Source organism: Oncorhynchus clarkii, chromosome 12 (assembly GCF_045791955.1).
Source record: "Oncorhynchus clarkii lewisi isolate Uvic-CL-2024 chromosome 12, UVic_Ocla_1.0, whole genome shotgun sequence".
In the NCBI taxonomy this organism is placed as follows: domain Eukaryota; kingdom Metazoa; phylum Chordata; class Actinopteri; order Salmoniformes; family Salmonidae; genus Oncorhynchus; species Oncorhynchus clarkii.
This window is the reverse complement of record NC_092158.1, coordinates 20,602,290-20,673,401: the sequence shown is the minus strand read 5'-3', so window position 1 is coordinate 20,673,401 and position 71,112 is coordinate 20,602,290. Positions and strand designations below refer to the sequence as shown.

The 71,112-nt window shown below is 41.9% G+C and overlaps 2 protein-coding genes across 3 annotated transcripts; one reads left to right on the top strand and one right to left on the bottom strand.

Annotated features, from left to right (window-relative positions):
- Positions 1-2,204: 2,204 nt before the first annotated feature.
- LOC139422863 (excitatory amino acid transporter 1-like) lies at positions 2,205-20,466 on the bottom strand. Its single transcript, XM_071174287.1, has 10 exons — positions 20,306-20,466; positions 19,129-19,268; positions 18,744-18,881; positions 12,078-12,282; positions 11,913-11,955; positions 5,001-5,272; positions 4,047-4,280; positions 3,578-3,772; positions 3,308-3,442; positions 2,205-2,516 (listed from the first exon to the last, which is right to left on the bottom strand). The coding sequence occupies exons 2-10, from the start codon at positions 19,265-19,267 to the stop codon at positions 2,312-2,314; spliced, it is 1,566 nt and encodes a 521-aa protein (XP_071030388.1). The 5' UTR covers position 19,268; positions 20,306-20,466; the 3' UTR covers positions 2,205-2,311.
- A 20,967-nt stretch (positions 20,467-41,433) lies between these two features.
- On the top strand, positions 41,434-69,283 carry LOC139422862 (ran-binding protein 3-like). 2 transcript variants are annotated; one of them, XM_071174285.1, is made up of 14 exons: positions 41,434-41,886; positions 48,391-48,452; positions 49,163-49,193; positions 49,308-49,379; positions 49,644-49,706; positions 50,682-50,747; positions 56,656-56,810; positions 58,430-58,527; positions 58,881-58,953; positions 60,270-60,351; positions 60,695-60,822; positions 61,018-61,138; positions 61,266-61,616; positions 68,281-69,283. In XM_071174285.1, exons 1-14 carry the CDS (start codon positions 41,667-41,669, stop codon positions 68,325-68,327), a joined length of 1,569 nt encoding a protein of 522 aa, XP_071030386.1. In that variant the 5' UTR covers positions 41,434-41,666; the 3' UTR covers positions 68,328-69,283. The 2 variants fall into 2 exon arrangements, with proteins under 2 accessions (XP_071030386.1, XP_071030387.1); XM_071174286.1 differs by having other exon boundaries at positions 41,483-41,886; positions 56,656-56,753; positions 68,281-69,280.
- The last annotated feature ends 1,829 nt before the right edge of the window (positions 69,284-71,112 follow it).

Below are 71,112 nucleotides of genomic sequence, written 5' to 3'. Positions count from 1 at the left end.
ACAGGATGCTAAAAAACAGAAATATATTAATTATATTTCGCGCGCCAGGATCGTCAAGTCACATGACATCACTCTCCCAGAGTGAGTTTCAAGTGTAGGGTCGGTCAGTGAAAGAAGAGTGAAAAATAAAACTGCAACGGCGCATGGTAAATATGGATGTTTCATGTAAGTATGGATGGTTTTACCTGATTTTAGCTTATGCATGTGCTTATCAGCTAGAGTATCAACCAGAGTTGGGTCAACATTTTAATAAAATACTGTTGATAAAGCCCACATGCCGGTAGATACTGTATCTTTATCAGCTCACATATAGTGCTGCTCAAGTCTTACCACAAGATGGCAGCAAATGTCCACAAACGATTTAATTGCAACCTGCTGTTCCCAGAACAGCTTGATTGTGAGAATGGAGGGGACTACTGTAGCTTCTTTCTCTTCCAAACGTAATATTTAACTAGGATGTCGCATTTAGATAAATAATCAACTTTTTTTCTAACATCCATCAAAGATCTTTGCACATAACTACACGATTGTAGATGATTCAGTGTATGAAACCATTACATTACTATACATAAGATATTACATTTACCTTTTAAAGCCACAGTCTATACGTTTCCAGTAATTTCAACTAATTAAATATACCCCTTGATTTAGAAGAATGTGACTCGTAGCTCATACTATAATGAGATGAATAGTACAACTGTCTTTATTACCTTATCATAACTAGATAATAAAATAAAGACCTAGGCATATTACTTCATTGTTATGGTTGTGTTCTCATATAAGACAACAGAGTGTGGCTTTAAGGCACATTTTGAGACATTTGTTAAATTGGATTACCTTTATCACATTTTGTCCTATTGCACATGTATTACTTTTCATTGTGTGCTGTGTAGGGTAATACTTACTTTATTATAATTGCTATAACACATGTTATGTAACAGTTTATTACTGTATGTGTGTCATGGAATACAAATCACCAAAATCAAACATTGCTTCCTTTTTACATTTTATTCAAAATGTTATTCACCAAAGACAAATCTACCAGTCCATTTAGTTCCTTTTCACCACAAATGTTGCCTTTACAGAAAGTGAACCATCATATCTCAAAACTTAAAGAAAAAAAGAAAGAAAATAACATTTTCTAAATCCGTTTGAGTTAGTTCACACATACTGTAATTATCACAAACTATGTTCCTTGATTTCACTAACCAAGGCATTGGAGTGGCATTTCGGCCCTGAAAACAAAATATCTTTCTGCATTGAGATTAAAGAAGACATTCACGTAAACAACTATCCATATTATATAGTTAATTTACACATATATCGACATACAATCACTCTACAAAGCCTTAAAAATATTAAACACCTGCTATGTTAAAATAATGATGTACTAAATAGTGAAGGATATTTCAAAGACTCGCTTGTCTTAGGGCTGGCTACAAAATAGGGAATATATAGTGATAACAATTGTTGGATACATATATAGTGATGACGATTGTTGGATACATCTCGTTTTAACCATATTGTCAGCATCACAGCACCACCTTCAAGAATTTGATCAATCAAAATAAAGTAAAAATACAATTGGAGTTGTCAAATGCAACAGGAATATTGACAACATGAAAAAAGTTAATCAAATAAAAAAAATAAAAAAATACACACCACTTGAGGATTGTTATTTAAATTACTGCTTATTTAACCCATGATAGGAAGTTGGTTGTTTTTCACCAGAAACAGCTCATAGGGCCTCATTTCATTAGTTGTAGCAAATAAAATGTAATTGTATTTATTATGGATCCCCATTAGCTGCTGCCAAGGCAGCAGCTTCTCTTCCTGGGGTCCACCAAAATTAAGGTAGTTATATACAAATGTGTTCTCTGTTGCTTTTTTTGAGGGATGAAGTCATTCAAACATAGGTTGTTCTTTTATAATTTTACAAAATTCCTTTTGGACATCAACACCCCATATCACTTTCCTCATTACTTATACCATTATACCATATACATATTCTAGGCCATGACTTAACTCAACACAAAAATACCCAGACACACCATAAAACAGGTGGCCTATCTATCTCGTAGAGAGGCGGCGGATGTAAGTAATTTGATTGGGCAACTTCAGGGAAAGAAACGTTTTTTTAAAAGTTGGATAGTAAATAGAAAAGTTACTTTATGAATGACAAAATAACAAAGGAAAGGAAATATGGTAGAGTGAAAATAACTGGACAAATACGACAGATTGAAAACAAAAATGAACCAAAGCATTCTGTGTGTGTGCTTGCGTGTGCTTGTGTGCACTATTGAGCGTTGATCTACATCTTGCTTTCAGTTTTCGGACGTTTGGCGTTTTCGTGGTCGTTTTCCTGAGAGATGAGCTGGTATGGTTTCTTCCTCTCCTCCAGCACAATGTTCCCCATCTCCACATCCTTGGCCTGCAGCTCCTGTCGAGATAGGAATTCCACAATGCCAGCCCCAATGGAGTCACCCAAGACGTTGGTTGTGGTACGCAGCCGATCACTACAATCCAGGAATAACGTAAGAAGAAAAAGCTTAACCAGGGTGAAGGAGTCATATACAGTGGGAGGAGAGACAGAGGTCGAGAGGGGTGGTGGGACATACAGTTTTTAAAAGAAAACCCTAGCCTATGTCCGCTGGGACGTTTGGTCATGTTATATTGAACAGGTCAAAACATTTACCTATTTCCTGCTTTTGATTAAAGGTAAACTAACGTCTTTAGATTACTCATAGTCAAACGAATGCAGAAGGGAAATAGTCCACAGCATTATCAGCAGAGACAATTCCAATATATCCTGTTAAAGAGTGGTCAGAACACTCCCTATAGGCTATCTCATATTCTAATCACTGTGAGAAACATCCATGTTTTCATTAAATGAGGCTTTGACTCTGTCTGCACATTCCATCCCTCCTAGTTTATGGAGAATGGGATTTTTTCTCACTACCCAATTAGCTGTGTAATTTCTGGGAAGGGAATTCTAATTGAAATCATTAATTTGGGCAACCTAATTATGTTTCTATGTTAAAACTAAAAAAAATGCAATTCCAAAAAGTGGAGCAAGACCCGAGGGATAGTACAAGTGTGTCACTAGGGTTGTAGTTGATAAAAAAAGGATGTTCGACCTTTAAAATGAAAGATAAATGGTTTGCGTTTCAGTTCCAGTCATTATACAATTTGTATACTATACACAATAAGTAGTGTGCGTATATTTGCACCATAATAGATTTATCATTATTCAAATATAATTTATCTATTCTCATGTCTCAATCTGAAAATGGGAAAAATTACTCACAGGAACCAATCAACTGCAATGATGAGGGTGATGTCATCAGTGGGAAGTCCAACAGAGGTCAACACAATCACCATGGTGACCAGTCCAGCCTGTGGTATCCCAGCAGCTCCAATACTTGCTGCAGTGGCTGTGATGCTGTTTTATAGCACAAAATGATGTATTTTAAACTCTTATCTTGATAAATCATGTAATGTAATTGTAATCATATCAACATCTTTTGATTCTGTAAACATAAACTTTAGCTTACTAACCTTAGATACTAATTCTTACCTGATTGTAATGATCTGACCTAAGTTCATGTCCATGTTGTTAACCTGAGCTATGAAGATAGCTGCCAGAGCCTCGTAAAGTGCTGTTCCATCCATGTTAATGGTTGCGCCGACCGGCAACACAAACCGCGTGATGCGCTTATCCACCTTGTTGTTTACCTCCAGACACTTGAAGGTGATGGGAAGGGTTGCTGAGCTGAGATAGAGACGGAGAGAGAAACAGATGGTGTTTGAGTGGTTGTTGTTTTAGATTTTTTGTATTAGATCTATTCATCATATTCTCCAGGGGTAATCTTTAGTAACACTACTAACGAGGATGGTGATGTCTAATAGGCACAATCTGATCAAGAACACTCCTGGCCCTACTATAATAGGCTTTGATTTGACATGAGTCAGGGCCAAGTCAGGCGAGGCTACAGTGTGGCGTAGTCCGAGCAGGCCAGGGAGGAGATTAATGTAAGGGGACCAACCTGGAGGAGGTTCCCAGGGCTGTGATGAGGGCCTCCACCAGCCCCATGATGAAGATGAAGGGGTTCAGCCGTGTGATGGCGAAGTACAGGCCGGGGAGGATGATGAAAGCGTGGATGGACAGGCCTATGATCACCGTGATGGTGTACATGGCCAGCTGACCACCCATCTCAGTGATGTCATCCATCTCCACGATCTTCCCCGATATGAGGAACATGATGCCGATTGGTGCATACCTGTAGAGCAGAGGACGGAGAAGAGGTTATGCTTGGGAAGGATATGGTCACATAGTTAAAAGGGACTTATTTTTCTGTGTAATACTGTAGGCCTGAAAAAGTCAAATGTTTAGTCTCTCACAGACAGACATTTGAGAAATCATCAGTGCATTCTGTGAGTGCAAAGCACGGGCTATGAAATTACCTTTATTCATAAACAAAACTTGGTTTAAATCTGTCAAATATCTGACTGGGAATATTTTGGATTTATTTGAGTGAACATGTCACTGGTCTTGGTTACAAAGCCTGTGTTACAAATTCATCTGTGGAATAATTTAGCATCAGGAAGCTACATGCCCCGAGATGGTTCTATGTTGGCCAATTATGAGATTGTGGTCCTGCAATTATCTCAGTAACCCTAAAGACCTATAGCAGATCATGCCTGTTTATAGTTACCAGATAATTCATAGCAATACCTCAGGCAAGAGGCTAAATAAAGCCATTTGATTGAATTGAGAGGGAGAGATACACATAGTAACTCCCAACTCTACAGGCACTCTATAGGTAGACTTAGCATTTCAAAGCATAGATGTGTAGATTTCTCTGTGCCTGATCTAATCATGAACCACATGCAATGCAGGGGGTTTGCATAAACACACACACACACACACACACACACACACACACACACACACACACACACCATCCTTATAAACACCTATACACACACCAACTACTCACCACATGATAATTGCCACCAGTCTCATGATAGCTTCATTGAGGCTGTCGAAGAAATCCCTGAGGGGCTGGCCCTGCTCCTTCATGTTGCCGATGATGAGGCCAAAGCACATGGAGAAGACCACCAGCCCCAGGGCGTTGACCCCGTTCACTGTGCCTGGGATAGGGATCACCTCCTCCCGGGTGATCTGCTCAGTCAGGTTGGTCAGGTTGAAGACCGAGTCATTCACCGTCACCGTTACATGGACAATTCGCTTCCCGTATTTGGTTTTGAACTGGAGGGAAAGAGCCGGTTACGTCAGTGATGGGTTATCATTGTCTTGTTAAAGTGATGATAGCACGTCATTTCCTTTAGTGAAAGTGTTACTGAAATAGTATTTTTTTAAGTAATGTTACTGAATATTAACTCAGCCTCTTCATTTTGGCCTGTGCTCCAGTCTTGAAGTTGGATTTTGATGTGCATCTACTGAACATAGATAAGGTGTCTAGGGAAGGTTGTCAGACTTGTGCCCTTTCGATAGACTAGAGAGCAAAAACTCTAAAGGCACCTGCTCCACTCATCACAGCCTTGTGAATTAAACAATGGGCAGTATGGCAGGAGCAGTATTCTGTAAGGTTCAGCTGGATCTATGATGACCCTGTATGGGGAGAGGGTCCAGACCACAAAGTGTTGAGCTCCCCATGGACAAAAGGTTTAGAATGACAGGAAATTAGCTCAGACCTTGCAAAACTGCGGTACGCCACGACCCCCACAATGCTACTATTGCAACCCTGCCAATGCTTCATTGCAGTTCAGACCCCACTGTGCCCATCAACCATACCACAACAACTCCAAAACATTCAGATGAATAATGGAAGTGGGTTCTTTCTTATCTGCCGCTGGTGATCATTTTTTATTTACAGCAGAAGTCCAGGCTGTATAACAACCGGCCGTGATTGGGAGTCCCATAGGGTGTCGCCCGGGTTAGGGTTTGGACGGGATAGGCCGTAATTGCAAATAAGAATTTGTTCTTAACTGACTTGCCTAGTTAAATAAAGGTTCAATTAAAAAAATAATAACATTTAAAAAATCAGATTTTGTCATTTGTTCCTAGTGGTCTGAATTTTTCTTCCAGTGTAAATAAAAGTCGCACTCAGTTTTTATTTTATTTTTTATGTCTCTTATGTAATGATTTATCTCTACTCAGAAATTCCAAAACCAGAAAGCTTCTTCTGAAAGTGTCAATAATGTGTCCATTCACAAAAAGTATTTCGCAAAACGTATCCTTTTTCATTACCATCATTATTTCAACAGCACCATTTCCTGTGGCAAACTTTTACTTAGGGGTTAATCTGCTTATTGAATGAGGAAATCTGTTTTACTTTATACCTTTCAGACTGTCAGTACAGTGGAAAGTATGGATTATATCCCTCGCGCTCCACGCAGGTCAGGTAATAATTAAAACAGTCACGCTGTTGATGTGACAGTTTGAGAAGACGTGTCCGCGGTTCATAACAAACCATACGTCAGACCACGCACCCATTTTTCGAATTGCATTTTCCCAGGTCCGGGTAAAGCAGGGGTTCCCTAACTTTTTTTGGACCACGACCCCATTTTGATATCTGAAAATTCTTGCGAGCCCAACCATGTGAAAAAATGATGTAATTAACAGCAAATGTTTACTTTTTTATTTGGGGCTTTGGCAGAATTGAAAAACATTCTAACAGTATTTCTGATTGGCTTCTCAACTCACCATCATATACTTTTAATGTGGGGCTGTGACAGTCAATTCCAAATTAGTCTGACATAATGTCTCTTATCTCACCACCACTAATAAAATGGGTGTGCTTGATGCATGTCACGTCAGAGATTCTCAAAATCAGGGGGTGTGGTCGACAGTGCGCACCTCATATCTGCTGTCACATCCAACCTGGATCTACATTTGGTTTTAATGCAGACGATAGCACTGAATCCAGCTTCACACAGATATGAGCTGGTGAAGGGTACCATGAGGTTTATAGTGCTTTCAAAACAACTGGGAACTCTGGAAAAATACGAGCTCAAATCATGGCTTCAGTGATCTTCAGGTCGGAAAGTTGGAGCTCGAGAAACTATTTTTCAAAACTATTTTTCCCAGTCGGCGCTTGTTTTTTTCAGAGTTCCCAGTTGTCTTGAATGCACTGAAGTCTGAGATTTCTGAGTTCCCGCTTACAAGTTCCCAGTTGTTTTGAATGTGGCATAAATGCTTAGAGGGAGACGGCAGGGTATTCCCTTTGAGTCAGGAACAAAAACTGCTCCGTAGTGACCCGTGAATGCATTCGGTCACATGACCGCTCGATTAGCTGTTCGATTTCACTTACCGGTATGTCAACTGAGCCAGGATCACAGTCAAACATATTGGGAAGTAGGTCCTAAAGTGCTCTTCCAAGCATTGGAGGTGAGCAATCATCACTCATGTTGGACACTTACAGATGCTGTTTTCTGTCAGTAACATGCACAGGCGAGGGAAGGGGGCATGGCTTTTGGAAGACTCTCCAATAAGAATTCTTTCCTCTGAATCCACTGATTCGGTCACTCATCAGTAGAATGTTGTTTAAAAAAAAAAAAAAAAGTTTTTTAGTACTTTCCAATTCCAGTTAGTCTTGTTCCATCACTACAACTCCCGTATAGACTGAGGAGAGGCAAAGGTCGAGAGCCATGCATCCTCCAAAACACAACCCGCACTGCTTGCTTACCCCGGAAGCCAGCCACAACAATGTGTCGGAAGAAATACCGTACAGCTGGTGAGTAAAGTCAGCATGCATGCCCAGCCCGCCACACGGAGTCACTAGAGCGCAATGGGACAAGGACATACCTGCCGGCCAAACCCTTCCCTAACCTGGATGATGCTGGGCCGATCATGTGCCGCCTCATGGTTCTTCTGGTCGCGGCAAGCTGCGACACAGCCTAGGATCGTGGTCTGACGTATGGTTTGTTATGAACCGCGGGCACGTCTTCTCAAGCTGTCACATCAACAGCGTGATGCCTTTAGCACTGCCTCAGACCGCTGCGCCACTCGGGAGGCCACCCATAGAATGTTTTTGTATTTCCCATGCATGTTTGTGTTCAGTTCGTTCAGTTTCCCAAATATGTCTGTTACATAGTCAGGGAGACGCATTTTCTTTTCATTACACAGAAAGTCAGTTTCTGGGCCTCCCGGGTGGCGCAGTGGTTAAGGGCGCTGTACTGCAGCGCCAGCTGTGCCATCAGAGTCCTGGGTTCGCGCCCAGGCTCTATCTTAACCGGCCGCGACCGGGAGGTCCGTGGGGCAACGCACAATTGGCCTAGCGTCACCCGGGTTAGCGTCACCCGGGTTAGGGAGGGCTTGGTCGGTAGGGGTGTCTGTACGGGAGTTGTAGCGATGAGACAAGATAGTAGCTACTACAACAATTGGATACTACGAAATTGGGGAGAAAAAGGGGTAAAATAAAATTTAAAAAAAAGTCAGTTTCTTTTACATACATTGTGAATGACAACAGTACCTCTCTCAATGAGAAAAATTGTTCTAACACTCGATTACCATCAAGCCTCAGTATGAAATAGAACATTGTCATGCCTCCACATAGTTTTGCGAACAGACGTGCACACAGTGGATGTGGTTTGATAAAGTTTACAATCGAAGTTACCTGCTGCAGTATATCTCTCCATTTGGAGAGCATAAGCTGGGGAGTTTTGAGTCATTCAGTTAGTTTCCTCTTGATTGCTAACAATAGCAAACATTGTTTGTTTAACAGTGTTATCTCACAAAGGTATTGATTTGAGTCTCGGTGCCTCTGCCTCCCCACACATTGTTTTTTCACCATATCAATTGTGGCCGGTAATATCAAAGTCTCTGCAATAGTGTGTGGATTCATAGCGTAGCGGGCCTAGTCATTCACTGTGGGAATGATTCAAATGCAACGGTCAAGTGCAGCCTTTTCCCATGATCTGAGGGCGTTCTCTGGTTGAATTTGATTTTTTAGATTAGAATCATTTTCATTTAGATTTTTAAGGTTAATCACATTACAATGATTTTGAGATACAAAGACAATATTATAATATACCTGCAAAACACCAGTCTCAACGTCAACAGTGAAGAGGTGAATCCAGGATGCTGGCCTTCTAGGCAGAGTTGCAAAGAAAAAGCCATATCTCAGACTGGCCAATAAAAAGAAAAGATTAAGATGGGCAAAACACAGACACTGGACAGAGGAACTCTGCCTAGAAGATAAGCATCCTTGAGTCGCCTCTTCATTGTTGATGTTGAGACTGGTGTTTCGCGGGCACTATTTAATGAAGCTGCCAGTTGATGACTTGTGAGGCATCTGTTTCTCAAACTAGACACTAATGTACTTGTCCTCTTGCTCAGTTGTGCACCGGGGTCTCCCACTCCTCTTTCTATTTTGGTTAGAGCCAGTTTGCGCAGTTCTGTGACGGGAGTAGTACACAACGTTGTACGAGATCTTCAGTTTCTTGGCAATTTCTCGCATGGAATAGCTTTCATTTCTCAGAACAAGAATAGAAAGTTTTTGTTTCTGGCCATTTTGAGCCTGTAATCGAACCCACAAATGCTGATGCTCCACATACTCAACTAGTCTAAAGAAGGCCAGTTTTATCGCTTCTTTAATCAGAACAACTGTGCTAACATAATTGCAAAAGGGTTTTCTAATGATCAATTAGCCTTTTAAAATGATAAGCTTGGATTAGCTAACACAACGTGTCATTGGAACACAGGAGTGATGGTTGCTATAATGGGCCTCTGTACACCTATGTAGATATTCCATAAAAAAATCTGCAGTTTCCAGCTACAATAGTCATTTACAACATTAACAATGTCTACACTGTATTTCTGTACAATTTAATGTTATTTTAATTGACAAAAAATTTGCTTTTCTTTCAAAAACAATAACATTTTTAAGTGATCTCAAAACGAGCCCCTTTCCCTAGATAACCACGTCTCATAGCGTGCAGGCCGTCTAGGAAGATTGTTAGCCTAGCCAGCTATACGAATTGAGATTCGAACTGCCTCCCCCAGGCATCCCTCTCCTCCCCTAGGTCACTACAAGCTATCTAGCTAACCAACTCAACCTAGCTGCCACTGTGTGTTCTCAGCTAGCTAAACACTCAACCTAGCTGCTTACCAAACGACAGCCATTCGTGAGTGTTTTTCATAAATTAAGCCTACATTTAAACATGGTATCTCTCCTGCAGTTGGCTCACAATAAATTATTTTATTTATTTTGAACCCCCTTTTTCTCCCCAAATTCGTGGTATCCAATTGTTAGTAGTTACTATCTTGTCTCATCGCTACAACTCCCGTACGGGCTCGGGAGAGACGAAGGTCGAAAGCCATGCGTCCTCCGAAACCCAACCCAACCAAGCAGCACTGCTTCTTAACACAGCGCACATCCAACCCGGAAGCCAGCTGCACCAATGTGTCGGAAGAAACACCGTGCACCTGGTTAGCGTGCACTGCACCCGGCCCTCATCAGTCGCAATGAGATAAGGATATCCCTACCCTCCCAAACCTAGACGACGTCAATTGTTCGTCGCCCCATGGACCTCCCGGTCGCGGCCGGCTGCTTGAACCCAGAGTCTCTGGTAGCACAGCTAGCACTGCGATGCAGTGCCTTAGACCACTGCGCCACCCAGGAGGCCCACAATAAATTATTTTGAGGTTGCTGTACAACTCCTGCCAGATTATTGTAGCCCTCTACCTTTACTGGTAGCTGCTCTGTTATACAGCTTCCGGTTACTATTAAATTAGTTCATTTGATTAATTAGTATATTTGCATGAGAATATATATTTTTATTTTTTTATTCACATTCTTAGCTGAGAGACTACCACATCACCATTGCTGGGCATGCATGGCTGCTCCTCATTTGGATTTGAACTACAAGTGGAAGATGGTCATGACCTGTTCCCCACCTGCCTAGGCATTGGCCACCTGCGAGATGCACTCTCTGACCACAGCATTAACTGCACCATCATGCCTGTAAAGGTGAGGGAAGCGCAGCTAGCCAGAGTTGAGGGCCTGGTTTTCACAGATAATTTGAGTCGCTGTGCCTCTGTCTCCCCACACATCGTTTTTTCACCATATCAATTGTGGCTAGTAATATCAAAGTCTCTGCAATAGTGTGTGGTTTCATAGCATTGTTCGCCAGTACCCACCCAGGGCCACCAAGAGAGGGAAAGCCCACAAAACTCTATATGCAAGCCTCGGAGCACTACAGGAAGTCAGACCAGCTGTTCCTGTGTCAAAAGGCCTTGCATTGACCAAGCAGAGGTTTTCACACTGGGTTGTGGATGTCATCACTCAGACCTATAATGGTGTAGGGCTCCCTGTTCCAGAACATGTGATATGTCACTCTACCAGAAGTGTCACCACATCCAGTGCTCCGCTAAAAGGCGTCCCCATGAATGAGATATGTGCAGCTGCTACCTGGTCGTCGCCCTGCACGTTCTTAAGATTTTACAAGGTCAACGTCTCATCCTGCCACACCATGGGACCTGCCATTTTCCCAGTGACATTGTCGCATTAATCAGAGGTTAATAGTACTATAGCTGTACTGACGTCTGAAAGGTATGAAGTAGAACAGAAGTTACGATTGTAATTATGGTTCTACGAATATCTGTAAGACCGTCAGTACTTTCCTGTCACTCTGAATCTTTGGGCAAGAATATTTTCTGAGACCGTGTGTGGTCTGATGTACGGTTTTATATGAACTGCGGGGGCACGTCCTACCATGCTGTCACATCACCGACGTGACTTTGTTGTTGTTATTACTCGACCTGTGGGGAGTGCGAGGGATATCATCCACAATTTAAACCGTACTGACGGTCTTCAAGGAATTCGTAGAACCATAGTTAAATTTGTAGCATCCGTTTGTAGTAACAAAGTCATTAAATGCTTTACCTGCTGTGTGCAGGCCTGGACCATGTTTGGTGGAAACATGTTTCTGAAATGAAAGAGCATGATCATCACAATGAATGAACACAGGGGTACAATGGCACAAAAACAGTTCATATTTCCTCCACTAAACCCCTGACCCTCCTCCTACTCTAGTATGCAGCTAGCTACCTGATGAGATCCAGGAAGGCGTCGGCAGGGCTGATGTCCTCTATCTTCGACTGTTTCATGAACTCATCCTTAGATCCTTTCCCAGGGTGGATGATGAGCACCACAATGATGCCTATGATGACAGCGATAATGGTGGTGGTCATGTAATACACCACAGCTCGCATGCCCATCTTTCCTGAAGCCTTACTGTCCAGTGCTGCCATGCCTGGTTGGGAGAGACAGGGGAGATGTTGTTTAGAAGAACAGTATTATCCCATTGTGCAACATTTCTAACATTTCTTCATAGCAGTGGCATGAAAACACTTGAAATAGCAATTGCCTAGCCATATTAGCCTGCATTCTGGATAGCTCCTGAAGCTATGCTGATGTGTTGGATGGTGTTGGAGCCAGAGAGACAGAAGGGTGAGTCCTTGCTCTGGTCAAGGAAAACCCAATGCCCTAAGGCAGAGACAGGAACACTGTGAGAACTGAGGGGCCACAGAATTGTTGAGAAGTGTCTATGCCATAACAGGCAATTGTTGGCTGGTATTGGAACAGCAGGGTTCTCAGATATCTCATCATAGGTGAAAATGAGGTTGAACTCAGTGAACTGGGGCTATCAGGTGTAACATCAAGAGACCAGTGGCAATCCGTCATTCTGTTTTGAGCCCCACATTTTTAGCAAAAAAATTATAAAATATATTTTCTTTTTTGGGGGGCTTGCCTGTTTTGCATGTTATTTTGGCATTAATACATATCAGTTCACAAATAATGTTTAAAAAAATAAAATTGGATTGAGTTAATAAAGATGCATACAAACATGGTCTCTTTTCTATTTTCTTGAGTAAGGCAGCTCCAAATTGCAGGTGTTTCAGCCTAGCTCAGTGCTGGTGGGGCAAGCCAGCAGAAAATACAGAGCTCTGCTCTCATGGTGACACTACATTTTCTTTATTTAACTAGGCAAGTCAGTTAAGAACAAATTCTTATTTTCAATGACGGCCTAGGAACAGTGGGTTAACTGCAGAACGACAGATTTGTACCTTGTCAGCTCGGGGATTTGAACTTGCAGCCTTCCGGTTACTAGTCCAACGCTCTAACCACTAGGCTACCCATCACCACCAAGTCTATGGGTAGACCTCGAAAATTCTAGCCATTTGGATGTTGCCATAGAGTTATATTAGAAGTGCCCATCCAAGAAGGCTCAAGGTCATTGGCCACAGATATAATTACGTCAAATCACGTTATACAGTTGCAGTCAGAAGTTTACATACACCTTAGCCAAATACATTTAATGTCAGTTTTAAAAAATTCCCTGTCTTAGGACAGTTAGGATCACCACTTTATGTTAAGAATGTGAAATGTCATAATAATAGTAGAGAGTGATTTATTTGAGCTTTTATTTATTTTCTTCACATTCCCAGTGAGTCAGAAGTTTACATACAATCAATTAGTATTTGGTAGCAATGCCTTTAAATTGTTTAACTTGGGTCAAATGTTTCGGGTAGGCTTTCACAAGCTTCCCACAATAAGTTGGGTGAATTTTGGCCCATTCCTCCTGACAGAGCTGGTGTAACTGAGTCAGGTTTGTAGGCCTCCTTGCTCGCACACGCTTTTTCAGTTCTGCCCACAAATGTTCTATAGGATCGAGGTCAGGGCTTTGTGATGGCCACTCCAATACCTTGACTTTGTTGTCCTTAAGCCATTTTGCAACAAATTTGAAAGTATGCTTGGGGTCATTGTCATTTGGAAAACCCATTTGCGACCAAACTTTAACTTCCTGACTGATGTCTTGAGATGTTGCTTCAATATATCCACATCATTTTACTTCCTCATGATACCATCTATTTTGTGAAGTTCACCAGTCCCTCCTGCAGCAAAGCACCCCCACAACATGATGCTGCCACCCCCGTGCTTCACGGTTGGGATGGTGTTCTTCGACTTGCAAGCCTCCCCCTTTTTCCTCCAAACATAACGATGGTCATTATGGCCAAACAGTTCTATTTTTGTTTCATCAGACCAGAGGACATTTCTCCAAAAGTACGATCTTTGTCCTCATGTGCAGTTGCAAACCGTAGTCTGGCTTTTTTATGGTGGTTTTGGAGCAGTGGCTTCTTCCTTGCTGAGCGGCCTTTCAGGTTATGTCGATATAGGACTCATTTTACTGTGGATATAGATACTTTTGTACCTGTTTCCTCCAGCATCTTCACAAGATCCTTTGCTGTTGTTCTGAGATTGATTTGCACTTTTCGCACCAAAGTACGTTGATCTCTAGGAGACAGAACGTGTCTCCTTCCTGTGCGGTATGACGGCTGCGTGGTCCCATGGTGTTTCTACTTGCGTACTATTGTTTGTACAGATGAACATGGTACCTTCAGGCATTTGGAAATTGCTCCGAAGGATGAACCAGACTTGTGGAGGTCTACAATTATTTTTGAGGTCTTGGCTGATTGAGTTTGAAGGTATGCCTTGAAATACATCCACAGGTACACACCTCCAATGATGTCAATTAGCCTATCAGAAACTTCTAAAGCCATGACAATATTTTCTGGAATTTTTCAAGCTGTTTAAAGGCACAGTCAACTTAGTGTATGTAAACTTCTGACACACTGGAATTGTGATACAGTGAATTATAAGTGAAATAATATCTCTGTAAACAATTGTTGGAAAAATGACTTGTGTCGTGCACAAAGTAGATGTCTTAATCAACTTGCGAAAACTATAGTTTATTAACAAGAAATTTGTGGAGTGGTTGGAAAACGAGTTTTAATGACTCCAACCTAAGTGGATGTAAACTTCTGACTTCAACTGTATGTACAGTATTTTTGATTGGACTGTTCATGTCAACATCATACTTTCAAAATCCTAGCTAGCAGTCATTATGAATCAAGTCAACAATCTACTGGCAAATCCTTTTTAATCCTTGTCATATGAAGATAAATAATGAAGAGATTATAGATAAAACATATCGGTGCTCATTGTCCATTGGACATAAACATTACACAACAAGTTGGAAATCGCAAATTCACCAATGAGTGGTTTGGAAGGAATCAGTGACGGGCTGTGTGGTCCCAAATCTGCGGTTAAGGGGCTGAAGCTGTCACGTCTGCTCACCGCTCTTCCTGCCCTGCATCACGCACTCCTTCCATCCATTATACACACCTGCCTTCCCTCATCACGCACATCAGCGATATTGGACTCCCCTGGACTCACTCATCACCTGTTATTACCTCCGCCAATATTTGTCAGTTCCCCAGCTCTGTTCTCCGCTTCTGCATTGATTGTCTTTTGTTTGTGTTACTCGTTTGCTGACGCTGTTCCTGTCTCGTTCCATGTCCGTTCTACATTAAATATTTTACTCCCCGTACCTGCTTCGTCTCTCCAGTGTCATCCCATGTGACAGAAGCATGATTTGTGCTGCGCTCAAAACAACTTATCTCGGAACTGCGAAAACGTGACTTCAGTGAGTTCAAGACAACTGGGCAGTCGGGAATAAACAAGCTCCGACTGGGAATTTTTTTTTTTAAACGGTCATCCAACTCGGAATTGTAAATCTGGCCTCTTTCTAGAACTACGACCTGAAGATTAATGAAGTAATCAAGATTCAACCTTGTTTTTTTCTGAGTTGTTTTGAAAGCACCATAAATCCAAAGAATGCCAGACTTTGATGACAAAATTTGCCCACGATGGACCACCGTGCCATCTTCCTGTTCAAGTGAACACAGCACAACAAGGTGAGTCCAAAAATGTATTGTATGATGCTGCATAAATGATGTAATATGCCAGGGAGATATGTTTACTGTAGCTAAGAAAGTAATTCAAAATCAAATCAAAATGTATTTGTCACATGCAACGAATACATGTGTAGACCTAACAGTGAAATGCTTACTTACAAGCCCTTAACCAACAATGCAGTTTTAAGAAGAAGAAATAAAAGTAACAAATAATTATAGGGCAGCAGTAAAATAACAATAGTGAGGCTATATACAGGGGGTACCGGCACAGAGTCAATGTGTGGGGGCACTGGTTAGTCGTGGAAATTGAGGTAATATGTACATATAGATAGAGTTAAAGTGACTATGCATAGATAATAAACACAGAATAGCAGCAGCGTAAAAGAGGGGAGGAACAATGCAAATAGTCTGGGTAGCCATTTGATTAGACTATGGGTATGTTGTGTAGTAAGATGTTAGTAGCCCATGTGCCTCACCCTAATAATTTGGTCTATTTACTTTACTAATAATTTGGTCTATTTAATTTTGCCTACTGTTCTGACATGGTGGTGCACATGTAGCCTATATAGCCTGTTTTAGAGAAATGTCATCATTGAATATTGTAAGAGCTTTCACTGTCTGCTTATATGCCCCCTTTATTTATCCTACGGTTCTGACTTGGTGTACAGGGAGAACACTGTAAGAACAACCCACGTTCTGAAGTCTGTCACTGTACATTTCAAAAGTGCTAAACAAATAGTTCTATCGACTACGTCCGTCTTAGCTCGCTCGTTAATGTCTTAATCGAAATGACGGATTGCGTCTTATCCTCTTGTCGTCCCCTTATGCCATAGTTTGTACATCTCATTTGTCATTAGAAACCAAATTTGTTATAGCAAGTCAGCCATATCAGCTATGTTTTTATAAAAAAGGCAGTAAATGAGGCTGAGTGAACTGTTTCGCTGCCAGACAAGGCTCCGCTGATAACCAGGTGCAGCAGTGGTAAGGTGTTGGGACTGCTGTTGGGACAGCTTTATGTAGGCCCTAAGAGTTTGTGGGCACTGTTTGTCACATTATAGTGCAATTCATGTATTGTTTAGTGTTGTGTAGTGGCTTTGCTGGCATGCATCCCACTTTTTTATTATTTTTGCCAGACCAAGATGTACAGTACATGCTGAAATCACCACTGCAAGAGACTAATAGATGACCTCAGTGTGAACTAGTCTACTGCCATGGCAGTCACTCTCCTCTTTCTCAGAGATTATTTATCATCTCTCATTATTGTAGACCAGAGATTATATGACCTGCTGGAGGATGCAGCCTAATACAAAGAGTCAACAGGTGTGCAGATTAATGGGCTGCCTGACAGTCATCTGACAGAAATCAGAAATCAGGTTAATAGCAAAACATACAGGCGAGCAAAAGTATTGACGTTCTCCATCTGAAATTAGATAAGGATTATGGTTTGCTTCTCCCGACTGACATCTCTCAATCTTACAAATAGGCCATGGGTAAGAGAGCTATTATAGAGAAAGACCTCTACCTGAAAAAGCGTTGCAATAAAGTTTGCTTTGGATTTTCCAAGGTGTCAGGGGCCGTTCTGGTGTGTTATACCAATTCAGTGTGCTGATGGAGTAAGCATTTTTTGTGTAAGCGAGATGTCTGTGCTTTAATTCTGTTAGGGGCACTGCCATTAGACTAAACCTCCTCACCCTCCATTTAACCCTTGTTCAACTCTCAATCTCCTTCATCCCGCTTCCCTCTCCCACAATCACCCCTCTGCTGACCTGTGCCTCTGCTCCTTTCTGTGCCTCTTTATTTCACTATCTCTCCCTGTTTCTCCCTTTCTCTTTTTCTGTCTCTTCCCTCCATCCTCTCTCTGAGTCCTCAGAAACTTGTCCACTTGCCATGCGCCCATAACGACTTTGCATCTCCACATTGCCATGGAAACTGCAAACAAGACTGTGTGACCACTTTAACAGGACTAAAGAAGTGGGTTCTTTTAAGGGTTTACTACAAAGACGAAGCATGAAACAAAAATTGACCCCACACATCTTCTTTTCTGCCGCTCTCCACAGTTCTACTGTTTTTTAGTGTTTAAAATGTGATCAGAGAAAGGATTCTTAGTAAACATTCACTGCTTCTTTCAAGCCAGTGTGAACCATCACAAATTAGGTTAGTTTAAAAAGACGTTTGTTTGAAAAGAAAATTAGATACAGATCAGCTCAATCTTACTTTGAGAAATGACTAGAGCTTGCTGCTGTAGGTCTAGTTTCAAGGTCACAGTAAATCACTCAGCGTTAGCATAGTGATGTCATTTATACTATACGTCATACCAAGCTAGGTCATATGGATCCTAACCTTGTTGAGGACTCAGAAAGATACTAGATGGTGTAGTTACATGTCTGCTTGTGTAGCTGGGCAGTGGCCCCTTTATTCTAGGTCGTAACCTCTTATCCCACCACCCTCCAAACCACTTTCTGTATTTTGGTGCTGGGTGTCATGGAATGCCACAAAACAATACAGCTGTGTAGAAAGTGGCGGAGTGGCACATTGTGTGCTTTTATCCTTGTGAAGTGAAGCAGGAGGAAGAGGTTCAAGGGGGTACCCATCCCAAAGCTACCCTCTCAGACCCACAGGCAGTGGGTGTCTTTTCTACTGAAGCTAACCCCACTCCCTCCATCCCTCTTCCCTCATTCTCTACACCGCATTTTAATAGAAAAGGAGTACAATGAAGTGACTGTCTCCATGCCAGAGCCTAGAGACTAATGGGAATCTGGAGAAAAATACATTTCACACGGATCAAGCACAAGTTACAGTACCTGTCCTTGTGCCTCAAGCCCCTTTGGCATTCTCCCTTTTCCTTTGGGCCTCCACACCTGTCTTTCAAACACCACTAAATCCACCCCTCATCTGCATGCTCAAAACATCTAAACTTGCCTCTGGTGGAGGGCATCCGTATAGTGACTTGGTGTACCTGTGATTAGACTGGATACTAGCAGGGGAAGCACCAGCATCTGTAGCATCCTCATCAGCAGCTCTCCGGGGAAAGAGAAGTACTTCACCTCTCGGTAGGTCATTTTATAGGGACGCAGTGCAAAGCCTAGGATTATACCTGGAGAATCAGAAGGGCTGATTAGTGGGCTTGAAACTGCATGTAGAACAGAGGACAATGAGAGGCTCTGTCTCTCAATCACCTCTAGAATGAGGTTTGTAGGTGAGTCTCCCTATTGGATTTTGGATTGCAATAGAAGAGCATGGGTTTCAAAGTGTGTGGGTGTGTGTGCGTGTCCGTGAGTATGTAGGCCTGTTTGTGTGTATTGTGTATGTAGGCCTGCCCGGGTCGGGGGGGGTTCACTCACCTACAATGACGGCAGCTACAGTAAAGAGCACGAAGGCGTGCTTCTTGAAGAAGGCTTGGACATCTTCTTTAGAGATGTCCTCCACTTTCCTTTTGGCCTTCATGGTCCTTATGTGGATGCCCTCCCGGATCCGCTGCATCCTAGTGTGGAAATACAAAGCCGGGAGAGTTTCCTCATTACTGGCCATGACTGCAGACGGGACTAGGGGTGTCTCACACACCTCTTAAACACCCAGAGAACCTGAACCAATGGGTCGGACTGGACCTTACCTTGGTGATAGCTACTGGAGATAGATGAAATGACACATGACAATACACATGCAGTTGAAATGGCACATGCAGACGTTCACATTGACATTGCAATGCAGTTGATAAGAGAAAAAAAGGATAGCTTATTTTTCTTATCGCAAATCTTGACCATATGGTGTGTAATCAAAATAACAATGTACATAAATTGATATGATAAAATAATCACAGAACCTTGAGAAGAGAGCAAGTCATTTTAGTGTAACAAAAAAGCCAGCATTTTTTTCCATTATAAATCCATCCATGACAAGCATCGAAGACCCTGAACACAGGAAGCATGAAACCCTGCAGGTGCAGATCTGCATCCATAATACACCATGGCAAATCATTAGTCTATCCTGGAGGATTATAAATACAACAACTCATGCACACCAGAATAATGGAATAACAAAAACAATATTTTTGTGCTTTCTTTAAAAAAAAACATTACTCTTAGAGGAAATGTGTTTGTGCCTTCATACATTTAATAGATGCCCCATCATGCATTAAAGAAACTTAACGGAAAGCACCATACAGCTCTGTATGTTCTCATTGGAAAGGCACAATTTGTCAATCAGTTGTTTGATTGAAAATGCCAGTTGGCAACACTCTGAACTCTGCACATTTATATCCAAAGATTTTGTTTGCATTTCAATTAATGTAAATTATGTGGACATGTTACTATGGATAGTGTAAAATGTAATGAAAATCGGAACAAAGGATGAGACCTTTCATGCGTGGCCACATCAACAGTGTGTACCCCTGATATATAGATACAACAACACAAGGTCCACACAGACCTGGCCATTCCCTTGCTCAACACCACCAACAACTCTCAGTTGTTAGGAACTTCAAGAAATCCTAAAAAGGGAAGAGCAAAACAAAACACTGACCTTCACCAGTGTAGATTTTCCTTCTTTAGACAAACTCCTATTCCTGACGATGCTCAGGGTTATCCTCAGCCTGAGGACAGGTCAGGCAGGCAGGCAGGGAGCAGCAGTGGGTCTGTCAAGAAGGCAGAGAAGGGAGGAGAGATGGAGACTGGAAGATGGAGTGAGAGAGACGGGCACACAGAGAATGGTAGATGTGCGTATATGTTCTCTTAAGACGACTGAAGCAATCCCTCATACTCCCATTCTCTGAAGAGGGAGGAGACTTTAAAACTCAGAGAGAGAGGGAGGAGGAGGCAGTGAGGGGAGATGATAGCCCTTCCTATTTATTGTTTTTCTATTAATTTTACACTGTTTCAGTTGACACACTCTCTCTCTCTATGATTTGGGGAATGTTATGTACCTAACTCATTCCAATGAGACTGCCCTCAGTGATGCTCAGAAAGCAGAAGTGAGTAAGAGTGGACAGTAGGCTATTCCTTGTACACTCTTAGAAGAAAAAAAGGTGATATCTAGAACTCAAAAGGGTTGCTTTCTCATGCAAACTGCTGCATTTTATTCAGAACGCATATCTTTCATCTCCACTTACCTCTCACTACTCCTCTTCTCGCTCTCCCCTGCTCTCCTCCCACCTATCGTTTCCTTTCCCATCTTCCCTCCTCCCCATCCTCTCCTCCATCCTCTTCCCCTCTCTGCTGGGCTATTCATCCCTCACTGGGGTGCTTCAGATAAAGCCTGTGGACCCGTAGGCGAGCTCTGCTCCAGCCCAATGTGGTAGGGCTCTCTCCCTCTGCTTCAGTGTAACCTCAGCCCAAGGTGGTAGCACTCTCTCCCTCTGCTTCAGTGTAACTTCAGCCCAAGGTGGTAGGACTCTCTCTCTCTCTGCTTCAGTGTAACCACAGCCCAAGGTGGTAGGGCTGTCACCCTCTGCTTCAGTGTAACCTCTCCCACAGTCCTGACAAACAGGACCTTTCATCATCAGCAGCAGTGATGTTGCTGGTGAAGGAAGCCCTGGATCTGACTGTCAGTGTCTGGTGCCGTAAGATCAGCATTAGTTCCAAGATACTTTGAAAAATGAAAAGATCATTCTTAGTGTTTCACAAAAAAATATGTTTGTTTGACAACAGTGCACCATTTCAAATGCCCAGTAAATCTTTATCAGATATTGAGATCAATAGTAAAATCACCTCTACAACTCTCTAGAATTCATCAAACACGCAGAGCTAAGTTGGTCAAGCAGAATGTGTCGTTACTGTGGTAGTGGCCTTCTCTGGGACACGCATTGGCAGTCCACAAGGAAAACTCAATGAGGAGCTAACAACTCCATACACAGGGTTTTTATTTAACCAGGTAAGTTGACTGAGAACACATTCTCATTTACAGCAACAACGTAGGGAATAGTTACAGGTCAGAGGGAGGATGAATGAGCCAATTGGAAGCTGGGGGTGATTAGGTGACCAGATTTGGAATTTAGCCAGGACACCAGGGTTAACACCCCTATTCTTACAATAAGTGCCATGGGATCTTTAGTGACCACGGAGAGTCAGGACACGCGTTCCCAATCACTGCCCTATGACATATTTTTACACCTTAGGAAAGAGTGCCTCCTACACCACATCCAGCAGCATCTGGTCTCCCATCCAGAACTAACCCTGCTTAACTTCAGAGGTAAGCCAGCAGTGGGATGCAAGGTGGTATGCTGCTGGTTTGGGTTAAAGGCTGAATACAAAAACATGGCTCCCAACACAGTCTAAACAAGACTATGCTTGGTTCTGTGTTTCTGTCAAATCAAATCACATTTTATTTGTCACATGCGCCGAATATATACAGGGCGTAGCAGTACCAGATCAATGTGCAGTGTAAATGTCTTCACTGATATACCTGAACCCGATTACCCGAGATCCAACTCAGTATCTGAACAGGTTGGATCCGAAATGTGTAGCCATGGACCTGGGATATGTCTGAAAATGTGTGAAATACCATCCAGATCCGAAATTACATTTGAAGAATAAAATATCTAGACGAAAATAAATATCCTCTGCATCACATTTGCTAAGCATCGCAGTTGGTTCAGGCAATAGCATTAAAATATATCTTCTGCCTGTCTGCCTCTCTCTGTCTAGCTATAGCGAACTTGCAACATTATTTCAACTGGGTCCTCACCCTTTTCCATGCAAATGAGCTTGGAATTGACACAGCTGTATTTGCACAATTGAGAAGGGTTCAGGTAGCCCATTTTCTGACATTTCCACTGGAGATATGGGATCAGCATTTTTCTATTTCACACTGAGGCATGGTGGTTACTATAAAGAAGGAAAGTGTTGGAAAGATTTTTCAAATACAGTGAATAACTAGTGTTATTCGCAGTGGATGGAAACACTGTTGACTTTCTGTGTGAAGTGATGAAAAAAAACTTTGAGTCAGCAATCAGAAATACTATTAGACATCCCCAAATGTGAACTTTTATAGACCTACATTTGCGCTCAGGCCAGGTACTTCTATGCTTGCTCAATCAAAATAAACATTAACATTAACAAAGGGCAAACAATTGACACAATGAATGTGCATGAATTAGCGGGAGACAGAAAGCTCATTGTTGGCAGAGAGGTGCCTATAGTGCATCTTCGTGACACACCTCTTCCCGTATGGTGCCGACATTTTAAATTAGGCATGTAATTCGAAAAATTCGAAGCTGTAGTGTAGACCACAACTCAATTATTTGAAAATGGCCTACAACAGAAAATGCATGTGAAAAGGTTCATTGCCTGCCAGACAAGTCAAAACAATTCTGATGGCTTACACAGCAATAAAGCTGCATTTTTTTATCTTTCAGATCCATTTGGTTCTGATAGAGACCTGACCCAATTTGGATCAGATTCTCCCTCATCTCTTATATATTTTGGGTCAAATCTGGTTCATGATCTGATCCACCTCGGAACCGAATCAGATCGGTATTGATTTTTTATTTTATTTACAGGACCCTTTGGTGTCACATGGGAATTTCACATATCCAATTTGGTTCAGATCTTAATTTCGGTATCCGAGAAAACCTGAAGTGGTACGAGGTATTTGAGGTAAACACAGTTGAAGTCGGAAGTTTACGTACACCTTAGCCAAATACATTTAAATTCAGTTATTCACAATTATTGACATTTAATCCTAGTAAAAATTCCCTGTTTTAGGTCAGTTAGGATCACCACTTTATTTTAAGAATGTGAAATGTCAGATTAATAGTAGAGAGATGTCACGATCGTCGTATGAAGAGGACCAAAAGGCAGCGTGGTATGTGTTCATGATGATTTTTTAATAAAAGAAAGCACTGAACACTGAATACAAACTATACAAAACAATAAACGAAATAAAGACCATGAAGCTATACTGAGAACTGTGCTGACACAAGCAACTAACATAGACAATCACCCACAAACAAACAGTGAAACCCAGGCTACCTAAGTATGATTCTCAATCAGAGACAGCTAATGACACCTGCTTCTGATTGAAAACCATACTAGGCCGAAATATAGAAATCCCAAAATCATAGAAAAACAAGCATAGACTGCCCACCCCAACTCACGCCCTGACCATACTAAATAACGACAAAACAAAGGAAATAAAGGTCAGAACGTGACAAGATAATGATTTATTTCAGCTTTTATTTCTTTCATCAATATTCCCAGTGGGTCAGAAGTTTACATACACTCAATTACTATTTGGTAGCATTGCCTTTAAATTGTTTAATTTGGGTCAAATGTTTCAGATAGCCTTCCACAAGCTTCCCACAATAAGTTGGGTGAATTTTGGACCATTCCCCCTGACAGAGCTGGTGTAGAGTCAGGTTTGTATGCCTCCTTGCTCGCACACGCTTTTTCAGTTCTGCACACAGATTTTCTATGGGATTTGTGATGGCCATTCCAATACCTTGACTTTGTTGTCCTTAAGCCATTTTGCCACGACTTTGGAAGTATGCTTGGGGTCATTGTCCATTTGGAAGACACATTTGCAACCAAGCTGTAACTTCCTGACTGATGTCTTGAGATGTTGCTTCAATATATCCACACCATTTTACTTCCTCACGATGCCATCTATTTTGTGAAGTACACCAGTCCCTCCTGCAGCAAAGCACCCCCACAGCATGATGCTGCCACCCCCGTGCTTCACTGTTGGGATGGTGTTCTTCGGCTTGCAAGCATCCCCCTTTTTCCTCCAAACATAACAATGCTCATTATGGCCAAACAGTTATATTTTTGTTTCATCAGACCAGAGGACATTTCTCCAAAAGTACGATCTTTGTCCCCATGTGCAGTTGCAAACCGTAGTCTGGCTTTTTTATGGCGGTTTTGGAACAGTGGCTTCTTCCTTGCTGAGCGGCCTTTCAGGTTATGTCGACATAAGACTTGTTTTTACTGTGGATATAGATACTTTTGTACCTGTTTCCTCCAGCCTCTTCACCAGGTCCTTTGCTGTTCTGGGATTGATTTGTACTTTTCACACCAAAGTATGTTCATCTCTAGGAGACAGAACACATCTCCTTCCTGAGTGGTATGACGGCTACGTAGTCCCATGGTGTTTATACTTGTGTACTATTGTTTTACAGATGAACGTGGTACCTTCAGGCGTTTGGAAATTGCTCCGAAGGATGAACCAGACTTGTGGAGGTCTACAAAATAAAATTCTGAGGTCTTGGCTGATTTCTTTTGATTTTCCCATGATGTCAAGCAAAGAGGCACTGAGTTTGAAGGTTGGCCTTGAAATACATCCACAGGTACACCTCCAATTGAGTCAAATAATGTCAATTAGCTTATCAGAAGCTTCTAAAGCAATGACATCATTTTCTGGAATTTTCCAAGCGGTTTAAAGGCACAGTCAACTTAGTGTATGTAAACTTCTGACCCACTGGAATTGTGATACAGTGAATTATAAGTGAAATAATCTGTCTGTAAACAACTGTTGGAAAAAATTACTTGTGTCATGCACACAGTAGATGTCCTAACTGACTTGCCAAAACTATAGTTTGTTAACAAGAAATTTGTGGAGTGGTTGGAAAACGAGTTTTAATGACTCCAACCTAAGTGGATGTAAACTTCTGACTTCAACTGTATGTACATGAAGGCAGGGTAAAGTGACTAGGCATCAGGATAGATAATAATATAAGAATAAAATAAAGAACAGAGTAGCAGCAGCATATCATTAATGTGTGTGAGGGGGGGGGGGTAGTGTAGTGTAGTGTGTGTGTGAGAGCCCAGCCTATCAAAGCATTTCATAATTACAGATGTGAGTGCTACAGGGCGATAGTCATTTAGGCAGGTTACTTTGGAGAACAGGGACAATAGGGGTCAACTTGAAACATATTGGGATTACAGACTGGGACAAGTGGAGATTAAAAATGTCAGTGAAGACACTTTCCAGCTGGTCTGCACATTATTTGAGAACGCGCCCTGGTATTCCATCTGGCCCAGTGAGTTTTTATTTTAAATGTGTTTATTTAACCAGGTTAGTTGACTGAGAACACATTCTCATTTACAGCAACAACCTTGGGAATAGTTACAGGGGAGAGGATGAATGAGCCAATTGTAAAATGGGGAGGATTAGGTGACCGTGACGGTATGAGGGGCAGATAGGGAATTTAGCCAGAACACTGGGGTTAACACCCCTACTTTTACAATAAGTGCCATGGGATCTTTAGTGACCACAGAGAGTCAGGACACCCGTTTAACGTCCCATCCAAAAGATGGTACCCTACACAGGGCAACGTCCCCAATCATTGCCGTGGGGTATTTAGGCCAGAGGAAAGGATGCCTTCTACTGGCCCTCCAACACCACCTCCAGCAGCATCTGTTCTCCCATCCAGGGACCAACCCTGCTTAGCTTCAGAAGCAAGCCAGCAGTGGGATTCAGGGTGGTATGCTGCTTGTTTAAAAGTTTTACTCACATCGGCCATTGAGAGCAAGGTCACACAGTCATCCGGAACAACAGGGGCTTTCATGCAAGTGTTGTTTTCCTCGAAAGCAAGCATAAAAGGTATTTAGCTCATTTGGGAGTTCTGCGTCACTGGGCATTTCACACTTGCGTTTCCATTTGTAATCCATTATCATTTGCAAGCCCTGCCACATAGGACGAGCATTGAAGCCGGTGTAATAGGATTCCACTTTCCTGGTATATTGTCATTTTGCATGTTTGATGTCTCATTGGAGGTCGTAGCAGACTTTCTTGTATGTATCCATGTCCGTGTCCTGTTTCTTGTAAGCGGTAGCGCTAGCCTTTAGCCCAGTGAGGATATTGCCTGTAAATAGATGGTTTTTGATTTGCATACGTTTGTATAGTCACTGTGGGGGGGACGTCGTCTATGCACTTACTGATGAAGCCTGTGACTGATGTGGTAAACTCCTCAAAGCTGTCAGATGAATCCTGGGACATATCCCAGTATGTACTAGCAAAACCGTCTTGTAGCCTCGCGTATGCTTCATCGGACCATTTCCGTATTGAGTGTGTCACTGGTACTTCCTGTTTGAGCTTTTGTTTTTAAACAGGAAGCAGGTGAATAGACTCGTGGTCAGATTTGCCGAAGGGAGGACAAGGGAGGGCCATGAATGCGTTTCTGTGGTTAGAAAAAAAGTGGTCTAGAGTTTTAGCACCCCTAGTGGTGCTGGAGACGTGTTGGTAAAAGTGAGGTAGAATGGTTTTAAGTCTCCCCATGTTAAAATCTCCGCCCACCAGAAATGCTTCTTCTTGGTGAGTGGTTTATTGTTTGTTTATGGCCCTATACTGTTTGTTGAGTGCCAAAGTGGTGTTGGCTTGTGGAGGGATGTAGACAGCCATGATAATTACAGATGAGAACTCCTTCACTAGAAGCAGCGCACCAGTTGTTTATGAAGAGGCAGACCCCTCTCCCTTTGAACTTGCCTGAGGCCGCCTTCATCCGATTGTGCCGCTGCATGGATAAACCACTGAGTTCTATATACATAGGGCTCTATTTTAACAAACCTAATGCAATGGTAAATCTAAGCCCAGGAGGCGCATAGGTTCAGGGGTGTGTGAGAAATATTTTTGCAATTTTCACTACCACAATTATCGGCACACTTGCTGGCGTTGCCGTGAAAGGGCTGGATTTTGATGAATAAACAAATTGTGGGTGTCGAGGCTTGGCCCCTCACTGGCCAATCAGAACGTGTTCAATGGCGAAATAAGTGGTTGCTGCTTCAAGTTGTGTACTTACGGTCTTTTATGTATTACCTTGGAATCAACTCCAATTCCAATATTAGTCCACTATAGTTTGTTTAATGGCTTACAGAAATGAAATAACAAAATGTAGACCTATTTTTGCGAAATACGTTAACTTCAACCAATTTGCAGTCCACATTGTTCTAAGTAATTGCATGGCTTCAATAGCATTCACACTGATATAGGGGCTAAGCCTACTGTAAATTGCATTATGACTGAGCATGGACATGACAAACTGTCACACCTGCTCCTCTCCCCCTCTCTGGCGCTCAAGGGCGCCAGGCTACCCTTCATTACGCACACCTGTCACCATCATTACATGCAGCTGCGTAATATTGGACTCACCTGGACTCCATTACCTTGTTGATTACCCCCTCTATATCTGTCTGCTCCTCAGTTTGTTCCCCGTGTCAGCATTGATGTAGATATTTTCCCCCTGTCCAGATGCTGTTCCTGTTCTGTTTCATGTCCGTTGTTTATTAAATGTTCTCCCTGTACCTGCTTCTCGTCTCCAGCGTCGATCCTCACACAAACATTGTCAATAAGCAAAATTAAATTCATTATTGATAAGGCCTAAAAAAGAGAATGAATAGTTCTAATACAATTCTAAACAAAAAACAACAACTTATTTTAAATATGTCACACTTACAGGCACCATCATTTCTCCCCATGGGCATATAATATTAAAACAATGCAGGCTATGGAGGTTTTTACCACATCCAAACTTGTCACAGTAGCTGGACAAAGATTCAATATAAATAGAAAGAGAGAAGGCCAAATCACCTTTTTACAGCTCCAAAATAGGCCTATGTCTTATGAACATAATCAGAAGAACATAATCGCCTGAAGTTGCATTGCAAGTGTGCTACGGACGTTGTCACCATAACACCAGGAACGTGTAATAACATTTTACGAAAAAAAGCTATCAGTTTATAAAAACTACAAGAACACTAAATACATGTAAAATGAAATTAGATCATAAAAACACCAGGATAAAAAAGACGCGCATTGCTGTTGAACCAGCCTTCGCTATATTAGGCCTAAGGGAGGGCTTGGGTTTTAAACATATGAAACGGAAAACAAGCACTTTTTACGGGTTACAGATAACTTCTAAATATGAGGTTCACCTTATTCACATAGGTTCTCATCTCTCGTTTCATGATGGGCATGGACACGTAGCCTACATTATGGAAGGGGGTTTACGCACGCCCAAAACGGGGCCCGCAAAAAAATCATATGGGCCAGCCTACAATGCATAGATAAAAAGGTCATGTCAGCTCTGTGTCACTTCTCTCAAACATGAAATTAAAAAAAAGCTTTGGTGATTAAGATTTATTTTCAAGCGGCCTCAGGAGCCAAACCCTTTATCGACAGTCTTGACTACTTCGCCATTGCATTGGGCAGACCAAATAAGCCTTAATTGAGAGGAAGGGAGGTTATGCTTGGTTTTTAATCAAATTAAATTAAATGTGAAAAAAACGTTAAGTTTTTTATGCTTCTAAATACAAAGTATACAGGCACCAAAAGCACATGAGGCTACTCTTATTCCATGGGCATATGGGCAGTGTGCATCACTGCTGGATAGGCTGCTTTTACGCTGTGAAAATGAATGCCATAACCAACTGCATTACCGCTAAAACCTGCTTTTGATTGGTCTTGACCCTATCAGCGCTGCCTGAAGTTAGCACTTTGGATCATATTTTTAAGGACACGCCTAAAATATTTCCACCCCGCGCATCTGAGCGCAAGCGAGCAGATATAAGACAGGTAAATTGCCGAACCTGGCGTTACGGCTGGAAAATGCCACTGCGCCAGTTTTTACATAACGAAATTGCAAATTAACGTGCATTTGATACTAGCGCCGCCTTAACGCCAGCCGAAAATTGAGCCCAGAGAGTCATCCAGCCACGTCTATGGAAGGCATACAATATTGCAGATTTTCAAGTCTCTCATGTAGGAGACTCTCGATCGAGGCTCATCCATCTGATTCTCAGTGACTGGACATTTGCCAATGGAATGGAGAGGAGTGCCGGTTGATTTTCTCTTCGTCTCAGTCTCACCAGGATTCCAGCTCATCTACCGCGCCTATGCATGCAGCGTTTTGGGTAGACCATGAAACGTATGTATTAATACGCATGTGTGAAATGGAATGTGTTTTTTGCATATCCCAACTCTCCCTGAGAAACCCTCGGACAGTGGGGTCATGGCCAGGGTCTATGTCAGATACTCCAGTGAGTGTAATTTGCTCAATATTAGGAGTTGATATTATGAATGAAGATATTATCCTCTTTTCTACTGTAGGTATGTAGTTCAAAATGTGTGTATTATGTTGTTGCTAGCTACAGTCATAAAAAAACACTTTTTTAAAATACATTTTTGCAGGACCTCTGTGACCCCCCTATGTTGAAAACCCCTGCTTTATTATGATGCAAAACAGCTCATTGAGAACTATTATTATAGTTCAAAGTAAATCCACAGAGTAACTGACACAAGAAAGCCAATTATAGTTAGTTGAAAAAACTGTAACTTGTGCAGTAGTGGGTGACCTCACTGCAAGGAAAATGTATTCCCCTGTGAAGTAGAGTATAATTAGTGAATAATACCCCTGAAATCAGGCCACATATCCACAAATAAAACTGGCAGCAAACTGGCAGATAAATTAATGAATGGAAATTTACTCCAATGGAGAATATGTTTTTTAGTGATCCAAAAATGCACAAATCATTCTGTGGGATGTCAAAATCTGCACAATGCTGACACATATATTTCATGTATCGAATTCAAGTGTTAATTGACGTTTCATGACCTGCACGAGAACAGTAGAGGTAAAATGCCTGTAGCCAGTCCTGTAGAATTCAATGAGGGGCACATTTCAGGGGGCCCTGCCCCCCATCACCACCACCACCAATTGCTATTGAATCTGCAAGGGAGCCTTGCGTTCATTGTTTATTCTTCAAAGTTCCAGTCCAGACAAAATCAAGTCCAGGCCTAAATACCTTTGCACTGTTAAAATGAAAAGTGGGGCTGCCAATAGCTGAAGAGTGTCATTAGTTTGCCAGTCACACACAATGCTTTGGCAGGAGAGTCCAGGCTGGGCAGACCAGCACTGTCTAGGAGAGCAAGACAGTCACTAAGGCTTATCCTCTTTGTGATGCTCAATGTCCACGTTAGAAGATCTAACAGACTTAAAAGCAAACAAAGCCAACTCATGCTGGTATCTTAGGTGATTTGTAGCCTCTTCACGCTTATTAGACTTTTCCTAAAAAATACCATTGACTAAACATATTACTCAAAATGCAAACTTGCATACTTGCTACGTCTTGCACGACTTGCGTAAACAGAATTGTCTTGTTGAGGCAACACTCTTACAGTATAAATGGTAATAGCAGAACAATGTTTTTGAAACAGCTGAAATGTATGTTTGAGACTTGTTTTATTGAGTTTTTATTTGTTACTTTCTGAAATTTTTGCAGTAGCTGTCGGCTGCACTGAGCCACGTAAAACTATGGAAGGCAATCCCCACCACCAAAACATGTCAAATGTAGATCATACAAATAGGATATGTCCTAGAGTGGTGGGGGGGGGGTTGTTTTCTTTGGGCCCAGAGTTTTTCCTAATCTGGTAGTAGGGTAACCTAACCAACTCCGGACCCTAGTTGTAGTGTATGACATAGTAATACAATTTTTTTTAAATAAAAAAAACTCACCCATCAGGCCTTTATGATAGAGTGGCCACTCCTCAGTAAAAGGCACATGACTGCCCACTTGGAGTTTGCCAAAAGGCACCTCAAGGACTCTCAGACCATGAGAAACAAGATTCTCTGGTCTGATAAAACCAAGATTGAACTATTTGGCCTGAATGCCAAGTGTCACTTTTGGAGGAAACCTAGCACCATCCCTACAGTGAAGCATGGTGGTGGTTGCATCATGCTGTGGGGATGTTTTTCAGTGGCAGGGACAGAGAGACTAATCAGGATCAAGGGAAAGATGAAAGGAGCAAAGTACAGAGATTCTTGATGAAAACCTGCTCCAGGGCGCTCAGGCTCTCAGACTGGGGCGAAGGACAACGACCCTAAGCACACAGCCAAGACAGCTCAGAAGTGGCTTCAGGACAAGTCTCTGAATGTCCTTGAATGGCCCAGACAGAGTTCGGACTTCAACCTAAATGAACATCTCTGGAGATACCTGAAAATAGCTGTGCAGTGACGCTCCCCATCCAACTTGACAGAGCTTGAGAGTTCTGCAGAGAAGAATGGGAGAAATTCTCCAAATACAGGTGTGAAAAGCTTCTAGTGTCATACCCAAGAAGACTTGAGGCTGTAATCGTTGTCAAAGGTGTTTCAACAAAGTACTGAGTAAAGGGTCTGATATTTCAGTTTTGTCTAAAATGTCTAAAAACCTGTTTTTGATTTGTCAACATGGGATATTGTGTTTAGATTGATGAGGAAAATAAACAATTTAATCAATTTTGGAATAAGGCTGTAACATATCAAAATATGGAAAAAGTGAAGGGGTCTGAATACTTTCCAAATGCACTGTATATTCGTGTGAGAGAGTTCATTGTTCATTTTTGATAGGGTGACGTTACTTGATGAAGCAACACACTGTTATAACAACTGTGCTTTTATCTTGAAGCTAACATATATAATGAGTGTAGCTTACAGACAGGAAAATAAACACTTTAATTGTCTGCACATACATGCTTGTGAATTGTTGCATTATTCAACAGTGTAATATGTTTTAGTTGCATTATTCAATATTGTAATATGTTTTAGAAGAAAAATCTATGTCATTGTTAAGTAGGTTGTGCTTACTGGTTAGTGGTTACTGTGTATTTACGGTCAATTTGAGCTGCGGACCAAGAATGTTGTGTTGCCAGCCACAATGAAAGATAGGGTAAGGATGTAATGTGAATTGAAAGGTAGAATTCTCTTTCGCCAACCCGCTCCTCAGATTCCTTCATATCTCGTAGTGAGAATAGGGTATTAGTGTTAGTCTGTGTCAGGGGCCCACAGTTTGACTGCAAAGCCATGCTCACCACACAGCTGACCAATTTTCTTTGTTGTATCTATGATCCCTAGTGGCCTCAAGCAGGGATGAGGTTAATTCCATAAATTAAATTCTCTCTCCCGGTAAATTCCCTATAATTCAATTCAAATTCCAGGTCAGTCTTTGAATTCTAAGATATTTCAATTCCTCTCAATTCCCATGTTAGGTGAATTCCAATAATTCAATTGCCAATTTAATATTATCCCCAACAATTCCACAAATTCAAATTCTATACCCTCAAACGTTCATGCTGATCATGTCAGCGCTATATGGAAATATAGAAATACAAGTAGAAATGTTTTCAAACAAATCCTGCAATCCATTTTTTGATAAAGGCATTCATTCCATGAATTGGGAAATGTACAAATACTCAATTCCAAATATATATATTTTTACAATTACAATGAAATTACAATTCAATCAGCCCAAATAGTCTCATTTTAATTCCATAACTTGAAGATTGAATTCAACTCAAATTTCAACAATGTAAATTATCCACTTTATGAGAAAATTAAAGAATTTAATCTGGTAGGTAGGTAGCCTAGTGGTTAGAGCGTTGGACTAGTAACTGAAAGGTTGCAAAATCGAATCCCTGAGCCAAAAAGGTACAAATCTGTTGTTCTGCCCCTGAACAAGGCAGTTAACCCACTGTTCCTAGGCCGTCATTGAAACTAAGAATTTGTTCTTACCTGACTTCCCTAGTTAAATAAAGGTAAAATAATAAACATTTAAAAAAAAGCCATTTGTCATGTCTTCAAATTGTGTTCTCTGTTTCCAAAAAGTGGGGGACTCCACTCCACCATGCTCCATCCATCTCCCCATCCACTGCTAAAGGAGTTATATAATGGCATCGGCTAATGACATCAGAAATTACTCACACAGAGCTAATCCATGGGATGGGAAGAACATTTTTAATACAATTACTCCCAAACCCCATGGTCCGGAGCTGAGAAAGTGCTTTACTGTATTTCACTCTCACATGTACAGAGCTCGCCTGTACAGGCCCTTCCGGAGCAGTGTCCTTTGTTTGTTGACCTGTCAAAAGAGAGCTGTCTGTCATAATCCAGGTGGAATCAGGAATTCCCCAGGGCAGCTGTCTAGGCCCCTTACTTTTTCCAAACTTACAAATGACATGCCACTGGCTTTGAGTAAGGCCAGTGTGTCTATGTATGAGGATGACTCAACACTATACACGTCAGCTACTACAGCGACTGAAATTACTACATCACTTAACAAAGAGCTACAGTTAGTTTCAGAATGGGTGGCAAGGGATAAGTTAGTCCTAAATCTTTCAAAAACTAAAAGCATTGTATTTGGGACAAATTATTCACTAAACCCTCAACCTCAACTAAATCATGTAATGAATAATGTGGAAATTTATCAAGTTGAGGTGACTAAACTGCTTGGAGAAACCCTGGATTTTAAACAGTCATGGTCAAAACATATTGACACAACAGTAGCTAAGATGGGGAGAAGTATGTCTGTAATAAAGTGCTGCTCTGCCTTCTTAACAGCACTATCAACAAGGCAGGTCCTACAGGCCCTATTTTTGTCACACCTGGACTACTGTTCAGTTGTGTGGTCAGGTGCCACAAATAGGGACCTAGTAACCACAAAACACCAGTCTCAACGTCAACAGTGAAGAGGCGACTCCGGGATGCTGGCCTTCTAGGCAGAGTTGCAAAGAAAAAGCCATATCTCAGACTGGCCAATAAAAAGAAAAGATTAAGCTGAGCAAAAAGAACACAGACACTGGACAGAGGAACTCTGCCTAGAAGACCAGCATCCCGGAGTTGCCTCTTCACTGTTGATGTTGAGACTGGTGTTTTGCGGGTACTATTTAATGAAGTTGCCAGTTGAGGACTTGTGAGGCGTCTGTGTCTCTATTAGACACTCTAATGTACTTGTCCTCTTGCTCAGTTGTGCACCGGGGCCTCCCACTCCTCTTTCTATTCTGGTTAGAGCCAGTTTGCGCTGTTCTGTGAAGGGAGTAGTACACGGCGTTGTACGAGATCTTCAGTTTCTTGACAATTTCTCGCAAGGTATAGTCTTCATTTCTCAGAACAAGAATAGACTGACGTGTTTCAAAAGATAGTTCTTTTGAGCCTGTAATCGAACCCACAAATGCTGATGCTCCACATACACAACTTGTCTAAAGAAGGACAGTTTTATTGCTTCTTTAATCAGAACGACAGTTTTCAGCTGTGCTAACATAATTGGAAAAGGGTTTTCTAATGATCAATTAGCCTTTTAAAATTATAAACTTAGATTAGCTAACACAACGTGCCATTTAAACACAGGAGTGATGGTTGCTGATAATGGGCCTCTGTACGCCTATGTAGATATTCCATAAAAATCAGCCGTTTCCAGCTACAATAGTCATTTACAACATTAACAATGTCAACACTGTATATCTGATACATTTTGTTATTTTAATGGACAAAAATGTAGCTTTTCTTTCAAAAATCTCAAACTTTTGAACAGTAGTACATAATAAATACAAATGTCAAGCAGGGAGTTTTTCAACCATCTGTTCAAGTTCATGTCCTTCTTCCTTTGCAAGGATTTGTTGTGATTGTCATTTCATATATTTACTATACAATAGAAAACCGAAACAGAAAATGGTGAGCATTTTGTTTTTATAGACAATTTCACGAGGCACTGTCACGAGGCACTGTCATGAGGCACTGTCACGAGGCACTGTCACGAGGCACTGTCATGAGGCACTGTCGAACACAAAGTCCATTGAAAGATACAAGCTGAATCCCATTGACTGATGGTTGTCTATGACTTTACCTGGTTTACCTTATGTGGTGTGAATTAGTCTTGCCTCATTCTCAGCACTTAACACTGACCTCATCTGTCAGCCCCACCTGTGGTCCAAAGGTCTGGCCCCTCCCTGGGGTTTCCCTCAGTCAGATAAGGAGGGCATTGTATGGATCTATGCTCCTAGACACAAACAGCAATAGAATACTATTATAACGCTAAGGACTTTTGGGAGTGAGCGATTTGGAATATACAGATAACAAATCGGTTAATTATATCCCTATGACTGTGTCATAGCAATTGTCTTTCAATGTACCCAGGCTTAAGTTTTATGTTCTTTAACTGTTTTTTGTTGTTGGGAGTGCCTGCTAAAGGAATAGTGCGCATGCATGAACTTGAAATTGATATGCTAGTGTATGGCCTAAATAAGACAGGTGATTTTTTTTATGGCGGCCTTGATTATGCAGCAAGACATTGGTGTCACCATGTGGTAAGAAGGAAGACTTGCACATCTGCATAAAAGGTGCCGTATAAGAGCCTGTGCAAAACTGGGTGAAGTTACAGTTGATGTCAGAAGTTTACATACACCTTACCCAAATACATTTAAAGTCAGTTTTTCACAATTCCTGACACTTAATCCTAGTAAAAATTCCCTGTCTTAGGTGACTGCCTGCCAGACAATTCAGATGGCTTACACAACAATAAAGCTGCATTTTTTTATCTTTCAGATCCATTTGGTTCTGTTAGAGACCTGACCCAATTTGGATCAGATTCTCCCTCATCTCTTATATATTTTGGGTCAAATCTGGTTCGTGATCTGATCCACCTCGGAACCGAATCAGATCGGTATTGATTTGTTATTTTATTTACAGGACCTGTGGGTGTCAGATGCCCTCTATTTTGTGAATAGCTCCCTCCTGCAGCAAAGCACCCCCACAACACGATGCTCTCACCCTCGTGCTTCACGGTTGGGATGGAGTTCTTCGGAAAGCCTCCCCCTTTTTCCTCCAAACATAACGATGGTCATTATGGCCAAACAGTTCTATTTTTGTTTCATCAGACCAGAGGACATTTCTCCAAAAAGTACCATGTTTGACCCCATGTGCAGTTGCAAACCGTAGTCTGGCTTTTTTGTGGCGGTTTTGGAGCAGTGGCTTCTTCCTTGCTGAGCAGCCTTTCAGGTTATGTCGATATAGGACTCGTTTTACTGTGGATATAGATACTTTTGTACCTGTTTCCTCCAGCATCTTCACAAGGTCCTTTGCTGTTGTTCTGGGATTGATTTGCACTTTTCACACCAAAGTACGTTCATCTCTAGGAGACAGAACGCGTCCCCTTCCTGAGCGGTACGTAGGCTGCGTAGTCCCATGATGTTCTACTTGCATACTATTGTTTGTACAGATGAATGTGGTACCTTCAGGTGTTTGGAAATTGCTCCCAAGGATGAATGAGACTTGTAGAGGTCTACAATTTTTTTTCTGAGGTCTTGGCTGATTTCTTTTGATTTTCCCATGATGTCAGGCAAAGAGGCACTGAGTTTGAAGGTAGGCCTTGAAATACATCCACAGGTACACCTCCAATTGAGGTGTACCTGACTCAAATGATCCCAACTCCTGTATGGCCAAAACTACTCTACCTCTTTAGATTCTCTACACCTTATTCCAGGCATCTTTTCAGTTTTGTTCTTCATTTTTGGCGATGGATAGGTTGGTGTTCAGCTTCAAATGCCTATATGGGTGGTCAAGGAACATCTGCAAAGTGGTTCAGTTTTCTTTCCAATGGTGTATAAGTATTCAGGTGCAGGAATTCAGTTTGTCTGTGATTAGCTCCAAATGAAAAAAGAACATTAAATCACTAAGGAATTTATAGCTGTGTTACTGAACCATGTATTAGCAGTCAGCAAAAAGTAACAGTAGCACAACAAAGCAAACTACACAACATGGTATTATTATCTATCCTGATGCCTAGTCACTTTACCCTTGCCTACATGTACATACCTACCTCAACTAACATGTATCCCAATGCACATTGTTATTTTATTGGTACTCCCTGTATATAGCTGTATTTAATTTATCTTATGTTTGTATCTTCTTATTTATCTCTTTGGGAAAGAGCTTGTAAGCAAGTATTTCAATATACAGTGCCTTGCGAAAGTATTCGGCCCCCTTGAACTTTGCGACCTTTTGCCACATTTCAGGCTTCAAACATAAAGATATAAAACTGTATTTTTTTGTGAAGAATCAACAACAAGTGGGACACAATCATGAAGTGGAACGACATTTATTGGATATTTCAAACTTTTTTAACAAATCAAAAACTGAAAAATTGGGCGTGCAAAATTATTCAGCCCCTTTACTTTCAGTGCAGCAAACTCTCTCCAGAAGTTCAGTGAGGATCTCTGAATGATCCAATGTTGACCTAAATGACTAATGATGATAAATACAATCCACCTGTGTGTAATCAAGTCTCCGTATAAATGCACCTGCACTGTGATAGTCTCAGAGGTCCGTTAAAAGCGCAGAGAGCATCATGAAGAACAAGGAACACACCAGGCAGGTCCGAGATACTGTTGTGAAGAAGTTTAAAGCCGGATTTGGATACAAAAAGATTTCCCAAGCTTTAAACATCCCAAGGAGCACTGTGCAAGCGATAATATTGAAATGGAAGGAGTATCAGACCACTGCAAATCTACCAAGACCTGGCCGTCCCTCTAAACTTTCAGCTCATACAAGGAGAATACTGATCAGAGATGCAGCCAAGAGGCCCATGATCACTCTGGATGAACTGCAGAGATCTACAGCTGAGGTGGGAGACTCTGTCCATAGGACAACAATCAGTCGTATATTGCACAAATCTGGCCTTTATGGAAGAGTGGCAAGAAGAAAGCCATTTCTTAAAGATATCCATAAAAAGTGTTGTTTAAAGTTTGCCACAAGCCACCTGGGAGACACACCAAACATGTGGAAGAAGGTGCTCTGGTCAGATGAAACCAAAATTGAACTTTTTGGCAACAATGCAAAACGTTATGTTTGGCGTAAAAGCAACACAGCTCATCACCCTGAACACACCATCCCCACTGTCAAACATGGTGGTGGCAGCATCATGGTTTGGGCCTGCTTTTCTTCAGCAGGGACAGGGAAGATGGTTAAAATTGATGGGAAGATGGATGGAGCCAAATACAGGACCATTCTGGAAGAAAACCTGATGGAGTCTGCAAAAGACCTGAGACTGGGACGGAGATTTGTCTTCCAACAAGACAATGATCCAAAACATAAAGCAAAATCTACAATGGAATGGTTCAAAAATGAACATATCCAGGTGTTAGAATGGCCAAGTCAAAGTCCAGACCTGAATCCAATCGAGAATCTGTGGAAAGAACTGAAAACTGCTGTTCACAAATGCTCTCCATCCAACCTCACTGAGCTCGAGCTGTTTTGCAAGGAGGAATGGGAAAAAATGTCAGTCTCTCGATGTGCAAAACTGATAGAGACATACCCCAAGCGACTTACAGCTGTAATCGCAGCAAAAGGTGGCGCTACAAAGTATTAACTTAAGGGGGCTGAATAATTTTGCACGCCCAATTTTTCAGTTTTTGATTTGTTAAAAAAGTTTGAAATATCCAATAAATGTCGTTCCACTTCATGATTGTGTCCCACTTGTTGTTGATTCTTCACAAAAAAATAGTTTTATATCTTTGTTTGAAGCCTGAAATGTGGCAAAAGGTCGCAAAGTTCAAGGGGGCCGAATACTTTCGCAAGGCACTGTAAGGTCTACTACAACAGTTGTATTCAGTGCATGTGACTAATAACATTTTATTTATTTTTTTATTTGAAAAATAACATTTAGAACCTTTCACCAATAGATGGCACTGTATTAACCCAGATGTCTTGAAATATTCCACTGGCAAAATTGTCATAAACACTCCCATCCGATCCCAGGTGCACTGATTTACGAGGAGGTCACATTTTCTACAAATGTAGTGTTTTCACTTATTTCTCCCTCGGTGCATACAGGTAAATTACTTTTTTTTATTACCATAATTCATATAATGTACACATTTAAAACATGACTGAATTCCCTTTCAATACTGCAATATGATGGGACTTCAGAGGATTGTGGAAGTAAAAGGTTCAGTGACATCTGTTTTATGGGTTATAATGGCCTGGTCAGATCTGAGCATTAGCAGGGTATGTTGTGGACTCACACACACACGGCTATAGCCCAATTATAGTGTTCTGTGGCAAGGTCGGTGAGAGAAAGAGAGACCTGCTGATTGTTATCAGCTGAGATAGATGAAGGGCAGAAAGGGTTGTGTAATGTGTAATGGAACTAAAAAGGAATACCCTCTGGCCCAGAGAGAAAGAGATTGTCAAGGGGGAGCCTGGCCCTGAGAGTTAAAAACAAACCATGATTGTGAAATGCTCACAGTCAGAGCAAGCACATTCAGACCACACACAGACAAACACAACAAACAGACATAGAAACCCTAACATCCCCCAATGACATAAAAACATATTGTGAAAAAAATCCATGAACTAAAAAAAAAACATGCACAGAACATAAGAGCTCATTCATGCTGTACACACATAAACAGATACACTCATCGTCCACAGTAGTTATACCACTAAACACATGAAGCAAAAATGAATGCACAGTCACACACAATAACACACTACAACATAACTCATGCACACAGGCAGCCCTGTTCAGAGAGCATTTGCCCCCTCTATGGCTGCTGCATGGACACACAGTGGAAAATTCCTCCCGCTCCAACTGAGCATGCTCTGAAAACCAGCCCATTCCAGTCCTGCACCCTTCACTCAGAGCCTGTCCCTGTATAGTCAATGAATCACAATCACCAGCTGGGGGATCTCACATGACAACCAGGCAGGCACCAGCATGAACTGTGTGTTCTAATGCTGCTTGGCATTTTAAAATGTCTCCTGATATCACAGTAATCCTTAGCTGTCTTGGGAAAATTTGTAAAAGAAACCTAATAAACAAATGTTGATTTATTTAGCTGGCAATTCATAATACTATTCTTAATGATAGAGCTCAAGCAGTCCACTCCAGGTTATTAATAGCTATGGGTACTGAGCCACATTTACCATTCCTATCACCGGGTAAACTACACACTGAACAGACAAGACCAAGTTAGGATCAATAGAAAGACAGAATGCTTTATTAAATGATGAACATTGTGTTAATAAGTGTCATTATGCATCTACTATAATAAGAATCAAGGCTCTGTGTCACCATATACTTTCAATAATAAATAAGTAGTGCAGCTACCATGGAATTTGGGAATAGTGGGAATGAAGTTGCAGCACAGAGTGAAGTTGCCACTATTGTCTCTCGTTGAGCAAAGGTTACACAGATTCATATCCTGTTTCTCCCTCATGATTTGGGGAATCCAACAACAATTGAATACAAGCTCACTCTGGACATTTCCCAAGTCGTCTCTCATGAGTAGAACTCAAAGTTCAAGTTAAGCATTTTGCAAAAGCCCAAGCCACAATAAGGCATTATACAGAAACAGTTGAGAAGCAGCTCAACTGCCATTCAAAAGTTGATGCAGCTGCATGTAACTCAAGTACAGTAGGCCAGGCCTGTGTAACCTACTTAGATTCAGGTGATCTTTGGGCAAAGTTCCATAAATTCCATTCCAGTGGGGATAAGGCAATAACACACAGAGCATCATGCCATTGTTCATCCCTTTTTGTTCTAGCACACTGTTTGTTCTAGCACACAACCATTGGAATTCCGCACTGGCAAATTGAGCATATGTTGTCAAAGGTTCATTTACGCCTATTTCTAATCTAGAGCATGGTAGAGACATCCAATTTCTTTGCCTGGGCATGTTACTTTCATGTAGTACCCATCGTGGCAGAATCTGTTTCTTTAGTATGTATTACCTACATAGGTTACATCGTCTAAGCTATAGCGGGTAAATCTGTAGGATTGCTCAGAATAGCATTTATTTGTATTTTTGGGAAATGTTTTTAATGGCATAAGAGAAGAGTGAATGTAGCGCTGCAAACTGATTGAGGGTGCTGCCCTGGCTAAATCACTCAAGCCTTACCACGCCCACATTTCACAAGCAGCCAGGAGCCATGCTCGGTAGTAAACACGGGATATGACTGTTCATTTACACACGCAGCAAAGGCTACGCGACAGACAACTGACTGGAGAGTGCCAAAATCAACAAATCAGGAGTATCAAGCTTTTGACACCAAAGGAGCAAATCACCACCTTTATCTGGATTCTTCTTTATTTTCTTGAGGTTGTGTTTATTTTACTACGGTAGTTTATCACATCTTCAGATCCGAAGAATGAGAGGGAATCTTTCCCCGAACGAAGATATTTCAGGGTATTATTCAATGATGCCTGTCTCGGACTTCCATGCAAAGCCCTCCTGTACGATGGAGCCCGCGGACAGTACGTGTGGAGCGGGAGGAGCTGTCACCGCCAGACCGCTGATGGGGAACATCTCTTCGTGGCAGCACTCTGGGGATGGAGGATGCGCGCAGGACGGAGCTGAGGAGTTAAACGGTATGGTTGTCATTGCGTCTCACTTTTTTTTAAAGTGACTTGAACAGATCTTGACTGCTAGATAATAATACGAATAGATTTGTAGACCTTAATATAATCAAGGTTTTGTTTTTATTTTTTGAGATTATGTTTTTAGTGCCATAATGCCACACGTGATTAATATTCCCCATATATTCACATATATTTGGTTTCATGGGCATTTTAAAACACAGCAGCCTTACTAATCATAATTGAAATACTAAATGCACACTGAAGAGTCCTGTCTCTCTCCTGTTTTGAGGTTTATTTATAGCTTGATCTTAGTAGGCCCTACTGCAAACATAAAACTAATTCACAGAAAAATATTTGGAAAAACACACAATTGTTTACCTTAGCACATGTACATATCATTGCTCTTCTTTTCTCTTTCAGTAGTGACATTAATATTTAGTTGACACTCATAATGAACACACACATACACACTGTATCCTGATGCAATATCTCTAGGGTTCTTATCTTATTTAACTTCATAGAGCACAGAAGCATGGACACAGTATCTGTGGGCTCTGGACAGGTTCTTAGCTCAGGCCTGTTGATTTTCTGGAAAACAATGCAGGATGATGAACGTATGGTTCAGTAATTTACCTGATTTAAATACAGTTATAGCTTGGATCTTGGTATATTTACAATACAGTTATAGCTTGGATCTTGGTATATTTATAATGCAGCTTTAGCTTGGATCTTGGTATATTTACAATACAGTTATAGCTTGGATCTTGGTATATTTACAATACAGTTATAGCTTGGATCTTGGTATATTTACAATACAGTTATAGCTTGGATCTTGGTATATTTACAATACAGTTATAGCTTGGATCTTGGTATATTTACAATACAGTTATAGCTTGGATCTTGGTATATTTACAATACAGTTATAGCTTGGATCTTGGTATATTTAAATACAGTTATAGCTTGGATCTTGGTATATTTAAATACAGTTATAGCTTGGATCTTGGTATATTTATAATAGAGTTATAGCTTGGATCTTGGTATATTTACAATACAGTTATAGCTTGGATCTTGGTATATTTACAATACAGTTATAGCTTGGATCTTGGTATATTTAAATACAGTTATAGCTTGGATCTTGGTATATTTATAATAGAGTTATAGCTTGGATCTTGGTACATTTACAATACAGTTATAGCTTGGATCTTGGTATATTTATAATACAGCTTTAGCTTGGATCTTGGTATATTTATAATACAGTTTTAGCTTGGATCTTGGTACATTTATAATACAGCTTTAGCTTGGATCTTGGTATATTTATAATACAGCTTTAGCTTGGATCTTGGTATATTTACAATACAGTTATAGCTTGGATCTTGGTCAATTTATAATACAGTTTTAGTTTGATCTTGGTACATTTATAATACAGTTTTAGCTTGGATCTTGGTATATTTATAATACAGTTTTAGTTTGATCTTGGTACATTTATAATACAGGTATAGCTTGGTACGTGTTGCTTTTGAACCAAGCCTGTAACCTTTTGCACATTAATGTCTAACCTATAGGGATGAGTTGACATTCTATAGCTGCAGGGTTGTCATCTGCCGCTCTGTGTCACCCTGGTGTAAGACAGTGGGATGTGTCAGGAATCAGGGATGAAATGAGTGCATTGGAGAAGTACTGTATGTGTAAGACGTGATCACATCTCATCCCAGGGGGAGTGGTTATTATTTACCCCCCACTTGAGGTTATAGACTCCACTAATGAAAACGAGGACCAGGTCAGGCTAGCTAATTCCAGTTTTCTCCACCAAGCTACCAAACTAGCTAGCTCTGGTAATGGCCAATGACTAGGCTCTTTCTCATGTTCCAGCGTGAACACTGAGATATCCCCCCTCCCTCCTCCATACCCAAACTACAGTCCCCCTCCTTATAGTGTTATAGGCACCCACCGTCCCCTTTTAGATTTCCAATCACACGTCTGTTCATGTTTCAGACTGAAGTGACGAAATATACTAGATTATTCTATTGCTAGGTGGAGAAAAGAAAAAAAAACATCTACAAGAGAAGCAGAGCAGTTAACCAGAAGTTCTGGATTTGAATGTTTTCCCGGGGGCCTTAACTAGAGTGATTTGGATGTATAGCTCTCAGTAAGTTCAGAAATACTGTCTCGTTACCAGTACTTTCAATGGTAACCATGTTTAGCCCCGCTGTTTGCTGTAGGGGAAATAATAAGCAGGCTGAGATAGTGTTTAAGGTCGAGTTAAGAGGCCATCAAGGTAACCAAATTATTAAAGATTAGCACAATAGCTCATCAATAAATTACAAATAATTCCTGATATTCCCAGGAAAATCAAATGCTCTTAGGACATTCAATCCGGTAAGATCTTATTTTCTCCTGATTTCTCAGTAAAAGTCTGTTTTCGTCCAGAGCTGCAGAGCTAACAGAGATATGACAAGTGATTCATGAGGGTGTGACTGAGGCCTCAATGAGTTAGATATGCCTGTTCCCATAGTTGGAGGTTGTTGTAAGTAGCCCTGCATTCCTATGGTGGTGAAGCACCTTTTATAATAGCCTGTTAGAGGCCCAGTCTGGCTTATGGGCTCAGGAGTAAGACAGCATCCAGGGGGAGCTCCATGTGTGTGTGTGTGTGTGTGTGTGTGCTTGCATGTGTTAGACCCTTTGCAGGAGGTCCTTGGCTGGAATCTGGGGCATCAGCAGAGTTAAGGTTTTCCTTGCAGAATTTCCTGTTCTACAGGAGGCCCCAAACGTTTTCCTAAAATGGTATCTGTGTTCATACAGTGTGAGGTCCCTATATATATATTAGGAAAGCCCTCTCTTTTATCAGAAAGAGTAAGTAGCCTTGCACAAGCCTTGGTACAAGGACACCCCCTGGACAGGACACTACTCTATCACAGGGCCTTACCCCCAATCTATCTCCTTAATGTTGAGTGCCAAGCAGAGACGCACCAGGTCCCAATTTTACAGCTTTGGTATGACTCAACCAGGGATCAAACTCCCAATCTTGCAATCTCAGGGCAGACACTCTAACCACAAGGCCACTGAGTTGGTTCAGGAATAGACATCGAAGCTAGTTCCGCTTTTTTTCATTATTCCCCTCTAATCAAGGACTGATTTAAGACCTGGGACACTAGGTAGGTCCAATTAAGTATCAGGTAGAACAGAAAACAAGCAGGCTCCGGACTTCGTAGGGTAAGAGGGAAAACGCCTGGTGTATTGCACTGGTGGGTGACATTTATTAGTTCAGGCTTGTGGCTGAAATTCACACTGCAAATATTGTTTTGTTGAGTTCCCAAATCCAGAACTTACATTCTTCTATTCTTCTGCTGTTTTTGTCTGACTGGTTTATATCCATGTCTGTAACCATCTGTCTGACCATAAGGCTGTGATGCAACTGTATGCTGGCCACGTGGTCTTTCAAGTTGTTTTGTCCTTATGTTACCCCAGCTCCCCAAATGAAGCCCAGATGTTCTGCTAGATTCAGCTATTGTTGTGTTGCTCTCGTTTGGAAGATCTGAGAACGGTTGCTGGAACTACTGAAACCCCAATTGGGCCCACAGCCAGCACGTGTGTGAATAGAGGCTGTCTTCATAACAATTGACAGTAGGTACGCTCAATTAGGGGGAAGACAGGGGGAGGCAAGGCAGCTTTATGAAGGGGACAGGGCTTGGTGGGGGCTTGGAGCAAAGCATTGTCCCCCCACGTGAGTGTTGTGTGTGCAGCTGCTGGTTGTGACATGGCGGAGTAATTTTTTTCCCTGGTCCTCTGCCCCTTTAACCCCGCCCAGCCCTGGAGTGACATTCTGATTGAGACCAGAGTAGCCTAGTTTGAGGCAGCTTTTAGGGGGAGTGCCCCCCGCACCAACCCACTCCTGCTCCTAACAGAGACAAGGAAATTTGAGAAAATGTGCGTGCATGTGTGTTTAATGGGCTCTCCTGTGCGTCTCTTTCTCAGGGCAGCGGTTTGTGGAGCACTGCCACTGCTGGCAGTGGTGTTTATGGCATATTCAGCGTCTGCCAGAAGAGAAGCTCACTGCTTCTTTACAGGCCCGTTAAGTTACCACTAGCAGAGGACAGAGAGAACAAAACATACTTCAACAAACAGTTCAATTTCTCCTCTGTGCCTTCCAAAACCTGAAACTAGGGGTCATTAAACAATAATATTTTATTCAAAATCTGTACAGAAAACAGATTCCAACCAAATGAAAGTATTACCATGGAAAAATGACATGATTCACTTTTAGAGTAGGCCTACTGTTTTTTTAGTACCTGCTGCTGAAAGGCTCTGTTGAGGTCTTCATACAATAAAAACTAGTTAGTTGTGCCTTCCTTATAAAGTCTGCAATAGAATGGTCTACCTGTGAGTATCAATTCTCTTTGAGAAGCCTCAGGAAATATTTATGATCCACTCCTGCAATGAGCATGAACAGGGCATGTGCATCTCTATTGATGTCAATCTTCATAGATCACCATTTAATGGTCCTCGTCTCTGAGTGATTGGGTCTTGCCTTAGTTTGCAGTGCTCCTCAGGTTTTTCTACCAGATACAAGCATGTTAAGGTTTATTCTCTTTGAGAAAATAAAAATGTAAAAATGGATTAATGTATAGACAGACCTTGTCAGCAATATTCCAAGGAATGCTCTTTTAAGCTCAAAGGAAGCTAGCTTAATTTATTTTTCATTTCATAAATGGCAAGCATGTCTGTTCATGAAACGTGTTTATTTAGTACTCTCCTCTCTCACTTATGTAATGACCCTTTCAATCCGTGATGTGGAAAAAGAGCGGCTGTCATAAAGAGTTGCCTGCTCTCTGGCGCTAGCCTGACAGTGTGCATCATGTCAGGATTTTCTCATGACGTCTGTTACGTATGGCCCTCAGCCGAGGTCCGGGGCTGTCTGACCTCTGGACACTCAGACCTATGGTAACTGAGACACTGTCTGCCCAGACAGAAGATAGGATACGGGGGGATGAAAAGGAGAGAGAAGGAGAGAAGAGTAGGAAAGGTTAGTGGAGATTCGGGAAAGAAGAGTTGAGATGGAGGAGATGCAATGGGTTTAATTGTTACTGTATATTTGCATTGTCTGGGGTGACCAAACTCAACTGTGAGTAGTACGATAACTGACCTGTGAATAAGTATTTTCCCACAGCAGCGATGGCATCACCTATGTGTCAGGGAGGATACACAGTGCTCCTATTGACACTCAGCAAAAACACTCTACCTTATACACTGATGACCACCCACCCTTCTATGCTGTTACATTCAGAGTAATAGGCACTTGTCTCTGGCACCACTTGACTGTTGGAGTGTTGTGTAAACTAATCGCAATTCCATTTGTGGTGCCCTGCTGTTTGTCTACAGTAGGTCATGTGACTGGAAGCCTTTAGAGTTGGACTGTAGAGTTAATAAGTAGAGCTTGCTCTGATTTCCCCAGGAGGTCACAGACAGGATTACTGTGGCTTGTGGTAGAAATAGCCTCCATTGACCCATTACTGTACTTTTTATCTGTCAAAGAAAGCTGAACAACTGCATAAATGCAAAAAGCAAACACGTTTCAATGTTAATCATCAGTATATAGGACACATTAATCAGTTGCATCTGAACAGTCAGTTGTCTTTAGAATAGGCTGCTCACACCATAGACTTTGGTGAATTCCAAGTGATCATCTGTCACTGACTGTGAAGTGTGAATGCCATCTTTCTCCATGCCCATAGTGAACACAGTCACTGACTGACACAGCACTGGCAAATCTCCACATGTGAATTAGCACACCACAAGACATTAATAATTGACTCTAAGCTGAGTTGATCATATGAGGTCAGATCAGTGACAGAGTCCCTGTGTATTTATAGCCTCCATACAGGTCTGGACCAGTCTCAGTCAGTTTGACCCAGAGCCAAGCCTTGGCATCTGGTGCATAGTTGGCTCAAACCTCCACTGCTATCCCATCACTCAGCCCTACCACGGTGGGCTTGTCCCCAGCGTCCAGGGCCTGTTGTCAGGCTGTGTGGTTACATAAGAGGCCTTGGGTGTCAAAGCCTCCATTGATTAGAATAATACATTGGGGTGGGATGACGATGGACATCTCCAGTCAGAACTGTGGTCAGAACTGTGGGCGAGCCTAGAGATCTCACCGCTCTTTGGGTCCTTGTTTAGTTGGCTGTGTGTTTTGAGGGTTAATTGAGGAATAATAAATGTAGTAGGAAACTACTCTTAAATTCAGAACAGTGCTACTGTTGATTTTCCTAACTTTGCATTTTAGTGTCTTGGCAGAACAGTGTGTACCGACAGATCACAGTCTCAAGTCATTTCCCTGGTTACGTCTTTGTGGTTTCAGTGACAAAATTAGGAAAATTGTTTTCCTATTTGAATTTAAGTAAACGCTTTTAAACTCAGTTACGGTTTAGCTAAGATTCACTCATGGATAATGACTCAGTCGCTGTATCAAACTTCAACAAGGATAATTCTCTAACTGTGCTATAATCTGTCTTTTCACAGAGAAAACGGTGCTTGCCCCACCGGTGTTCGTATTTCAGAAGTCTTTCACGCTATCCATGAAGGTAATCTGAATCAAATCAAATCAAATGTATTTATATAGCCCTTCGTACATCAGCTGATATCTCAAAGTGCTGTACAGAAACCCAGCCTAAAACCCCAAACAGCAAGCAATGCAGGTGTAGAAGCACGGTGGCTAGGAAAAACTCCCTAGAAAGGCCAAAACCTAGGAAGAAACCTAGAGAGGAACCAGGCTATGTGGGGTGGCCAGTCCTCTTCTGGCTGTGCCGGGTGGAGATTATAACAGAACATGGCCAAGATGTTCAAATGTTCATAAATGACCAGCATGGTCGAATAATAATAAGGCAGAACAGTTGAAACTGGAGCAGCAGCACGGTCAGGTGGACTGGGGACAGCAAGGAGTCATCATGTCAGGTAGTCCTGGGGCTTGGTCCTAGGGCTCAGGTCCTCCGAGAGAGAGAAAGAAAGAGAGAAGGAGAGAATTAGAGAACGCACACTTAGATTCACACAGGACACCGAATAGGACAGGAGAAGTACTCCAGATATAACAAACTGACCCTAGCCCCCCGACGCATAAACTACTGCAGCATAAATACTGAATCATATCCTGAAGGGTAACATGTTGACAGATGATGCACATGCATTATTAAAAAGCAGTTGCTAATCAAAAGGATACATTCAGAAACATGTAATGGAAGAATATGTATCATTAGTTTGTATTTCTGAACTTTCTTTCTGAACTGATTTTCTACAGAGGAGAGCAGAGAGATGGGAGGAGGGATCAGGTCAGCATTATATCTGCTGCATGTCATAACGAGCAAACATTTTGATGAATCTCTGTTGCTTTCTATTGCATTGGCAGTAATGTATTTATGTGTACTTGGCTTGTTCTCCAATAGTTGTGGGAATCAGTCCAAACAAACGAGCCCGATCCTTCACATACCCTAATCCTAACAGCAGAATGAGGAAAGGTGAGTGTTCAGAAATATCAATTTGCAGAAATTGTCTGCCTACTCTATTAAAAAAATACATATATACATATGCATATTATGGTATTATTACCACCAAATGTAAACATTTGAGGATTGAATTATAATTCCTGTACCTCAGTTTTACTCTCCTTTGATAAAGGCAATTTTTTGTTGTTGTACAATCTCTACTGACATTTCATCTACAGTATATACACAATGCTGCTGGTTAACATTGCTTTTATTTTTTCTCTGCGTCTCTGACAGGCTCCTGTGACGGCAGTAGACGAGTGCGAACAAATTCCCACTCTTTTCCCCCACCGCCTCCAGGTAAACAACCGCACCCCCTACACAAGACCTGTCATCTCTCTAGTGTACTCTATTATCTCTATCCTTTCATCCATCCTTTCTAAGCTGTCCCCTAGGGCATACAGCGCCCATGCAACTGAGTCTAGTTGCCTGATTCCTTGACTCGCCTGCAGATGATTGTAGCCTTAATAAAACTGGGATCTTACTGGGATAAAATACTGTAAATCCATATCTTTGAAATGAACCGAAGCAGTGACGTAGCCGCTGGAAGATGTTTGGCGCTACAAATGGATATTTCAGTCGGCTAATGCAGTACTAGTAAAGGCCCAGTGCACTACTTTTGTGAGAAATAATAATAATGATTTTTCAGGGGTGCTGCAGCACACTCAGCACCCTTACTTCCCACGGTTAAGCGTCATGATCAAACTCTCTTAAAGGGTTTCCTGTCTATATTCACTGCCAGTATTTCCTCTAGGTCCATACATTCCAGTCACACCATCCATGTAAAGGGTTCTTTGGCTGTCCCCATAGAAGAACCCTTTGAAGAGCCATTTTTGGTTGCAGGTAGAACCCTTTCTATAGAGGGTTATATTTGGAAACCAAAAAGGTTCTACCTGGAACTAAAAAGGGTTCTTCCTGGAACCAAAATTGCTTCTCCTATGGGGACAGCCGAAGGACCCTTTTAGAAGAAAAAAAAATTGTGTAGATTCCCAGCAGCCACTTCAATGCAGTCCCAGTATCTCTTTCCCCTGATCCGTTTCAGTTTCACTCTGTCACTGCAGCCCTCACCTGCTCATCACAAATCACCAACATGACACACTATTGGCACCGCGGAACCCTCACTGCTCATTGTTGGCCAAGCATGTTGTATGTTGTCATGTGCCAAGTCTGGCGGTCACTTTGACATAATTGTGGAGCATGTTTTAACTTTAATCATATATGATATGTCTGTCTGTGTGAACTCTTCTGACGGATCTCCTCTCTGCTCTTTCCTAGTCTCAAGATCAAATGTCTTCATGCCTTCAAATCTGTGCAACCGGGCCAACATTTCCCCAAACAGAGGCAAATATCCATTCTCTGGTCTTATGTTTACCTTTTGATGTGCTAAAATACCTCTAATTATCTAATCAAATGTCAAATCAAATCAAATGTATTTATATAGCCCTTCTTACATCAGCTGATATCTCAAAGTGCTTTACAGAAACCCAGCCTAAAACCCCAAACAGCAAGCAATGCAGGTGTAGAAGCACGGTGGCTAGGAAAAACTCCCTAGAAAGGCCAAAACCTAGGAAGAAACCTAGAGCAGAACCAGGCTATGAGGGGTGCCAGTCCTCTTCTGGCTGTGCCGGGTGGAGATTATAACAGAACATGGCCAAGATATCTGAACAACTTACAAACCACACTTAATCACTATTCTACATACTAATACATTCGGTGAGTATTCAGACCCCTTGACTTTTTCCTCATTTTGTTACGTCACAGCCTTATTCTAAAATTGATTCAACATTTTTACAAAAACTGATCAATCTACACACAATAATGACAAAGCAAAACCAAGTTTAAGAAATGTTTGCTAAATTATTAAAAATTAAAAACAGAAATACTTATTTACATACAGTTGAAGTCAGAAGTTTTCCCCAGTGGGTCAGAAGTTTACATACACTCAATTAGTATTTTGTAGCATTGCCTTTAAATTTAACGTGGGTCAAACGTTTTGGGTAGCCTTCCACAAGCTTCCCACAATAAGTTGGGTGAATTTTGGCCCATTCCTCCTGACAGAGCTGGTGTAACTGAGTCAGGTTTGTAGGCCTCCTTGCTCGCACACGCTTTTTCAGTTCTGCCCACAAATGTTCTATAGGATTGAGGTCAGGGCTTTATGATGGTCACTCCAATACCTTGACTTTGTTGTCCTTAAGCCATTTTTTCACAACTTTGGAAGTATGCTTGGGGTCATTGTCCATTTGGAAGACCCATCAACTTCCTGACTGATGTCTTAAGATGTTGCTTCAATATATCCACATCATTTTCCTGCCTCATGATGCCATCTATTTTGTGAAGTGCACCAGTCCCTCCTGCAGCAAAGCACCCCCACAACATGATGCTGCCACCCCCGTGCTTCATGGTTGGGATGGTGTTCTTCGGCTTGCAAGCCTCCCCCTTTTTCCTCCAAACATAACGATGGTCATTATGGCCAAACAGTTCTATTTTTGTTTCATCAGACCAGAGGACATTTCTCCAAAAAGTACGATCTTTGTCCCCATGTGCAGTTGCAAACCGTAATCTGGCATTTTTTATGGCGGTTTTGGAGCAGTGGCTTCTTCCTTGCTGAGCGGCTTTTCAGGTTAGGTCGATACAGGACTCGTTTTACTGTGGATATAGATACTTTTGTACCTGTTTCCTCCAGCATTTTCACATGGTCCTTTGCTGTTGTTCTGGGATTGATTTGCACATTTCGCACCAAAGTATGTTCATCTCTAGGAGACAGAATGTTTTTCCTTCCTGAGGTGTGACGGCTTCGTGGTCCCAACGTGTTTATACTTGCATACTATTGTTTGTACAGATGAACGTGGTACCTTCAGGCGTTTGGAAATTGCTCCGAAGGATGAACCAGACTTGTGGAGGTCTACAATAATTTTTTGAGGTCTTGGCTGATTTCTTTTGATTTTTCTATGATGTCAAGCAAAGAGGCACTGAGTTTGAAGGTAGGCCTTGAAATACATCCACAGGTACACCTCCAATTGACTCAAATTATCTCAATTAGCCTATCAGAAGCTTCTAAAGCCATGACATCATTTTCTGGAATTTTCCAAGCTGTTTAAAGGCACAGTCAACTTAGTGTATGTAAATGTTTGACCCTCTGGAATTGTGATACAGTGAATTATAAGTGAAATAATCTGTCTGTAAACAATTGTTGGAAAAATTACTTGTGTCATGCACAAAGTAGATGTCCTAACCGACTTGCCAAAACTATAGTTAATAAACAATTCATTTGTGGAGTGTATGAAAAACAAGTTTTAATGACTCCAACCTAAGTGTATGCAAACTTCCGACTTCTACTGTAAGTATTCAGACCTTTTGCTATGAGTCTCGAAATTGAGCTCAGGTGCATCCTGTCTCCATGTATCATCCTTGAGATGTTTCTACAACTTGATTGGAGTCCACCTGTGGTAAATTAAATTGATTGGACAAGATTTGGAAAGTCACACACCTGTCTAAATAAGGTCCCACATGAGGTCGAAAGACTTGTCTGTAGAGCAACGAGACAGGATTGTGTCAAGACACATATATGCAGCATTGAAGGTCCCCATGACCACAGTGGCCTCCATCATTGTTAAATGGAAGAAGTTTGGAATCACCAAGACTCTTCCTAGAGCTGGCCGACCGGACAAACTGAGCAATCGGGGGAGAAGGGCCTTGGTCAGGGAGGTGACCAAGAATCCAATGGTCACTCTGAAAGAGCGCCAGAGTTCCTCTGTGGAGATGGGACTTGGGAGAACCTTCCAGAAGGACAACCATCTCTGCAGCACTCCACCAATCAGGCCTTCATGGTAAAGTGGCCAGACGGAAGCCACTCCTCAGTAAAAGGCACATGACAACCTGGTTGGAGTTTATCAAAATGCACCTAAAGGACTCTCAGACCATGAGAAACAAAATTCTCTGGTCTGATGAAACCAAGATTGAACTATTTGGCCTGAATGCCAAACGTCACATCTGGAGGAAACCTGGCACCATCCCTATGATGAAGCATGGTGGTGGTAGCATCATGCTGTGGGGATGTTTTTCAGAGGCAGTGAATGGGAGACTAGTCAGGATTGAGGGAAAGATGAACGGAGCAAAGTATAGAGAGGTCCTTGATGAAAACTTGCTTCAGAGCGCTCAGGACCATAGACTGGGGTGAAGGCTCACCTTCCAACAGGACAACAACTCTAAGCACACAGCCAAGACAACGCTGGAGTGGCTTCAGGACAAGTCTCTGAATGTCCTCGAGTGGCCCAGCCAGAGCCCGGACTTGAACTTGATCGAACATCTCTGGAGAGACCTGAAAATTGCTGTGCAGCAACACTCCCCATCCAACTTGACAGACCTTGAGAGGATCTGCAAAGAAAAAGGGGAGAAACTCCCAAAATATAGGTGTGCCAAGCTTGTAGCGCCATACCCAAGAAGACTAAAGGCTGTAAACGCTGCCAAAGGTGCTTCAACAAAGTACTGAGTAAAGGGTCTGAATACTTATGTAAATGTGATATTTCAGTTTATTTTTAATACATTTGCAAACATTTCTAAAAACCTGTTTTTGCAGTATTGTGTGTAAATTGATGACTATTTAATCCATTTAAGAATAATGCTGTAACATAACACTTCTGCGAGCAGGCTTTTCTAATCGACCTGGCCTGGGTATCCTGGAAGGATATCCCATCAGTAGAGGATGCCTGGTTGTTATTTAAAAGTGCTTTCCTCACCATCTTAAATAAGCATGCCCCTTTCAAAAAATGTTGAACTAAAACAGATATAGCCCTTAGTTCACTCCAGACTCGACTGCCCTTGACCAGCACAAAAACATCCTGTGGTGTACTGCACTAGCTTTAAATAGTCCCTCCGATATGAATATTTTCAGGAAAGTCAGGAACCAATATACACAGTCAGTTTGGAAAGCAAAGGATAGCTATTTCAAACAAAAATTTGCATCCTGCAGCACTAATTCCAAAAGGTTTTGGGACACTGTAAAGTCCATGGAGAATAAGAGCACCTCCTCCCAGATGCCCACTGCACTGAGGCTAGAAAACACTGTCACCACCGAGAATTTCAATAAGCATTTCTCTACGGCTGGCCATGCTTTCCACCTGGCTACCCCAACCATGGCCAACAGCTCTGCACCCCCCGCAGCAACTGACCCAAGCCCCCACTCTTCTCCTTCACCCATATCCAGACAGCTGATCCGCTGGGCTAGACAATCTGGACCCTCTCTTCCTAAAATTATCCGCCGTCATTGATGCAACCCCTAAAACCCCTCTTTCGTATCGTCTGAGATTCCGAAAGATTGGAAAGTGGACGCGGTCATCCCCCTCTTCAAAGGGGGAGACATTCTAGACCCAAACTGTTATAGACCTATATCCATCCTGCCCTGCCCTTCTAAAATCTTCAAAAGCCAAGTGAACAAACTGATCACTGACAATTTCGAAACTCACCGTACCTTCCCCACTATGTAATCCGGTTTCCGAGCTGGTCACGAGTGCACCTCAGCCACTCTCAAGGTCCTAAATTATATCATAACCGCCATCGATAAAAGACAGTACTGTGCAGCAGTCTTCATCGACCTGGCCAAGGCTTTCGACTCTGTCAATCACCGTATTCTTATCGGCAGACTCAACAGCCTTGGTTTCTCTAATGACTGCCTCGCCTGGTTCACTAACTACTTCTCCGATAGAGTTCAGTGTGTCAAATCGGAGGGCCTGTTGTCTGGACCTCTGGCAGTCTCTATGGGGGTGCCACAGGATTCAATTCTCGGGCAGACTCTTTTCTCTGTATATATCAATGATGTCGCTCTTGCTGCGGGTGATTCTCTGATCCACTTCTACGCAGATGACACCATTCTGTATATATCTGGCCCTTCTTTGGACACTGTGTTAACAAACCTCCAAACGAGCTTCAATGCCATACAACACTCCTTCCATGGCCTCCAAGTGCTCTTAAATGCTAATAAAACTAAATGCATTCTCTTCGCTGCCCGCACCCGCTGCCCACACCCGCCTGACAAACTAGCATCACTACTCTGGAAGGTTCTGACTTAGAATATGTGGACAACTATAAATACCTAGGTGTCTGGCTAGACTGTAAACTTTACTTCCAGAATCATATTAAGCATCTCCAATCCCAAATTAAATCTAGAAACGGCTTCCTATTTCGCAACAAAGCCTCCTTCACTCATGCTGCCAAACAAACCTTCGTAAAATTGACTATCCTACCGATCCTTGACTTCGGCGATGTAATTTACAAAATAGCCTCCAACACTCTACTCAGCAAATTGGATGCAGTCTATTAGAGTACCATCCGTTTTGTCACCAAAGCCCCATATACTACCCACCACTGCGACCTGTATGCTCTCGTTGGCTGGTCCTCGCTACATATTCGTCGCTAAACTCACTGGCTCCAGGTCATCTATAAGTCTTTGCTAGGTAAAGCTCAGCCTTATCTCAGCTCACTGGTCACCATAGCAACACCCACCCGTAACACGCGCTCCAGCAGGTATATTTCACTGGTCACCCCCAAAACCAACACCCCCTTTGGCCGCCTTTCCTTCCAGTTCTCTGCTGCCAATGACTGGAACGAATTGCAAACATCACTGAAGCTGGAGTCTTATATCTCCCTCACTAACTTTAAGCATCAGCTGTCAGAGCAGCTTACCGATCGCTGCAGCTGTACACAGCCCATCTGTAAATAGCCCATCCAACCAACTACCTACCTCCATATTTGTTTTTTGCTCTTTTGCACACCAGTATTTCTACTTGCACATCCTCATCTGCACATCTATCACTCCAGTGTTAATTGCTAAATTGTAATTACTTTGCCACTATGGCCTATTTATTGCCTTCCCTCCCTAATCTTACTTCATTTGCAGACACTGTATACAGATTTTCAATTGTGTTATTGACTGTACGTTTGTTTATCCCATGTGTAACTCTGTTGTTTTTGTAGCACTGCTTTGCTTTATCTTGGCCAGGTCGCAGTTGTAAATGAGAACTTGTTCTCAACTGGCCTACCTGGTTAAATAAAGGTGAAATTAAATAAATAAATAAATAAGAAAATGTGGAAAAAGTCAAAGAGTCTGAATACTTTCCGAATGCTCAGTATAGTATATTTTTATTCATACCTGATCGTAAGACTGACTTTGAAGGACAGAATTTGATTTAAGTCTCTTTTTACTCCTCCTTCCTTCTCCTTCCCTCCTTTTCTATTCCTCTCTTCTTCTGTGTAGTGACACCTCTGAACAGGGTCAGAAGGTCATTACTTCAGCCTGCACGTCTCCTCGCCCCTCAACCCTGGAACATCTCCTCACAGCCACACCTATCTGAGGTATTCCACAACTCTCTTCGCCCCCTCACACAGAGTGAAACGAGAAAACTCTCTCAGGTAAAAAATTAAAAGAGAGAACTCTCTCAGGCCTTAAAAGTATTTCAATAATAAAATTATTATTAGTTGGGGTTGTGTCATTGCCTGAGGGACCCACATACTCTTCTCAGAGAAACCTATTCACTCACTGCCAGTTTATAAACCCAAACACCAAAACCGGTTTGAATCAGTTCTGTCTATTGGAAATTATTGTGCAATGTTTTTTTTGTTAAGGTCTCTCTGAATTTTTGTCAGATGTTACTATGGAATACTGAAGTATAATTACAAGCATTTCATAAGTGTCAAAGGCTTTTATTGACAATTACATGAAGTTGATGCAAAGAGTCAATTTTTGCAGTGTTGACCCTTTTTTTCTCCAAGACCTCTGAAATCCGCCATGGCATGCTGTCAATTAACTTCTGGGCCACATCCTGACTGATGGCAGCCCATTCTTGCATAATCAATGCTTGGAGTTTGTCAGCATTTGTGGGGTTTTGTTTGTCCACCCGCCTCTTGAGGATTGACCACAAGTTCTCAATGGGATTAAGGTCTGGGGAGTTTCCTGGCCATGGACCCAAAATATATAGGTTTTGTTCCCCGAGCCACTTAGCTATCACTTTTGCCTTATGGCAAGGTGCTCAGTCATGCAGGAAAAGGCATTGTTCGTCACCAAACTGTTCCTGGATGGTTGGGAGAAGTTGGTCTCGGAGGATGTGTTGGTACCATTCTTTATTCATGGCTGTGTTCTTAGGCAAAATTGTGAGTGAGCCCACTCCCTTGGCTGAGAAGCAACCCCACACATGAATGGTCTCAGGATGCTTTACTGTTGACAGGACACAGGACTGATGGTAGCGCTCACCTTGTCTTCTCCAGACAAGCTTTTTTCCGGATGCCCCAAACAATCGGAAAGGGAATTCATCAGAGAAAATCCTCCAAAAAGTATTCGCCTCACTGTACGTGCAGATGCACTCACACCTGCCTGCTGCCATTCCTGAGCAAGCTTTGTACTGGTGGTGCCCCGATCCCGCAGCTGAATCAGCTTTAGGAGACGTCCTGGCGCTTGCTGGACTTTCTTGGGCGCCCTGAAGCCTTCTTCACAACAATTGAACCGCTCTCCTTGAAGTTCTTGATGATCCGACAAATGGTTGATTTAGGTGCATTCTTACTGGCAGCAATAACCTTGCCTGTGAAGCCCTTTTTGTGCAAAGCAATGATGACGACACGTGTTTCCTTGCAGGTAACCATGGTTAACAGAGGAAGAACAATGATTCCAAGCACCACCCTCCTTATGAAGCTTCCAGTCTGTTATTCAAACTCAATCAGCATGACAGAGTGATCTCCAGCCTTGTCCTCATCAACACTCACACCTGTGTTAACGAAATGCAGTGGAAATGTTTTTGGGGAGATTCAGTTCATTTACATGGCAAAGAGGGACTTTGCAATTAATTGCAATTCATCTGATCACTCTTCATAACATTCTGGAGTATATGCAAATTGCCATCATACAAACTGAGGCAGCAGACTTTGTGAAAATTAATATTTGTGTAATTCTCAAAACTTTGGGCCACGACTGTAAATTCAGAAAGGTAATCGGACTGTAAAATAATCATTTGCATTGTTTTTTTGTCCCATTCCCACAGGTGAGCCATGATCCTTCAAATGATGTCTCCAGCATCTCAACAGACTGCTCCTCCACTGTTGGTCTATTACATCAAAAGAAACCCTGTCAAGTTCACAGGTACGCAGAGGACCTGGTTAATGTAACAGTAAAGATGCAGGGTGTCTAGTTGGGTCAAGTCTGTGCAATATTTCATTTTTACAGCCTCACAGCCACTTTAAACTGTATATTTGACAGTTGACATTCTAATTGAGGGCTACCCACTCCAGGTCAAGGCATGGATAAGTTAAACCAGGGGTTTCGGGTTACGTGTTAATTTTCAGTCCAGACCCAGGACTGGACAGCCTTGCTTCAATCCAGAGACCTTACAGAGTTTTCCTCTGTCAGAGCTATGTGGGGTCTAGGGGTTTAGTTCCCAGCAGTGATTCTAAACCTGCTGACCTCTCTGCTGACCTCTGGTTCACACTCCACAGATCGAAGCCAGACGGTACCACCTCAGACAGGGTCCAGTTTGTGTTTGGGGAAAACATGAGTGAAAGAGTCTTGGTGAGTTCAGCAAGTACCACTGGCATACACTACATGACCAAAAGTATGTGGGCACCTGCTAGTCGAACATCTCATTCCAAAATCATGAGGATTAATATGGAGTTGGTCCCCCCTTTGCCGCTGTAACAGCCACTCGTCTGGGAAGGCTTTCCACTAGATGTTGGAACATTGCTGCGGGGACTTGCTTCCATTCAGCCACAAGAGCATCAGTGAGGTCGGGCACTGACGTTGGCCGATTTGGCCTGGTTCGCAGTCGGCGTTCCAATTCATCCCAAAGGTGTTCGATGAGGTTAAGGTCAGGGCTCTGTGCAAGCCAGTCAAGTTCTTCCACACCTCACTCGACAAACCATTTCTGCATGGACCTCGCTTTGTGCACGGGGGCATTGTCATGCTGAAACAGGAAAGGGCCTTCCCCAAACTGTTGCCACAAAGTTAGTAGCACGAATCGACTAGAATGTCATTGTATGCTGTAGCGTTAAGATTTCCCTTCACTGGAACTAAGGGGCCCGAACCATGAAAAACAGCTCCAGACCATTATTCCTCCTCCACCAAACTTTACAGTTGGCACTATGCATTGGGGCAGGTAGCGTTCTCCTGGCATCCGCCAAATCCAGATTCGTCCGTCTGACTGCCAGATGGTGAAGCGTGATTCATCACTCCAGAGAACGTGTTTCCACTGATCCAGAGTCCAATAGCGGTGAGCTTTACACCACTCCAGCCGACGCTTGGCATTGCGCATGATCTTAGGCTGGTGTTCGGCCACTCGGCCATGGAAACCCATTTTCTGAAGCTCCAGACAAACAGTTCTTGTGCTGATGTTGCTTCCAGAGGCAGTTTGGAACTCGGTAGTGAGTGTTTCAACCGAGGACAGATGATTTTTATGCGCTTCAGCATTCGGTGTTCCTGTTCTGTGAACATTTAGGCCAATAGACATTTCCATGTCATAACAGCACATACAGTGGACCGGGGCAGCTCTAGCAATGCAGAAATTTGATGAACTGACTTGTTGGAATCCTATGACACCATCCTATGACGGTGCCACGTTGAAAGTCTCTGAGCTCTTCAGTAAGGCCATTCTACTGCCATTGTTTGTCTATGGAGATTTCATGGCTGTATGCTCGATTTAGGTGTGACTGAAATAGCCGAATCTACTAAGGGGTGTCCACATACTTTTGTATATATATTGGACTTATACAGTAGCAATTTGCACAGGATGACTATGAAATATATGATGTCATCACATTTGTATGAGTTTAACTGTGTTACCAAACACATCATATTTACAGAAATGCTCTCACTTTCTCACCCTCATATAGAGACCACAGAAATCCCCTAGCAGTGAAGATTCTGATTGCAGCTCTGATTCTGAGTCTTCCACCTCTGAGTCAAGTTATAAAGGTAAATCATTAAGCGGGTCGTAGTGTTTTTACATGAGTACACAACTCTGGTCCTCGAGAGCCAGTACCTTAATGGCCACAGTGTCTGCTGATCCACCAAGACTGTGGTCCTAGGCTGCATTTATACAGGCAGCCCAATTCTGATCTTTTGCCCAATTATTGTGAAAAGAGATGACCTGATCAGTCAAAAGACCAATTAGTAGAAAAATATTAGAACTGGGCCGCCTGTGTAACCCTGCCATAGAGGACTAGAGTTGTGCACCTCTGTTCTAATAGCGATTGACTGCCTCTTAGTGGATGCCTTTCAGAACTGCAGCTGAAGTTCTGTCTGTGTTTGCTGATAGGTGCTGTGTGGAGCAGTCTGAGGGAGTCTGCTGCAGCTTACACAGCATCCTGTGGGAGGCAGCATGTGCTCAGGCTCAGGCGGGTTCAGCTGTTCACTGGGGAGGAGAAGGAAAGCAATGTGGTCCAGGTGAAGACCTATAGGACTGACTCATGCCAGATCTTGCAATGCCTGGTGCCTGACGGCACAGTCGATAACGTGGCATGCAATGTCTGAGCAGGGGAATGTGACCATTATGTTGAAATAGGAAGGACCAATGCCTTCTGATATTGCTAAAGACAGTGGTGTACCTTTTTCATTTTTTCATTTTTTTTCTTCTTTTAGCTGACCTGCAGACTGTTTGTCCTGGAAAAAGGAACTCCGTCATGGACTGAGCGAGGAAGAGGAGTCCTGCGACTCAATGATCTAGCATCAGGGACCAAAAGAGGGCTTCAGTCCAGGATAGGTGAGTTTACCATGAGGGAGTTTATTATTCCCATCACTCTGACCAACATCTGCACGTCTTTCTGTGATTCTTAATGTTTCTCATCCTCAGTAAATCTCTTACACCTGTCGCCCTCTGATCAAAACAGTGATGAGGCACCAGGGCAGTCTCAAGGTTATCCTCAACACCAAGCTCTGGCCACACACACACCTACGTCGCCCTGCCCGCCGGAACCTCCAGGTGACGGCCACTGACGTGGAGACTCAGGCCGTTCGAGTGTTCCTCATTCAGGCCAGCGCCAGGGACGTGGCTCGCCTCTACGTGGCCATCCACCATCGGCTGGTAGGCCTACGGGCCAGTGCTGCTGGGAGGGAGGCAGAGGCTGCAGGGGGCAGGACCAGGGAGGGGCACTGCAACAGTGAGAATGAAGAGGAGGAGGAAGAGGAGAGACAACAGAAAGAAAGAGAAGAAAGGCTGCTATTGACACGATTGCGACCTGGTAAGAGTGAATAGCAACAGTGAAAGGGATGTACTCTACAGTTGTCTGAGATTATCCCTTGCTCTTTCACCTACACACTTGTATGTCTACGACTAAGTCCAATGTTTAGTGCATTGTTTGTCCTGTGTAAAAAAAAACATGTTTGGAATTTTTGCTTAGTTTGAGTAAGGGAACACTCGTCCTCCAATAGATGTCTGGTGGGAAGTCACGTTACTAATCCCCAGTCCACATTCCAGAGTCAGAGGGGTTGGGTTAAATGCGTTAGACACATTTCAGTTGAATACATTCAGTTGGACAACTGACTAGATACCCGCCTTCCCTTTTCCCTTTCCCATGGGGAGCTGTTAGCAGGTGGTAGTCCTAGACCAGGGGTGTCAAAGTCAAATGGACGGAGGGCCAAATAAAAAAATCAGCTACAAGACGAGGGCCGGACTGTTCGAATGTTCATTGAAAAATTTTTAAATGACGCATATAGTCTAGTGAACCTAATTGAACCTACTGAAAACCTAACAAATATATTACAATATGATCAGATAAATAAAGCAATATTTTCTTATGGCTCTGTCAGTAATCTTTAATTTTCAACAGACACAAAAGACAAATTTCCTTTATATAAATATCCCCATAACATGAACATTAAATGAAAGAAACCGGTATTCAAGGCACCATCAGTAGACTATATTTTCTATTTTAGCAAAAGTGGGCTAAATTTACTTCAAAGAAAAAACAATAATAGCAATTTTCTATCATCCACTCAACTGAAATATTTTTAAAATATAATTGGATTGAAATACAAAAAAATAAAGTGCAAAAATCTATTAATCAAAAACAACACTTTGTTTAAGGAGAAGTAACATGCAGTGAAAACAAATATTAAATTTTAACTTTTAAACTTGAACTGAGTAAAAACTCTAAATATGTGATTGCACAGTAATGTTCACTTGTTTGAGGTTGAGGGTGATACTTGGTGGTGTCCCATCTTTTCCACAAGTTCATCAATGTTCGGGGTAAGGCTCTGAGCTGAAGAAATCCTCAGAATTGAGTGGAGGTGTTCAGCAGTAAGTCGACTTCTGTGTGATGTTTTGTTCAGGTTCATCAAAGAAAACAGTTGTTCACACAGGTATGTGCTGCCAAACATAGACAACGTTTGAGCAGCCTGGATGCGCAGCTGGGGCATTGTGCCGGGGAGGAAACGGGCGAACTCCGCAGCACCCACTGCCGCATATTTTGCCCTCAGTGCATCATTGCATTGGAGGTCAATCAACTCCATTTGGAGGTTTGGTGGTGAGCTTTCCACGTCAACAGCAAATGGGTTACCGAGCAGTTCCAACCTGCTTTTTTGTGCTTCAAAGTCAGCAAATCGGCGTCGAAAGTCAGCGGCAAGCATACCTATTTTATCAGCCAACTGTGTGCTCGGGAACGCACTGGTAGAGAGCTTCTCTTTCATGGTCTGGCAGCTGGGAAAGTGGCTCAAATTTTCTTTCCGCATCTGCGTCTCCCACAGAGTCAGTTTGGTTTTAAATGCCTTCACTGTACTGTACATATCAGAGATGACACGATCCCGACCCTGCAGCTGCAAGTTTATTGCATTCAGATGACTCGTAATGTCACACAGAAAAGCCATTTCACACAGAAACATTTCGTCTCGGAGTTGTGTTGTGTCTTTCCCTTTGCTGTCCAAGAACAGACAAATCTCCTCACGAAGCTCGAAACATCTTTGAAGCACCTTTCCCTGGCTTAGCCATCGCACCTCTGTGTGATAAGGCAAATCACCATGCTCCGTTTCTAACTCCGTCAGAAATGCCTTGAACTGGCGGTGATTCAAACCTTTGGCTCTGATAAAGTTAACTGTGCGCGTGATGATGCTCATTACATGCTCCATTTTCAAGGCTTTACCGCACAACGCTTCCTGGTGTATGATACAATGATAAGCTGTCAGCTCACCTGTCGCGTTTTCCTCTTGCATCTTTTCCCGTATCTTCGCCACCAGTCCGCTCCTGTGTCCACACATCGCAGGTGCTCCGTCGGTTGTCAAACCCACGAGTTTTTCCCAAGGCAGCTCCATCTCATTTACACATCTTGACACCTCTTCATACAAATCATGCCCCGTAGTTGTGCCATGCATAGGACGTAAAGCCAAAAACTCCTCTGTCACGCTTAGGTTGGAGTCCACTCCGCGGATGAAAATTGACAACTGGGCAATGTCAGAAATGTCGGTGCTCTCATCCACAGCCAAGGAATATGCAATAAAATCTTTTCCCTTTTTCACAAGCTGCTCTTTTAGATTGATGGACAACTGGTCTACTCTCTCGGCAATGGTGTTTCTGCTCAGACTCACATTTAAAAAGAGTTGCCTTTTTTCTGGGCAAACTTCGTCACAAACTTTAATCATGCAGTTTTTGATGAAATCCCCCTCCGTAAATGGCCGGGCTGATTTAGCGATCTCTTCTGCCAAAATAAAACTGGCCTTGACAGCAGCCTGGCCTTGTGATTTGGCTTTTTTGAACAGAGCCTGTCGAGATTTGAGGCCTCGTTTTAATTCCTCTGCCTTTTGTAGCCTTTGTTCCATGTCCATATTCTTGTTTTTGTCCGCGTGTTTCGTTTCATAATGTCGTCTCAGATTATACTCTTTCAGTACCGCCACACTTTCTCCACACAGAAGACACACAGGTTTTCCAGCTACCTTCGTGAACATATACTCCGACTCCCACCTTGTTTGAAACCCCCGGTTCTCAGTATCCACCTTCCGTTTTGCCATTTTTGATGGGTATCTGAAAGTTAATTTTACTGTGATGCTGACGACTGCTGTGCCAATAAATATTGAAATGAAGCAGCCTACTGCTCGGTGCGTCACCTTTGCATTGTGGGAAATGTAGTATTGGTGCGTGTAAAAGATCTGCGGGCTGCCGGCTTGCTGCGGGCCGGTTCTAATAATAAATCAAGATCATCCCAGGGGCCGTAAAAAACCTTCTTGCGGGCCGGATGTGGCCCGCGGGCCTTGACTCTGACATATGTGTCCTAGACCTTCAATCTGCCACTGGCAAACCCCGCCACATAAAAAACTGAGTAACAGATGGATCCCCATCATGGTGGATTACATCACTAAAGGTCCCAGGCCTAAAAAAATTAGGTTATTTTTTTGTACCATTATGAAAAAGAGAAGAGAACACTAGATTAGTGGTTTTTAATTGATGTACCTTGAGGAACTCTCAGGTGTGCCGCAAAACTTTTCCCAATCTTGATAATTTTTTTGAACACTCACTTCTAAACGTGACCTGTTGAATGCACATGGAATTTTGACTTGGGATCACCAATGAAGCTCAGATAATACACGGAACCAAAATATAAAGCAACATGCAACCATTTCAGAGAATTTTACTGAGTTACAGTAACTTTATTTGTCACATGCGCCAAATACAACAAGTGTAGGGAGACCTTACCGTGAAATGCTTACTTACAAGCCCTTAACCAACAGTGCAGTTCAAGAAGATGGCTTGGGGGCAGTATTTTGACGTCTGGATGAGAAGTGTGCCTAAAGTAAACTGCCTGTTACTCAGGCCCAGAAGCTAGAATATGCATATTGGTAGATTTGGATAGAAAACACTCTAAAGTTTCCAAAACTGTTAAAATAATGTATGTGAGTATAACATAAATGATATGGCAGGCAAAAACCTGAGGAAAATCCATCCAGGAAGTGGGATTTTTTTGATGTGGGTATTTTCAATTGAATGCCTATAGAGTATCTAAATGGTTAGGACCCAGATTGCAGTTCCTATGGCTTCCACTAGATGTCAACAGTCTTTCGCCCTTCGTTGTTTTTCCTTTCTATTGAATACACTATTGTCCTGTTGAAATATTATTGATTAATTATAAACATCGTTTGACATGTTTCGACTAACTTTACCAGTACTATTAGGATGTATTCGTCTGCATGTTTTGACCGCCTTGGGGCCAGTGGATTACAGAACATAACACGCCAACAAAACTGAGTTTTTGGGATATAAAGAAGGACTTTATCGAACAAAACAAACATGTATTATGTATCTGGGACACTTGTGACTGCTACCATATGAAGATCTTCAAAGGTAAGTGATCAATTTTATCGCTATTTCTGACTTTTGTAATTCCTTTACTTGGTTGTAAAATGTTTGTATGCTTTTGTAAGCGGGGCGCTGGTAAGGTATGGTAAGTTTTCGCCGTAAAGCCTTTTTGAAATCTGACAAAGCGGCTGGATTAACAAGAAGTTAATCTTTAAACCGATGTATAAGAGTTGTCCTTGTTTTGAAAGAAAACTATTTTTTTGTCCATTCAAATAACATCAAATTGATTAGAAATACAGTGAAGACATTGTTAATGTTGTAAATGACTATTGTAGCTGGAAACGTCAGATTTTTTTATGGAATATCTACACAGGCGTACAGAGGCCCATTATCAGAAACTATCACTCCTGTGTTCCAATGGCCCGTTGTGTTAGCTAATCCAAGTTTATAATTTTAAAAGGCTAATTGATCGTTAGAAAAACCTTTTGCAATTATGTTAGCACAGCTGAAAACTGTCATTCTGATTAAAGAAGCAATAAAACGGGCCTTCTTTAGACTAGTTGCGAATCTGGAGCATCAGTATTTGTGGGTTCGATTACAGGCTCAAAATGGCCAGAAACAAAGCCCTTTCTTCTGAAACTCGTCAGTCTATTCTTGTTCTGAGAAATAAAGGCTATTCCATGTGAGAAATTGTACAACGCTGTCCACTCCGGGATGCTGGCCTTCTAGGCAGAGTTGCAAAGAAAAAGCCATACAATGGGGCAAAAAAGTCAGCCACCAATTGTGCAAGTTCTCCCACTTTAAAAGATGAGAGGCCTGTAATTTTCATCATAGGTACACTTCAAATATGACAGACAAAATGAGAAAAAGAAATCCAGAAAATCACATTGTAGGATTTTTAATGAATTTATTTGCAAATTATGTTGCAAATTATGTTTACAGACAGATTATTTCACTTATAATTCACTGTATCACAATTCCAGTGGGTCAGATGTTTACATACACTAAGTTGACTGTGCCTTTAAACAGCTTGGAAAATTCCAGAAAATTATGTCATGGCTTTAGAAGCTTCTGATAGGCTAATTGACATCATTTGAGTCAATTGGAGGTGTACCTGTGGATGTATTTCAAGGCCTACCTTCAAATTCAGTGCCTCTTTGCTTGACAGCATGGGAAAATCAAAAGAAATCAGCCAAGACCTCAGATTTGATTTTTTTAGACCTCCACAAGTCTGGTTCATCCTTCGGAGCAATTTCCAAACGCCTGAAGGTACCATGTTTATCTGTACAAACAATAGTACACAAGTATAAACACCATGGGACCACGCAGCCATCATACCGCTCAGGAAGGAGATGCGTTCTGTCTCCTAGTGATGAACGTACTTTGGTGCGAAAAGTGAAAATCAATCGCAGAACAACAACAAAGGACCTTGTGAAGATGCTGGAGGAAACAGGTACAAAAGTATCTATATCCACAGTAAAACGAGTCCTATATCGACATAACCTGAAAGGCCACTCGGCAAGGAAGAAGCCACTGCTCCAAAACCGCCATAAAAAAGCCAGACTACGGTTTGCAACTGCACATGGAGACAAAGTTTGTACTTTTTGGAGAAATGTTCTCTGGTCTGATGAAACAAAAATATAACTGTTTGGCCATAATGACCATCGTTATGTTTGGAGGGAAAAGGGGGAGGCTTGCAAGCCAAAGAACACCATCCTAACCGTGAAGCACGGGGGTGGTGGCATCATGTTGTGAGCGTGCTTTGCTGCAGGAGGGACTGGCTCCCCGAAACGTTTCACTCAAGTTAAACAATTTAAAGGCAATGCTACCAAATACTAATTGAGTGTATGTAAACTTCTGACCCACTAGAAATGTGATGAAAGAAATAAAAGCTGAAATAAATCATTTTACTATTATTCTGACCTTTCACATTCTTAAAATAAAGTGGTGATCCTAACTGACATAAAACAGGGATTTTTTACTAGGATTAAATGTTAGGAATTGTGAAAACTGAGTTTAAATGTATTTGGCTAAGGTGTATGTAAACTTCCGACTTCAACTGTATATAAAAACATTGTCACAGGAAATAGATGATTTGCTGTATGGATCAAATGAGATGGAGGTCATTACCACTAAATAAATGAATATGGAAATTTTAGGTGTGCCGGAGGATATTTTATCCCATCAAGTTGTGGCACAGTTTAAAAAAAAGGTTGGGAACCACTGCACTAGAGATGAGAACTAGGTATTGCTGTTTATCTAAACAATTGTCCACTTGTTATTCCTTGCAACAACCTCTCCTTCAGCCTCCTTGAACTTGTATGTCAACAAGACACCTAAAGAAGCTAAAATTAGCCCCATATCAGCTAACCATGCATAAATCACATTCCAGTGGAGGACAACTTATTTCCTCTGGAGCAAAACATGTGTTGTCCCTGTAGAAACTTAGTGGAGACCTACATGACATGAGAATTCATTCTGAACAACCCTTAACATGGCCATTTTGTCATTGTGCATTTACCAGACAAAACACTGTGCTGCAAAACATAAAGCTATTGTATATAAATATTACAATATTTTCACTTACACACGTTCCATAACATGTCTGTCTTTCTCCTTTGCAGTGGTTTGTGATTGGATACACAGTAAACCTAGTTTGGATTCTTGGTGACATGACATCATACCTGGACCATCTGAACAGAACTTTCAAGAGAAACATCAAGAGACAGCTTGCAAGTACTTACTGCCCATTGAGCTACCATGACTGCCTTCTTTTAACAACAACAAAAATATATGATCATTCTATTGCCGTACTTACTGTCTATTGAGCTACCATGACTGCCTTCTTTTAACAACAACAAAAATATATGATCATTCTATTGCCGTACTTACTTTTGTACTTCACGTTATTGTGGCAGTGTGCAAGGGGAGGGTAAACTGCCACATTATGACAGAGGGAATCTAGATGTAATGACTGATAAAAAACAATTGTATTTATTTTTGTTATTTTATTATGCATTTATAATGAATCCAACTGTTCATGCAAGTGCTATTTGTGGCTGAAGCACCCACATTAACCTTATTTAAAATATATTTAGAATATTCCCAAAAGGTTTTGTTCTTCTGTATTTCTTTTATAAGCATTATGTTTTATATGTTGTGTTTTAAAAACACCTTATGATCAACGTAATGATTTTGAAACCATTTTTGTAGGTCTTTCACTACAAACAGAATATAATATGTATCTATCTATTTCAACTGTGAAACAAACAAAATAGCTTTATTGTTAGCTGTTTCATTTATACAGTACATTACTGACAAACAACAATCTCAAGGTTGTGGTACACTCACCTTTTCTACACAGTACTAAATGCATGCCTCTGCCTACCTCTGTAATTGCTACACAAATGTGAGAAAACATTTAAATGTTTTTAATGGATTTTAAGTTCTATTACCTAGTGTATTGTCAAAAGCAATTAACTTAAAAGGGTAATCCTGCATAAAAGCAAACATGACTAGCATCTAGTTCATATTCTGATAAGTATATATTATATTCATCTGCTTCTGGTAATATCACCATGTTATGTGAGCAGTTATGTGATTGATAAAACTGATTTTCTGATACAACTTTTGAGTTTATCATAATTTTTCATGGTTGTTGTTGCTGAGCTAATGTTACTAACAAAAAAGGTATCTTGTCCTCTAGTCTAGTAGGCCTGCTTTCATCTATCCAGTGTTTTCAGATCAGTGCAGGCGAAGGAGAGAAGACAAAGGTATCCCACTTTGGACAATGTTTGCCAAATGAATAGCTGCTGATTTTCCTTCATGAACACTGAAGGACTGATAAGGTTCCATTCATATTGGTCTCATATTTCTAGTGTTTTCAGGTGACAAAAGGAAAGGAGTCTAGGAAAGGAAGCTATTTAGACAACAATGCTCTGGCTCCACCGGTTTCCATTAGATAACACAGACACAAAGTCGATTCCACAGCCACAAAGTTATAATTGCAACAACAACAAATATTTTTTTAGTCTTAATTTTTAACAGGCATAAGGTTAGCAGTGCAGTTAAGGTGAGGGTTGATGTTGATGTTAGGTTTAAACTCATATTTTAGGAAGATAAATGGTAGAATTTGGCGGGGTTTACCGGTAGTCATAATTAATAAATAAATCAAGGTAAAATAAAACATTTAAATTATGACTTTTTTATTGGCTGTGGTAACTAGTGACGACAGGCTCCACCCTTTAAAAGCACGTTGTTGTACGTAATGAAATAAGCGTGCGTGCTTCAAAGATGGTGTTGTTTGTAGCTTGTAGGTCCTTGCAGCTGGGTGTAGTCCACTAGCTGGGTGAGAGTAGGTGTCGCCGTATCTGGATTCGACGATCGTAGTGCATGAGGGACCCAGGTCAAATAGCTAGGACATCAGATTGGATTAACACCGACATTGGCCAACAACTACATTAATGGGGACCAACAACGAATAACTTTTGTTTCATTTATTTAATTGTTCTAATTTACAAGAATGACTCCCCGTTCCTTTATAAACTGTCTGTGCCTTGAGCATCGAGCTGTCACTATTTTAAATGGGAGCTCACGTCACATCCGGATGGAGATGCAAAGTATTGCATCACAGGCTGAAATTGGTTTTAAACCCGCAAGTTGCTGTGGTGATAAAGATGACAAGGCATGAATTCGAGCAGCAAAGATATCGCTTTTCAGAGCTCTCAGAAGAGGACCTAAAACAACTGGTAAGGGAATGGAAAACGATGTGATATAAGTGGTACTTACTTTCAAACTCCCTCGTGTTAATGTGTTCGTTATTGACAGTAAAACACCCCCATAACAAGTCATCAGCACACACCAGTTTCACTTTCAGTTTAGACATGGAAACCCAGGTGATCCGATAGGTAAATGCTGGTCAGACAAATATTCACTGAGGATGTCAGATTCCTTTCTCAATGTTGAGTTTTTTATGCAAGGATTCAAAGATATTGTTGTGGTGTACCGTCTACAAAAGGTAATGAAGATGTGTAAGTGTCCACATGACCTTTGTGTGTCTCTCTGTGTTCCCTCTAGGAAAGAGGGGATTGAGGTGTGTGTGGAGAAGAGAGGGGAATATGATGAAGAAACAGTGCGATGAGCAGACGCCATTATCTCGGCAGGGGGCAAGTGTTCCCGTCTTAAGAGTTTGAGAATAATAGCTGATCCTTTATGTGGCCATTGTGAAAGCGCTAATAGTGTTTCAGTTGGTGACGTCACTCGCTCTGAGACCTTGCTCTGCAAGGGCCGTGGCTTTTGTGGAGCGATGGGTAACGATGCTTCGAGGGTGACTTTTGACGTGTGCAGAGCGTCCCTCGTTCGCGCCCAGGGCGAGGGGACGGACGTAAAGTCTATACTGTTACATTTACATGGTCACGTTCCCGCTGAGGGGTAAAAAAAACAATTCAAAATAAATT

Bases quoted from the DNA above. Each gene is read 5' to 3' on its own strand.
- LOC139422862 (XM_071174285.1), top strand. From the start codon at position 41,667: ATGAGAGGGAATCTTTCCCCGAACGAAGATATTTCAGGGTATTATTCA. The intron at 41,887-48,390 runs GTATGGTTGTCA...GTCTTTTCACAG, and splicing joins CGGAGCTGAGGAGTTAAACG to AGAAAACGGTGCTTGCCCCA. The intron at 58,528-58,880 runs GTACGCAGAGGA...CACACTCCACAG, and splicing joins AAACCCTGTCAAGTTCACAG to ATCGAAGCCAGACGGTACCA.
- LOC139422863 (XM_071174287.1), bottom strand. From the start codon at position 19,267: ATGCAGCGGATCCGGGAGGGCATCCACATAAGGACCATGAAGGCCAAA. The intron at 4,281-5,000 runs GTGAGTAGTTGG...TCTGCTCTACAG, and splicing joins CTGGTGGCAATTATCATGTG to GTATGCACCAATCGGCATCA. The intron at 3,773-4,046 runs GTTGGTCCCCTT...TCTCTATCTCAG, and splicing joins GCCCTGGGAACCTCCTCCAG to CTCAGCAACCCTTCCCATCA.